The sequence below is a fragment of the Buteo buteo genome, chromosome 2 (genome assembly GCF_964188355.1).
Source record: "Buteo buteo chromosome 2, bButBut1.hap1.1, whole genome shotgun sequence".
Taxonomy (NCBI): Eukaryota; Metazoa; Chordata; class Aves; order Accipitriformes; family Accipitridae; genus Buteo; species Buteo buteo.
The window spans coordinates 74793709-74865797 of record NC_134172.1 but is presented as its reverse complement, the minus strand read 5'-3'; the positions used below and the strand labels follow the sequence as shown (position 1 = coordinate 74865797).

General features: G+C 37.6%; 1 protein-coding gene across 1 annotated transcript; it reads right to left on the bottom strand.

Annotated features, from left to right (window-relative positions):
* Nucleotides 1-42534: 42534 nt before the first annotated feature.
* Nucleotides 42535-63633, bottom strand: EDN3 (endothelin 3). Its single transcript, XM_075020265.1, has 5 exons — nucleotides 63233-63633; nucleotides 62551-62794; nucleotides 49634-49798; nucleotides 49017-49121; nucleotides 42535-48122 (listed from the first exon to the last, which is right to left on the bottom strand). Exons 1-4 carry the CDS (start codon nucleotides 63282-63284, stop codon nucleotides 49049-49051), a joined length of 534 nt encoding a protein of 177 aa, XP_074876366.1. The 5' UTR covers nucleotides 63285-63633; the 3' UTR covers nucleotides 42535-48122; nucleotides 49017-49048.
* Between the last annotated feature and the right edge of the window lie 8456 nt (nucleotides 63634-72089).

Genomic DNA, 72089 nt, shown 5'->3' with positions numbered 1-72089 from the left:
TCCAGTTGTTTAACCTCCCAACCTGCGTAGCCACTCAGTTGTTCAGTTTTTCACAACAACATTTCTAATGTTTAGTAACTTTTGTGTTAATAGGCAGCATACAGCTTGTGGCTTTTTCTGTGATAATCTTGTTTGTTCTCTTGTCTAACATAGAGTGCAATTTAGGCCACATGATAAATTGATATTGTCTGTGTGCATAAATCTACCAATTTTCTTTAATTTGTAACCTAACCTTAAAAATAGTCAGACATTGAAGATCTTGACAAGTCAAGAGACTGATGCTGTATAACATGTAATTCTTATAATGAAATTATAGGTCTGTAATGATATAACTGAAAGTGGAATTTGGTCCAAGTTTCTCATTGTTCAACTAAATCAAATTATTTCTGTATTTTATGAATCTTGCTGAAATGTGCTGTACAAGAGCTGCACTAGTAAGTACAGGAAATTTACAAAGCTTTTCCATCCAGTTGACAGGACTTAGAATAAATCAGAAACTTTGCATATATAAAAACAATAATTTATTTCAATGGATGATTTCCATTGGTTTCCATGATTTCCATTTCCAGATGGTATTTTCTCTTTCCATAGGCTATGAGCTAGAGTCCTTCAAAGACCTCACTGTCCTGTTATAAATATATAAAAACAATAATTTATTTCAATGGAAGACCTAAAGTGGTAGAAAAATTCTGTCACTTGTAGAGTGGCTCTTACAGCTTCAATTTAGAATAGAGGTGTTACTGTTCAGTCCATCAGTAGTTTGTTCCCTTTCATCTTCTGCAGCTTGGTTTCTATTTTCATCATATTGGCAGCTTTATTTTGTTGTATATTGCTGCAGGATGCTTTCAGAGTGATTGCTGCCAGTTTTAATCTCATAGTCCTCTAATTTACAGATACTTTCTGATTATTTTTCCTCCCCACCCCTGTTTTTTAAAACCTAGTTCATAAATTCATGTAGGAAGAAATTTTGCTGGCAATTTCAATGTGGACAAGATATGATTGACCTGTGCCACCTTTTTTTTTTTTTTTTTTGAACAACAAAAGTACTTTCATTTCTTAGACTTAAGATTTATTTATGCTTGGGCATAAAGCAGAAAGTGTCTTTGAGACAATTTTTTTTCTTTCTAAAAACTTGAGTTTGGATGTAACTGACATTGGCTGGAAAAGTAATTTTACTTTCTTTCTGCCAGCACATCATCTTCAGCTTTTCATTGCACCCTTTTGTATTCCTTTCTGCCCATCATTGATACTTCACACTCAGGAAGTGGAGAAAATAGTGTAACATCTATGCGCTTGGAAGTACAATAGATACCTTTACAAGGTAAATTCATATTCTTTTTCTACTCTGAGATAGATCTGATAAAGCTAAAGGGAGATGTGTCTTTCAGTCCTATAAAGAAGACAGCCCTAAGTTTTAAGATCTGTGATCTTTAGCATTCAACTTCAGTCTAATTGGACATGGAATGCTGTATTTACGAAGCACAGTAACTGAAGTTCAATCAAAAATGCTTGTAGCTTGTGACATTCACCTTCACGGTTTGCAGCTCCATAACCAAAACTGTTTCTGCTTCTTAATTCTGTTGTCTGATGTAGCATGAGAACTGTTTGTGGCATTTTGGAAGCATCTTACATTATGGCTGATTCTCAAATCTTTGAATATTTAGTCTAATCATGATTCAGATGTGAAGTTAATTGGAATTGTATTTTCAGTGTCAAAGTGCGAGAAGGGCTGTATTAAATAAACTCTGAAGAAAATGAACAAGTTGTCTCTGAAAGCAAGCATTTCTTTGCTTCTAGGTCTCTACTAGATGTTCCTGTTTGTGTGTCTGTTCATTAGTGGGATACCCCAGACTAGTTCAGTTTAGCTCAGCTGTTCTTTGTCACTTTAATTACTGTAATCAAATGGCTGAACTCCTTGTGTGTTTGAGAAGAGGAAAAGTTTTAATATCCTGTTTAACCTTTCACTGGTTTTAATATTTCCATGAATAGAAGTTAAGTGAAGGCATCTGGAATGTTTAGTCTCAGTAAATAATGGAACTTCTCTCTGACATATTAATTATACTGAAGTCATGACTACTATGAAACTTAAACTTGAGACCTGATCTTGGGAACTCAGGTGTGCACAAGTAATGCTTCACTCCTTTGGAAATAAACTAAAATTCACAAGTGAAGTTTTATCTGTTGAGCCAAAAAAAGAGAAATATAACCAACTCCTGTAGCAGTAGGGTTGGTTTGTTGGGGTTTTTTTTTTTTTTAGTTTTTCATTTTTTTTTCTTCTACAAACACCAGTTAGCATCAGAGTGGGTCACACCACGTTACACTCTGCATATAAATCCAGTAAGATATGTGTAATAAAGAGCTTAGAGTAATTCTTCTAAGGTCCTGAAACCAAAACCTAGTGACTTTCTTTGTGACTTCAGCAAATTGCATAGAATGTGTGTTACCTTGGATAGGGCAGTGCTGTACTAGCACTATGGTAGCTGACTCTTAAGTGAGTTAGTTACTGTGCATAGGACATTGCCAACGTGCCTACACTAGATATGGAGCTAGTTTTCCTCATGTAGCTCAAGCATCTCCAGATGTATTGTTATCTAACTGCTCTCAAGGCATAGTTTTCCCTGCAATCTACATTTCCATGTCCAATTCTAGAAGTCTAAGTATGCTCACTGCCTTAACAGATGTTTTGGCCATATATGGGCAAATGGACTAAAGCAGGACTGCAGAGAGGGCATGAAAAAAAAAAAAATCAGTCTCCAAGCAAATATCCTGAGCTCAGTTTTTGTGATGACTGATGTAGGTGTTTTCTCGGCCAAGCTTACAAACAGTAACGTATTCTGAAAGCACATAAGATCAAGAAGATTGGGTTGCATAAATCTGGTCTTGAGTTTGCACTTTATTAAAGTAAAGACAGTCTTTGTGTCTTAGTCTCTGATCTGCAGAATAGATGCAATAATAAATCTCTCCCAAGACGATCAGAGGATAAATATTTTGACAGCTATGAGAGATGCTCAGAGAATAAGGTTATGAAGACCACAGAGGTATCTCTGTGAGAAAAGAAATATCCTGGGAAGCTAAGGGCAATTGTATCTACTCATTAGCACCATTAAGTTTAGGATGTACTTGCCATATATCCACCAAAAAAAAATTATGTCCTTTAACTGTCTAAAGGAGTTGCCTTCCAGCAATCCTTATTTTTGCTGCTTCCTCTTCAGATTGGAAGAGTCACCTTAATGTGCTAAACTTTCCAAGCTTGATAGCAACAGCAATATCCTTCTGGGACTTGATATATTCTTGACACTTCTCCCTTTTATAAGAGTTAAGTACTTGAGATAGTTTTGAATTTTTATTTTTAATTGATGTTTTTAGATTTATTTTTATTAGAAAAGCATAAGTTTTATTTATAACATAAGAGTTTATGTACATGAGCTATTAATGGGACAATCAATGCAAGGTAGATTAAGTGTAAGTTTAAGTCATGTACTTACTAGCCACTAGACATTTATTGCACTGTAAGATAGAATAATTACATGTGACAGCTTCTACCTTCATTATAACTTCAACATCAGGGTGATGTAAAATTTAAAATTATGCTAAAATTAGCTGAAAGTTTCTAATCAATAAAAGGTTCAATGAAGGGTAACAAATACAGTGATAAATCCAGAATAGTTCTACTAGGCTTAGTGCACTGATTCTTTATTTGCACATTTGTAATGAGGCTGAATGAGTTGGTATGATGTTTAACCTTGATTGATCTTTGTCACGTCACTTGAATTCTCTTGAGGAAAATCTAACTCAAAGAATCCTTGTTACTAACATCTCCTGAAGTAGAGTAGTTAACTAACTACATCAAGCGAGACATGGGGTTTAGTTCAAAGGGTACAGTCCTGTGAACACTTATATTGATTCCTTCTTCCGAGAGCTGATGCTTACATTTTCAAGTGTATGCAGGTTACGGCCCTGAAGGGACTGAGGATACTAGGACCAAACTGTGATAAGAGAGTTGGTGTTAAATTTGCAACACTGTCAGAACCTTAATCTTTTCTTCAGTTTAAATCTTACTGTTCAAAGTTTTCCAGAATGCTACCGAGCTGAGAGCCAAATCTTAATTTGTTAGGTACGTTTTCCTACACTTGTAGGTACATTACAATACTAAGGATTCATATGAATATTTACAGTCTTGCAGCACTGACCAAAGACAGTTATCTCTTCTATCTGTAATAAACAGAAAAAGGAAATATCTGAAGAGGTCTTTGTTGCTGTAAATCAGTGTGAAATCAGAAAGAGGTCCAGTGTTAGTAACTGTAATGCTTTTAAGTCTTTTACAGATTTATTCCAATAGAATTCCAGAGAATTCTGTAATTTAGATTAAACAGTATTTTGCTCAAGAAATATGGTCTTTGCTGGGACATAGCTGTCAAACAGCAGTGAACTATGGATGTACATTTGGAATATCTATTATGTATCTAGAAGATATGGTCATACTTCACTGGTATTGGCTTATAAAATGCTTGTGTTTACCACCAAGGAAGATATTGGTGGAAGCAGTTCTGGAGACACTAGATAAGAACTTGGGAAAGAGTACTGGGGATTTTGATGCGCATAAATAGCATCTGGATCAGTCCCTAAGTTGCAGGTGGTTGAGTTGGACTGGGGAGAGGAGGTATCGGTGTTCTTATGCTTCCATACATGTCTATATCTCGTTGTTGCTGGAAATTAGTCCAGTCTAAACCAATATGACAATTCTTATGTTTTTAAAAGAGAACCTTCTTCAAAAAACTACTTGAAAATTTACAATTTACAGAAGAAAAATAAGTTGGCCCTTACATAAAAGGCAAATATGAGTGACTCTTACGGGGAGTCTGAAACTTTTAAAGGAAAAAGTTTCAAAAAATACTTTGTATAATACCTTAAATTGCTGTATTCTTTGAACAAAGTGAACGTATTAAATATTTGAAGAACATGCATAGTAATTTTCAAGGCAGATATTTGGGTGAACTATCAAAGACATGCATCTGAGAACATGCTCCATATGCTTTTTTTCCCAAATTTGAGGAAAACAGTTGATTTACTGTCCTAGAGATCGTGTTATGAGTCCCATAAGTTTGGCTTTATTTACACAGGAAAACTGTTGGAAGCTAGAAGAAACAGTCTTAAAGTATTGTATATGGCCAAAACATAGTAAATAATGTTTCTTACCTGCAAACTGCCAATTCAGTACTTTATTTATGAAATTGAGTCAGTATCATCAAGATTTCCACTGCAATGAATTAAGAAACAAGTTCAGTCATACACAATCACTTAATTTAAAAAGTGCTATATTATGGTGGAATCTTAAAATAGTTACTTATCACAGTCTTGTCATTTCCCAGAATTACTAATATCTTGAACAGCTTGAAAATATTTTGCAAGATTACGTACAGGACCAATTTACCCAACCTTGAGGCAGTGGTAGGAGTCCTTGTGGTCATTTGATGCCATCAAAACAGTTTTTGATGATAGCTGCCTATTTCCAAACTTGAAATGCCAGATTTGGTAAGTTGGCTTAGGCTGCAAATGAGGAAGTGAGGAAGCTCCCTCATGCTAGCTCTATTCTCCCATCTCCTTGTGAAGTGATTTTTTTCCATAAGCACTGAGAAATGAAGCAACTAACCAGCTTCAGAAAGGAAGTTTGTTTCTGTTGAATCTTATTCTATTTCTCATTACCATCAATGTAATGTAAAAATTTCTAAATAAACCCATTTTCTTCACTGGTAAAATGCAATTCAGTTTCCTTTGGGGAGACAAAGATGAATGACAGTCGTGAATCAGAGGAGGGACAGATGAGAAGTAGAATTAAAAACAATAATGCAAGGGGAAATATGTTTCTACAATTATCTTGGGCTTAATACTTTGAGTCAGTCATAAAAGGTGAGTTGGCTATCGCCTTCCCTCTAGAACTGAGGACAAAGATCAAAGGAAGACCCCCTACATCTACCCAGAAAAGCCCACAGGGGTTGCCGAGTATAACCAAAGTGAATCCTCTAGGGAGTAATGAAATTGGAATTGCTTTAGCCACAGTTTAAAGGTTAATGTTCTTGTGATGAATGATATGACAGCATATAAATTACACTCTGCTCAGTTCTCAGTGTTGGGCTTTTTATTGTCTAAATTGGCCAACCAGCACTTTTTGTTTGTTTACTGACATGATGAAATGCAGAACTGTCAGGATCTCCATGTTGTCAATGCCTAGGCCAGGTTGCAGAGTGTGGGTTTTGTTTTTGGTTTTTTTTAAAAAAAAAAGCCCCCAAAACTGCAACCAAACAAAAAAAACAAACAAACAAAAAAATAAATTGCAAAACTGTGTAATGAAAAACAGGAAAATACTAATGTCTTCTATAAATTTGCAAGGGTAAGGTTTAGTTTACTGGGCTACACACAGGGTAAGCTGTATTAAAGGGAGCATGGTTAAAGGTAGTAAACTTGCTTTGTAAAACTCAGAAATTATTTGCTAAAGTTGCATTCTTAGGAGATCTGGAAGGCCTTCTTATCAGTCAGTGATCTTAATTTCTCTAGCAGATCTCCAGTTCTGCATAGTAGACCTCCTGCCAGTAGAATTAATTTTCCTTGTTCTGTTGACACTTATCCAATCTGCAGTCCAAATCACACCAGGGTGAACATGAACATCAAATTGCTCTGAAAACAGTGGAATGTCTATAGTCAAATTTCTTGTAGAATTTTACTCTGTTCATTTCCATACTAACTATATTAATGGCATTACCCAGCTCCCTGGCCTCTCGTTATCAAATGCTTTTCACTTCAGTAGCCAAACCCCCTCCTGTTTTCTTTGCTTACCCACAAAATATGCCCACTCTATCCACAACTCCCTCTTGAGTTCCTGAACTAGCAGATGGGCAAAAAGCACTTATTGCTGTGGTTCATTCCATGCTGCCTGTATTCTGACTGACCTACAGATACTTAAGTGTCCCCCTTCATGCAAGGCAGCACTAACTTCTGGTACCTATGACCAGAAACTGGTTTCTGCAAACCTTTAGAAACAATTAAATTAAATGAAAAAAAAATCTTTACCACTTTATTAATTTTAGTTAAGTTGGCCAGAAAAAACAAAGGTAGTTTGTGGGGGATATATATGGACAGCATGATTAGGTACACCTTTTTCTCTCCCCCCCCCCCCCTCCTTTTTTTAATTGAAAATAAAAAGATGCGGTTACCTTACAAAACACAATTTCCTCTTTAAAACTTAAAAAAAGGTATTTGCTTTAAAATTATAGGATTTTAGAATAATAAATAATAAGAGTTTTGTCTTAAAAGTGTGTATTTTCTTCCTGCAGTTCAAATGCTAGAAATTTCAGTCATGTCTGTCAGTACTGCAGTGTTAAAACCCAAATAATAATTATTTAAATCTTACTCAACTGAACCTGTTGAAGACTAGCCTCAAGTTTATTTCATTCTTTTATATTTAGACTTTACAACAGTGGCTGGCAATGAGTTCCCTTTAATAAAGGATCTTATCAGTGTTGTGGGTTTTTTGACTTAACAATACCATGTTTCATCATTTGCCTTCCCAGTACTCCATCTTCTAGCTCTGACATTCCCTGTTATGTTCTCTACTATTATGTGTTTATCCCCTTCTCAACTCACATAATGGAATATCCCCAATTTGTCTAGCCTGCCAGGAGGCTTATGCTAACTGATGAGGCATCTGGGAGATGACAGTGGCTTTGTGAAATACATTTCACTATTACTTTACATTCTGTTAATTGTTTCCTTCTGTGAAGTAAGGAAGGAGTCCCAGGAATAAACTGATACAAATACTAACTTTTAGCATAGGTAACTCTCTCAAAGCATGGGACATTTAGCTGTAAAATGTTTATGTATCCTGTAGAACAGTAATCTGGAATAGTTTATCTACAAAGCTAAGCTAAAAGATTTTTAGATGGTTTTGTTTTGCTTTAGTCTTTTGGTTATCGCAAATGGTACAAAAAGTTTCCAATAATATATATGTGCTACACCATACTGTTAAATTACCACCTTACTTTTGTGTCCCAGAATGAAGAAACATTTGTATTAGCCATGATTTTTGGCACAGTAACCATCCAAATCTTACTAATTTCCTGTGTTACATACCAGCAATAACCCTTGGAGTTCTGATTACTTAACCGCAGCTACTTACTTCATGCAGAGAAAACACTGTTAGTTTAGGAACCAAAGTGTAATAAAAATAAACCTGTTAAACTAATGAGTTTTTTGTAGATCAGTCTCAGCAAGGCATTGACCTGATGAATGTAAACATTTTAAATGGACTGATGATAAAGAGTTTGGCTTTTAGACAAAGTAAGAATTTATGTAGAAAACAGCAACACATTAGCATGTTAATAAACAAAAAATTCATCTGAATTTGCTATCAGAAAGTGAACTTGAGTAATTTTTAATTATGAAGAAACCTAACACACTGATGGCTTCTGCTTTCATATAGTTCTTTTCTCTACTCATACATTGTGCCCTTTTGCTCTGAAAACTCATAGGAAAGGGTAAAGAACAGAAATAAATCCTCTGCAGGTTTTCTAGATGTAATTTCAATCAAATTGTTCCATTGTTAGTGCAAAAGAAAAGTGGGAGAGTGAATCCACAATACAGTTTGCATCCCTGGTGTATGCAATAGCTCTATCATCCTGGTTATAGGAAATTGAATATACTATTCTCTCCATGCCCACATTATAAAATAGCTTGCAATATGGCCAAGAACCTCTGTGTTCGTCCATCCTGGCAGAATCTGTTGTGCTGAAACAATATTCTTATCTGTGTATGGAACTGCAAGAACATTCTCCTGCTCTAAAAAGACATCAAGCCAATGCTTTTAAAAAATAGTTAGCATCAGTCATGTAAAGGAAAGGTTAAGAGGACAGTAGTTCCTGTCCCTTTGAATCATAAGTGGGATGCATTCACTCCCTGTTTTGTGATAGGGGAGTTCCCACTCAGCATTCTACCCAGCTGAGGTTTACTTTTCGTCCTGGTGTAACACTACTGAAGGTGACCCACTGAACTCATCAGCTCTAGGGAGTTAGGCAGCCAGATTGCCAAGCAAGTTCTTAACTGAATGTTGTGATAGTTCTGCATGTTGAGTGTGTTCTGTTCTAGTTTTATCTTATTTAGTCCTCAGAAGTCTTTTTCCTTTTGTAAATTTTAGGCTATCATCAGAGTCTGCTGCGATGTTCCACCAGAAAGAGACAGAATAAGGCTCAGAAGAAAGGTGCTCTATCATTTCTTATTCTTAAAATAGTTGAATACATTGTGTTCTGAAAGAATTTAAGTGATTATTTACCTATAAAGAAGTATGCTTGGTCATTTTAAGTTCACATACAGTGAAGGGCTCTATGTTTTAATTGGCTCTTATTAGTTCTCTGAAATATAAAAGCAGCAATGTTATGATTGCATTTCAGGGATCTTTTGTATATATATTTTTATTTAAATCTAATCCTTCTTTAGAAATCACAGAACCCTAAAAACATTTAGGCTGGAAGGGATTTGTGGAGGTTATCCAGGCCTTGAGCTTCCTGCTCAAAGCAGGGCCATTTTGTAAGTTAAATCAGGTTACTCGGGACTGTGTCCAGTCTTGTTTTGAAAATCTCCAAGGATGGAGATTCCAGGCTCTCTGAGAAACTTGTTCCAGTGCTTAATCAGTTTTGTTCTGAATTTTTTTTTTCCCATATATCCAGTCAAATTTTCCCTTGCTGCAACCTGTGATCGTTGTGTCTTATCCTTTAACCAAGCACACCTAAAAAAAGTTTAGCTTCAGCTTCTCTGTATCCCACCCGCTTTAGGCAGTAAAGACTTCAGATTGCTCCTTAGCCTTCTGTTTACCAGGCTGACTAAAGACACTTCCAGCAGCCTTTCCATGACATATGCTTCAATCCCCCAACTGTGTTAGAGGCCTCTGCTAGACTATCTGGTTTGTTCATCTCTGTCTTGTAATGAGTGTTCCAAGACTGGACACGATATTCCAGATCCAGATGCAGCCTTGCATGTGCCAAGTAGAGGGGAACAATCATTTCCCTTGACTTGCTGACTATGGGTTTACTTATGCGGTTAGCCTTTGCCACTGCAAGGGCTCACTGCTGACTCCTGTTCAGCTTGTCTTGCACCAGGATCCAAAAAACCTTCTCTGCAGAGCTGCTATTTAGCCGGTCAGTTCCTAGCCTGTTCTTAAATTGTTCTGGTAGTTGAGGCCTTCTTCCAAAATCCTCTCTCAGTTTCTTCTCAACACTATTGCCTCTTACTTAAATCAGTTTTGTAGTAGTGCTAGTCAAGTCTTTGAAAAAGGCTGCTCAAAAAAGATATTGCCTGTATATTAATTAGGGCCAAACATTCAGTGAGCATATATTGTCATTGGTGGCAAAGTAGCTAAATCAGTTTACGTCATATGCAGATTTAATCTGTTTTGTTCCCCGCTCAGCTAGTGGATTTGGGCTTACGTTATGTTCTGTCTCAGTAATTGCATATTTTCTTGGCATAGCTTTTTTAATTTCAAGTCTCTGATTAATCAAAGTCATCCTTAAAGATTTATGCCTTTTCCCAAACATGGACAAAGAGGCTGTTTCTGATTTGATGTGGGGTTTCTGGGGTTGTTTTAGTGCAAAGGACACATGGATTAGCATGAGTTTAGTTTTCTTATTTTTATGTGCTATACTATCAATATAAAAGCACCAGTAATAAGAGTAAAATAAAAGCAAATGTTATTAATATCCTTTTAGCTTTAACAAATGTAAACATAATCTTTTTACTAACAGATGGAGTCCAGACTCTGTGCATTAAGTATTTTAAAAGTAGTTTGACATTTGAACAGCAAACGGATCAAGTGGATCACTTCAAAAAATACACAAAAGAAATGAGGCCTTCCAGAATAACCTTTTCTGTGATAAATAGCTTTTCAGTCTGATGGACAACTAATGTATCTTCAATCCATCCTTAGTGAATTAACAAATCAAAATATCCACTGATTAGGAGATATCTCTCCTACATGGGTCTCAAAGTGTTTGGTTATATTGTCATATCAGCATCCACATTTTTGCTGGAATAACTGTGGTCCAGTGATGTGAAATAACCTTCTCAAGGTTGTCCAGCAGGCTAGTGGCAGAACAGTTTATTGTCACAGATCTGGACAGTGCAGAGTTTGATCTTCTGCAGTACAATTAAATAATCATTCTGAAATGTATAGTACTGAGTGGTATTGTAACATAGTTGATGCTAACTAGATAAAATTACAAAGTGTTAATTGCATTTAGTCTTTATCTATTTAGAAATGAACATAAACAAATGCATCTGAAGTAATTAATATCCTAATGTAAGAACTCTCAAAATAGCATGAAAAAATACTGATTTTAAATATAAGCTAGCAGAGTATTTACAGGAACTAAAAAGTGGATGAAACCCTCTGTCCATGTTTTTTCATTATTTAAAAAAAAAACAAACTCAACAGAAAAAAACCAAACCATAAAACAAAACCCCTCACATTTTTCTATTTACTCCCCAAATGCAGATCCAGTTCTCTGTCTGGTAAGAAGTTCAGTCTTCAGCAAAAATCCTTTGCTGATTTTGGACTGAGTTTATTTATATTTGTTTTATACATGTTTATCCTTGGGGTGAGCCCATCAGTGATGAGAATTCCACCCTTTGTGGAACAAAATGCAAAGGAAGAATGTGGAGAAAGCAAAGCTAGGAAAAGAAGGCACTACTTGCATGCAATTTTAAGCACCCCAGTATATAGGCATTCTAAGCCCTCAATCTTCAATGTATTTATCATCTTTAGTGTTAAGCCCTCCATTCTGAGATCATAAAGATGTGTATAACTGAAATGAGTACATTGAGTTATTTGGGAGACTTTACCGATATGGGCTTACTGCCTAAAATTAGAAATGAATTTGTTTATTCTTTAGCCAGCGTGAAATCCTTTCACTAGAATAATTTTGGTAAACTTCACATGCATTTTTATGCAATTGTCACTGGTAAATCCTTTAGAATCAAAGATAACACAAGCGAGTGAATAGACTTTACATTATATGTGAATTACTATATACTTACAAGAATGTTGTATTGCACAATTCCTACACCTCTTAGCACATAAGCCATTCAGTTCCTACATTTAGCGAAATAGCAATCTATTTAGAAAAAAGGGGATGGCATTAAACTTTGGCTTAGCTTTTAAGGAGATTAAACTTCTGAAATCATGCAAATTAATTTGTAATAAATCCATATGCATCTTCCATAATATGTTTGCATTTTGAATTCTGAAAAGTCTATAGCCAATTTGTTGTTTAAATTGTGAGCAGCAGCTCTGTTTTTGCAGCTTGTAGGCATATGCAGTGTTAACAATTCAGTTCTGTTTTCAGTCTTCATTGTAGACAAACTCTGTGTTCGATGCCCATGGCACAACGAATGATTTAGACCTAGGATGATGCTGGGGGTTTTTTTGTGCCACTTGTGCAATTAAGACTTTAAAAAAAATAAACCATTTAGGAATGGTGCTGGCAGCACTGTAATAAGGAAGAAAGCACCTAATTTGTGAATTACTGCTGAGAATAAGTTGTTGGAGATTGGAGAGGCTAGCTGAGTTTCTGGATTTTCTTCCCAATTTTTTTCAGTCTCTAGAGCAGAGTTAAGGTGAGTCTAGAGCCATTTGGTAAAACTCAAACATTTGTAGGTTTTATATATTTGATTTTCTTTATATTTTCTGTTTGCTGTTGCAAAGGCTGAATTACTGTTCCTACTGATCAGGTCTTAGTGTCAATATGTGTTTGCTGTTGCTGTCACTACCAGCAGAGGTGGGGGCAGGAGTGGGAGGAGGCAGTAGTTCTTAGTACTGGCAGAAGCAGTTCATTGTACAGGAGGGGAAGAGACTGTCGAGTTGGGGGATGCCCACACCCATCTGTTTCCTGTGGTTTCTAACAATGCATTATGCCAGTCAAGGGCAACTTCAGAATTAGTGTCAATAACCTTTGTGCATTACAATGATTCGTGGAATGGTAAATAATTAGGAAGGACAGGATAGTTATGCAAACCTATTAGGTTCACTAATAACAGTGTATCTAAGAATGAGTTATAAACGCCAGGTACAGAGAATGAAGGGTTGTGTTCAGAGAAGCACTGTGGACAAAAAAGACTGAAAACTGCTTGATTAGATGTTTTAAGTACCTTTTGGTCTTAAAAACTGTGAATAAATGGAAATTCATTAGCAAACATTCTTGTCTGTAACATTCAGCTTTGCCTCGAGCTTTCAGAAGTCTTTAGTGTGTTAACACACATTTCTAGGAATGCTGATTTATTAGGATAACCCAACAAGAATGGACATGCCCTTACTGTTAAAGTAATGGATTGTGTCTCAAGAGGCCTTGGTTTAGTTTCCAGTTCAGGCTCCAAGCAAGTGGATCACTTCATCTCTCTGTGCCACAGTTTTCTATACATAAAATGAGTACTTGCTATTATTCCCTGTCTCTAGACTGTAAAAGGCAAAACAGGTCTTTTACGTATTTATAGTACTACCTGGAATGAAGCTTCAATCTCATCTGTGATAGCTGAGCAATGATGGCATGAGATAATGATCGTGTGAATGGTTAGTTATGCTGGCCCATGTATTGTGGATTTGCATGGGAAAAATTATGGGTCTTCAGGATCTGATGCAGAGGGTTTAATATTCCTTCTTGCCTGTGTACCCACTGGGGGTTGCAGTGTGCATGGCGGAGGTGTGCTAAGGCTATTATTGCCTGATGTTTGTATGACTTAATGCAAACAGTGAGAGAAACAGCCTTCATTTCACTTTCCTGCTGTTATGCTTGGTCAGCTGTTAACACTACCTAATTCAAATAACTGCTTAGTAGATTGAATTATCCTAGAAAAACAAAGGAAGGCAGGCCAGTGAAAGTAAAAGTTGGAAATGGCATTTATTTTTTGCTCCGAGATCTCTATCATCCATGGCTGGTTATCATTGTATCATTGCGAAATGGAGTTTAGGATTCTGAAAATACGTAGTACAAATCTAATTCAAATGTTAAACCTGTATGGTGTTAGTATAGCACTGTGCCTTCAGAAGGTGAAATGATGCATGAGTAATGTACAGGAACCAAATCTTTACAAATAAACAAGTACTGAGTATAATGGTCTCTGTTGTTAGTCTGTTTGATACTATGGGGGGGAAAGTATCATAATAAAAATGTGGCTTGAAGTAGCTTTTTTCTTGGGGAAGGAAAGAGTAAGTGACCTTGCATTTACTGCAGAGCTGCTGATACACAGTGGTATGGTTTTTGTGTTAGACAACATGCTAAATTTGTCATTTTGTATTAGAATTTTACTATGCCAAAAATACAGCCTAGTCAGAAAACTGCATGTTTCAAATCTGGCTTTGTAATCTTATTTACATTAACTTGTACTCATGAGTATTCTCCCCGAAGTCAATGGTATGAATCCAGTCTTAATGAAATTATTCATTGTTTATTTTTACTCATCTGGTAATTATACTTAGCCATCTGATTCATTTGTGACCCCTCAAGCAAAAGACCCAAGAAATAAAATCTTCTTTGCTTCTGCACTGGAGCCAGTTCTAAAGAAATGAAAAGTTCTTATATCCTGTTCTTAAAAGCATCATACAGTCTGGCAAGGAGTATCCATATGGTATTGTGAAGGTTGCTTATATATTTCAGATTTTTAAATATAGATTGGACTATGCATTAAATCTATTTTTTTTATGAAAGACTGTGATCTAATATTGTAACTAGTTGCATCTGCCAGTAAGCCTAAAAGAATCTTTGATAAATTGAGTCATCACACAAAAATACAAGATAGGAAAACTAGTAAGTTATTATTAAAGTCTAGAAATAAAGCATAATAACACTTACATATAGTAAATACACAATATAAATATATAATATTTATAATATATTTTAATCTTCCTACTCAAAAGCAATAAAACAACTTTAAAATAATTTAATCAACAGAAACGTATTCAGGAGGGCTGCAAAAATTGCAAATTTTGAAGCATAGGTTTCCTTTTCCCAAAACTGCTGCTTTGTATTTTGTATAAAGTTCAGACAGGATTTAGATGAAGTTTGTTTTCTGAGGCACAAGAACTGCTTTGTCCTCTTCCCCATCCTACTGATATTACTACAAATTTTACACCATTTTCTGTTCTTTTGTGGAAGCAATCAGAAAACATCCATCCATTTTTTCAGACTCTGACTATTCATGCTTATTTCTGCAAAGTATTTTCTCCAGATGTTTCAAAAACTAAGGTCCAAACTTTCTTTAAACAACTTCATAATGTTAAGTAATAATTTGTATAGTCAATTTACTGTGTGGGTTTTTTCATCCTGTTTAATATAAAATGTTTGTTACTGATCAAAGCTTAAATTAGGGGAGAAAAAAACCCAGGAACACTTTAACAGATTTTTTTTTTTTTCTCCCTTCCCCCATGGGGTATGGTCAGTGATGTTAGCAGAGTTCTGGGCTAGAGGTTTTGTTGGGTTTTGTTTGTTTGTTTTAATCTTTGCTGTGGAAGAATTCTGAGAGGTTTGGTCAGGTCTTGTCTTGCAGACAAAGTAGTGCCTATGGTTTGTGCTATTAATCTGTGGCATTTGGAGTAGTTTGTTTTTTAATAGTCTTAAACTGTGCAGTAGCACAGTCTACTTTATTGCAGCCAATGTACAAAATTTAAAGTGTCTTTCACTAAAATACGTTATATCAAAGGTCCAGAATTCTAAATTCTAATAAAAAGTAACAGACTTAGAGAAAAATAATTTTTTAAAAAAAATCCAAAAGCGCTGTGTGCAGAGAAAAAGGTGCATCCAGATAACTCTGTTACAATTAAGGTGTGACATGTATCTCTTCCTGTTCCTTGATATATTACTTTTTCAGTAGGATGAGACTGACAACTTTTATCACATTGGGATTAGTCCTGCAGGTCTAAAGACCTTCTTTGAGAATCTTGAAGTGGAAATGTTGATTTATTGAATGGAAGCTTTTTTTGAAATGTTCCAGTTTGGGTCATTTGTCACAAACCAAACCAAATATCAAGGCAAATAGATGTTTATAAACAATGCAGGTTGATGTTGTAACATTTTTCCCACTGCAAACTTGATTTTCAGGTATGTATAAGGTCTTATTTGAAGATTCTAATTTTCTTTAAACCCTTGATTTTCTTCCCTGGTGGAAAACTGTTACAAACGAAAACACAAATCAGATTTTGACTCATATTTAAGTTTTTTAATTGTAAGTCTATTTTTTGAAGAAGAAGAGTAATTATCCAAATGAGACTGTAGAAAACCTTTGAACTGCACCACTGGTTTCTCTGACTTGGACTTTAAATGGATATTTACAATTTTATATGAACTATAGGATTAGGCTAACAAAACAGTATGCTGGCTATAGCTTTTTTCTGATCTTAAATATTTTATGCATGATGTATAAAGGAGTTTACTGATTAAATGCCTATCTTAAATATAATAGAGGTCACTTGCCTTGGTTTTTTCTATGATTACATGAGTCATCTTAGTTGAAAATCTATGTATATCTTTAGAAAAGGAGGAGGGGACGATGAAGTCAAAGGACTGACAGATTATATAGTGTGCTCAGAAATTAAATAAGTGGAAACCCTAGATAGATTTAAAGAGTATTAATGGAGATATTTTTATCAACCCACTTAAGATCTTGTATCTAATCAACTGTGAATTGGTCTCAAAGGCACTTGGTTGACAATGACCATGTGCAAAATAGTTTCTGTGAGGAATTTAGTGCAAACTATTTCAAAAAGTATTGTTGGCCCAAAAACACCTGTGGAAAAGTGTAAAGGTAATGTACTTCTGGGAGAAAATTCTCATTTCTGCTCCCACTCCAGATTATTTCACCCTTCAGTATATGTAGGGTCCCACATGGTGTAATTGTTCCATCCTCTTGAAGCGTAGAATCAGCGATCTTTTCCAGTTAGATTATTTTCTTTCTGACATGATTCCGTATTTTTCTCTCATTTACATTTCTTAATCTGAAACAAAGTTATTATGCCACTTATGCGAACAGGCTGAGTAAAATAAGTGTATGTACACATTAAAAAGGTTCTAGTGAAAACCTAGATAAAGGTAAAAGTAGTTCTGGTAACCATAGCCATCTCTAAGAACAGCCTAAATGACTTCACTAATTTTTAAAATGTCTTATTTTCTGTACAGTGATTCTAGTGGGGAAATGGAGCTCAAATGTTTTTTTGGTTCTAAGAATTATTTCTTCCTTTGGAAATTTTGTAACACATACAACACATGCACTTTTATTCCCATTGTTACCCAATAAAAAGGGAACAATGACTAATTTCCTGTTTTGCAGGGTTTTTGTCCAGAAGCATATACTATTCATTATGTATGCTGTTGGTAGAGATTGATTTTTCTCTTACAGAAGGCTTAAATTCTTTTCCTTCCCTGGCCGTTGAGCTTTGTAGGACTTCTTTTAGGTAAAATGTGCAGTGAATACCCAAGTAATTAATCTTTAGTCTATACTGAGATAAACCTCCTTACTCTAGTGGTATTTAAGAGTTCTTTCTTGGCTTTTCTTACAGAAAACTTTTTTTCATTTAGCCTTACTTTTGCCTTTACTTGAGATAATAGGGTCATCTTGTGTTAAGCAAAGGATGGTGCAAGCTTAACATGATTCTGAAGATGTGCGCATGTGATCAAGATGAGGCCAAGCATTCAATGGAAAGTTCCATATGAGAATGAAGCAAACCTGAAGTAAAACCTCAGTCTAAATGTACTAGTAGCTATCTATCATCAATATTACTGGTTGCCTATCTTCCTGTAATTATACAAGAAATTCTTTGGCTTGGTGACCATATTTCTAAAACTGCAAGGTACCACTACTTAATAACAGCTTTTCTGTTAATCGTGTTTCTATTAATCACATATGACTAGACTGAGAAATTTAGATAGTTCTAATCAACAATGACTTCTCTCACACTGTGTTAAAAATACAACTGTTATGTATTTTTTAAAAGGAATGACATTTAGAAGCTTAAGGTTTTACATCTTATTAGTTGTCAGGAAGTCTTGTTTCTAGGATAGTATGTGTAACTTGAGGGCTTTATACTGAACCATGCTGTAGTTGATGTCATCCCCATTGTACATGTAGAAGAACGTAAGAATTCACCACAGAGGCTGCATGCAAAACGTTCTTTTCTTGTATAACACTCAGTTCTCTGACTTGTTCATACAGCTCCAAACGGCTTCTGTGGGAACTGCATGCTCGTATCTGAAGCTAAAACTAGGTTTTCTTTATCCAGTGTAATTATCTCATGGAAGTCTCTGATGTCCATTTCCAGACTCCTTAGCCTATAGAACTATAACCTTAAGGTTTTGCTGATGCATTTCCAATTCCACCGTGGGGGTGGGAGCGGGGCAGGCCCGAGCAGCTGCCAGGCCGCTAGGTGGCAGTGTTAGGTAGGCTTTAGCAGTAGAGTAGGCCGCATGAATGGATTGGGATCAAATAGTGAGAATTGATTAAAAAGCTTGTACAGGTTAGTTGTCTTGCTTGAATATAGTTTTCTGTAGTAAGTAGATATTTTTTTTCTTTCCCCTCCAGTACTGACAGCTTTTCATCTTTTCTTGAGGGGCAGCTTTCTTTTACTAGGTCTGCTAAATTACCCCTTATTTTTTGATTACTTAGGTCCGGAAGAGCTGCCTCATTGTATGTCACTTAAAAATTTAAAACAATAATGTTGTTAGACAGTAATTTCTTTAGATTAAAATAAATGTTAAAGCCCCTTAAAAAGAAAATAAGTAATACCATAGATTTAAGAACTACTGTGTGATAAGGTCTTGGGGGAGACCTTATTGCTCTCTACAACTACCTGAAAGGAGGTTGTAGCGAGGTGGGTGTCAGTTCCTTTTCCCAGGTAACAAGTGATAGGATGAGAGGAAATGGCCTCAAGTTGCATCAGGGGAGGTTTAGACTGGATATTCGGGAAAAAGTTCTTCACCAAAAGGGTTGTCAAGCATTGGAACGGGCTGCCCAGGGGAGTGGTTGAGTTGTCACCCCTGGAGGTATTTAAAAGATGTGTAGATGTGGCACTTAGGGACATGGTTTAGTGGTGGACTTGGCAGTGTTAGGTTTACAGCTGATCTCGAAGTTAAAGGTCTTTGCCAACCTAAATGATTCTGTGATAGTCTTATGTGTAATTTTTGTCTTGTGTTCTCCTTAAAAAACTCTAGATAACACAGATTATATTATATATATACACTGATAACACATGCATTCATATATACTGCCCTTTGCTTTCCAGTTGCAGATCTCTGCAGCGTTAGGTCTTGCCAGCACAGCAGTTCATTGCTACATTAAGTTCCTTTAGGGAACATTGTATGAAAACCAAGGAATATGTAAATCACAGCGAAAGAGTACAAATGGCTAAAATTATGCTGTTACTAAATCTGTTTGTTTCTATGTGAAGAATTAGTAACAGCCATATGAATTGATGTGTTTAACAAAATACAGATTGTGATTTATGAAGTGGAATCAGGTATGTGGTTAGGACAACACCAAGAGACACAAAGTACAAAGAAATATCTTTCAGTGCTAGTGTTGAAAATGGGAGGAAAGCAGCAAATCTCTGACAGGAGCTTTCAGTTCAGAATGCCTACTTGGGGGAAGAGGAGCAGTGAGCAATCAGGATTTAAGGAAGCAGTTCAGTTTGTGCAAGGTGTTGGATTTTGATTTTCTCAGTTCACAAAATAAAGAAATAATGGTGCTTTTTAATGGTAGAGACTACCAGAAAGGCTACAGACAGAGCAAGACTTCTTTATGATTCTTCTGCTATTTCTGTGGTTGAAATTCGGCCATATACAGCAGACTAGCAGGAAGCTATCTGGCACCAATTATTTAACTTGCAACCCTCTACTGGAGGATCTAGATCATGAATAAAATTTAAGCTGTGCCTCAGTTCAAACATTAATTTCATTGTCTGTAAATTACATGATATAACCAATCTATAGATTGATTACTTTGGAATTCTTTCTAGCTTTGAAGATCTTATAATATCATTTAGCCATATGTAATTATTAACATATAATCAGGAATGTATTTGGAAGAATTTGTGTGTATCACAGTTTGCCTTTATTACCTCTGAATCTCCCTTTTGAAACAGAACAGCTTTTTGTTGTTCTTTGAACTCCAAAAGCTTTTCTACAATAGTTTTCCTTGAAAGCAGGTCCACTGCATTGTCAGGAATTTGTAGTTCTGTAGCGTTATCTCTAATTTAATTTAAACCAACAAATTCTGCAAATTGCTGCTTGTCCTCAAATCTTATTCAGATGGTAAAAGATGTCATTCTTGTTAACTGGTCTACTACTCGACCTAGAAAAGTCTCAGGTTTTACAAAAAATGAGTTGCAAAGTTACGTAGAACTATCTGAATGGTTTCCTGAGCTTCCTCCTGCCCTGTCCGTGATTCAGCCTAGTGGGTGGTCTGTCAGCTGCTGTAGTTGATCATGAAGAATTAGACAAAGCAGTGCGAGAGTTCACATTGCATAGTGGCTGCAGAGCTCTAGTATGTAGTCACTTCACAATATACAAGCTGCTTATGGTATTTTTTTATTCCTTTCTGGCAGTAGAGCCTAGCATGACTTCCAGTTTGGCAAGGTCACCTTAGATGTTTGCTACAAATGGTGGAACTTCTGCTGTTGAAGCTAAACTTAAACTTTAAAAGCTGTCCTGAATTTAGATGTAAATGTTGGTCTAAACTCTTGTGAAGTCACCCATTTATTTAATTGGGTTTAGGCTAGTTCCTTAAACTTGTGGCAGGTATTAGGGTGCATGATTGAGGGGGGGGGGACAACCAAAACAAGAAAGAAAAAAAAAAAAAAAACAAAAAACAAAAAACCAACCAAACGAAAAAAACACCCAAAAACTCTTGAAAATTTGTGTCACTTTACCACCCCTGGACATTTCCAGGGCTTGCCTCCCATAAATTTTTGCATGCTAAAATATAAAGTTACTGCAGCGTGTTGTCCCAGAAAGCTCTATTTCCATTTTGCATCTTTAAGAGGTTTTGCTTTTCTTTTCTTTGAATATGTCAGCTTTGAGCAATATTGATGGTGATAATAAAACTGAGAGAGCTATTGCTGCAGGTGCATTTATATTTTCAATCACATGTGAATTCTGCCTCTGTACACCTTCTTGGCAAGCAGTAGCTCATTTTCAAGAGACACTGATGGCTTACTACTGAGTTCTTTCCACAGCCATAGAGCAGCAGTTGAAGACTGCTTTGTTTCAGAGCACTGGAGGTAATTGCTTGGTGACAGGCAGAGCTTAATGTCTTTGAACTGCCTAAAGGGCTGAGCTGACTCTAAAGAACTGCAAAAATTACAAAACTCAATAAGCAAACAGGGCCTGGCCCCAAGCCTACATTTCAAAGAGGCTGTGTGACCTATCAGCTAGTGCTAGGATGCAGCACGGGAATCCCTATATTACACAAAGGGACAAAACTAGGAAGGCACTCTTGCATCCAGTGAGGATACCCAGAGGGCACAAATATATTACAGAAAGCATATGTGACATGTCATGAAAATATGGGGAAAAAAAAACCAACTGGCTGCTTTCCTGGATGCGTGGCAGCCAGGTATTCAGAAAGGTGGGCACTCTTCTGATGAATAATGTATTCTATGTGTTTAAAGTACTACATACACAACATACATTTGGTCAATGCCTACATCTGTTGCATACATGCAGTGTCTGTCCAGTTGAAGGCAATGCATGTGAGGGTGATGCAAAGTCACTCGCCACTTGCAGGTTTTATTTGCTGGGTGCCACAAAGGCTGCTACTCAGTACTCTATAAAAGGCATCCAGACTTTGTGAAATGGCCGCATTCGTTCATTGTACAAGTCCATCAGAGTGAGAATAATATTTCAGGAAGGAATTGGGCCTGAAGAAAGTAAGCAAGAGGGGTTGTCATTAAAATTTAGGGAGGAAGATTTAAAGATAAATATCAGAATGCTCTGGAAAGACATTTCCCAGAGCAGCAAGCTTTGTAGGCCAACTTACGCAAGCCCCTGCTCCCAGCTACTTTTTCTGTGATACATGCCCAGTCTTCTCTAGGTAGATCCCTTACGGCTATGAATTCCCAAAGGTGTAACAGCAGGAGTATTCCCAGCACTGGCATAACTGAGAGCATTTACTTTAAAAGAAAATATTTTATTCAGGTGTCTGAAATCTCCTGATATGAGGGGAAGGGGTGGGGGGGAGTTCAGGCTAATAAGCTGTGAATATTTCATTAGTGATGAAGCATTTTTCTTGAGAGGACTTTTTAAAGAAAAAAGTGAGGAGAAATCAAAATCTAAACATGAACAAACACAATGCAATTAACAGGCTTGGCCAAAAGAAGGCTGAATTAAAGATCTTAAGTGTATAGAAAATCCCATTTCCAGACCTGCCCCACTACAAAAAAAAAAAATAATTTTTCTCTAAAAGCCAGGTATGAGACCCAAGAATGGAGAAGCAACTGTTAGGACTTGATTAGAATGATAGCTCAATTGTTTTTTAATTTTCACGGTTTTAATCAAAGTTCTTTCTCCCTCAATCAGTATGCCAAGTATTAGCCTGCATTGTGTCCATCATTCATAAATATTCCCACAGCATGAAACAAACCTATTTTGTTTAAATGCAAATAAATCACTGGATTTTATTATGTAACAAATTTTGCCTTAGGTTATGTGTAGTCTTTGAAAGTGACTGTAATGTATTCCAAGCTTTTAATATTCCTGCCTGGTGTTTCTTTTTATTATTATACTCTTTTTGTTTGTCTGAAGTGGAAGAGATTATCTGTACTCTAACGTAAGCCTCCAGAATATCCCACTATGCAAAGGTTATGGGACTGAGCCCTATTTTTTCCACAGAATAAATAACTTTTGAACAAAAGGCTTCACTATGTTGTTAGTCAGATTCTCTTACATTCCTTGCACTGCTGTTAAGCTGAAATGGATAACATTACCTTCAGTAGTCAGAGAGAAGAAGGCAGGTTGAGATGTAGCCAAAAATATCAGAATTAAGAAAATAAGGTGTGTGCAGTTAGCCAAGGAAATTATTTTCTCATAGCAGTGGGAGCAGCAGCTCTCACAGAGGAACTAGTCTGAAACCTTTGGCAAAATTAGGATTCTGAAAGGAGTTACAGAGCATTTTCCAACAACAACGTGACTCGGGATTCCTGTAAGGATGGAAGTTCTGTTTAAATGTGACAGCCTGTTAAAAGGACTTTTGGGGGTTTCATCTCCAAGTAAATTTAGTGATAAACTCGAGTGTTTGTTTAGTTCCATCTGTAAAAATAACTTAATTGGGATGGAGTCTACATTACAACTTCTTTTTTCTTGTTCTATTATAATTTTCTGACCCTAATTTCCTGCTTCTTCATTTGGTTTGAATTGGACCGGTTCATGAGAAAAGTCTTCCCCATAAGGCATAAATTCTGTGTGTGGGAGAATTCTTTGTAGATATTTGTTCTGTGAATTGGAATAATAAACTATTATAATACTACTATGGATTTGAAAGCTACTTTGGCCAATGGCAGCAAGTCTGAAACTTTTATTTCATTATTATTCATTTTTCAGTTAATCCCACTGTGCAATTTGAGATAATCTATTTGCTCTGGTTTTTTCCTTTGGCAAAAATGCAAAACCTTTCTTGTCCACCAAATGCATGTGTATAGTATGGACTTGTGTTGTTGACACGTCTGTACTTCTAACTGAATCTCTGAATTAATATTTTTTAATAACCCACCATAATTTTTTTTCATGGAGTATTTCATAAATGTATTTAGAAATTATAATGCAGATTATTCTCAATCTTGAATCAGTGATGTGAAGTGCATTGTGTTCTTTATGTGAAAGATTCAGTGGTACTGAATTCACTATAGCTGTTCTTTGGCTGCATCCATGCAGGCTGTCCCTGATATTGTTGGCTGTAGATGCTAGTATTCTGTAACATTTTATTCTGAGAGTTTGTATTTAATTTTGATTTTTTTCTTGTCTTATCAGGGCAAAGAATTTGGTATTTCTAGCACAAGAGCATGTTTTTTCCAAATCCAAAATTTTCATTTTGTTTACATTTATTATAAACTTTCTGAAATCCTTTGCAACATTTTAAAAAAGTTTTTCATTTTGCAGCTTTATTAAGGTTATGACCAAATAACATAATCTAATCACCTTACATTGTCTTCAAATGCTGATTTTAATCTCTTGTACACAAACTGTACTACAATATATGTCCACGTTTTTTGATGCTCTTAGTTAAATAAGCTGTGTTTGAGCAGATATTATATATGTTAAAAAAAAAAAATCATTCTGCAGCTGCTCTTGTGACAGCAGGTTTTTAAGGCTCCCTTCAAAGGTGCTGCTGGGGAACTTCTAGGCACTGCCTTATTTATGATGTTAATGATGTGGTAACATTGCCTTCAGGGGAGGGACTTTTCAAAGCTTCTAGCTGCTTGACATGACAAGGAATTTGTGCTCCCAAATCCCTTAGCTACTTTTGAAAATCACATTGCATGTATGAACCTAACTGTAAGGATAGATACTTGCTTGGTCCACCATTTGGATTAAATGGACCCTTTAGTGCAGAAGATGACAAAAAATACAGAAGGTTTCTGGAATTAAATTAAAAACAGATCTGCAAATGTATGTGGGTATCTCCACAGGAAAATCTTTGTGGATCTGGGTGAAGATTGCATGTCGCAATTACTAAAAATAGTTACTAAACAATGAATTTTCTAGAAGAGAATAATTTAGTTTTCAGGTTCTGATCTGAAGCCTGTTGAAATAAAAGGAACTTTGACTCTGCAGAGTATAATGCTTGGGGTAGTTTTTGAGAGCCTTCCTTTCATTGAATAGTACAATGAGTCTCAATGAAGTCTGTAAGATTAGTCATTTAATGCCTTTAGGGATAGAGTAGTGATTAACAGTGAAAAACATCCTGATCAAGTAAACTAAATAAAATAATAATTGTATCTTGAGTGATTAACAGAGTGTAAGGTTGGATATAATCTTCTGGAGGGAATGCTCTAAAACATCGAGTGTCTGTTACTGCAAAATTAGTCATAGCCAGTCAAAACATTTCAGTACCAAGTACCGGAAATATATTTTATTTTGCATTCATCCACACAAAGCTAGTTTTTCTCATGTGCTCATGCTTGTTAGTGATTCTCAGCAGACTAATCTGAAACCAGATCATAAGTATGGAAGAGCAAGACCTTGCATTTTACATGTTCTACAACTTTGGGCATTGGAAAAATAACAAAACACTTTTCAACAGACTTGTTATATTATTATATAAATTGGTACTTTTTCATCATTACACTGTATTACTTCTAATCTTCTGTAAGTGTTCTTGCTTATTGCTTTTTTTAATGAATGCATTTCTCAATTCTGAGTTATGGCTAGTCTTATGGTTTTAGGAGGGGCAGGTATTGTTACAAACAGAGAGGGTTTTGGTTCATTTCCAAAGTAAAAATTAAATGTTGGCAGGTGCATCTACCATTTTATATATATTTAAATATATTTTATGGTAAGGGTTGTTTTTTCTAGATAATAAGTGTGGGAAGTGCATCTATACCCTGTAACCTAATCAACCTTTCAGAGTTCACAATGGGAATCAAGTCCTGGAAAGAACATGTTGATGAGAACAAAGCCATTGAGGAATTATCCTGAGTCCTGTTAGAATGGTGGCTTGGAATTGATGTAATGCCAGTACCTGTGACAAGTCTGTAAAACTCAAAATGAGTCTTATTGATTTGATTATAGTGCTTCATAGATTTTCCATAAACCTGCTTTTCATGGATTCTATAGGCAGATCATGCAGGGCAGTCTCCTGTCATGCTTTTGCATTGACAGCATGCTGATCACAAGGTGGAAGAGTGTTTAGAAGTGTTGTTATACTTTAGAGACTGAATTGCCAAACTAGTGATGAGCCTAGTCTACCCCGTGATGAACGTTGTTCAACAGTGTGACAATTCCCAGATAAATTGCCTCGCTGACCCTGCTTATGATCGTCTTCAGGGCATCCCATTTAAGCCTCCAGCCGTCACCTTTTCTTGGTATAGAGTTCCATAGCATGCTTATTCCAATCTGAGGCCTTAGGCTCTAAACCTCTGTTGTTCATTGCAATCTCCTTCAGCAGGTCAGGTCAACACCTGCAGTTCCATTCTCTACAGCACTGTAGTACACATCTTGTTTCAAAAAGCAATATGTTATTTAAAACGAAACACTTCAGAGAAAGCAATTTTTAAAAGAGCAATCAGTCTGACATGTCTCCACATCCACCTTTCTCAAGTCAGTGCTCTCCCTCTAAATTTAAAGTCCTGGGCTATGTCAGGTGTTTTGAACAAAGTGAAATTACTCCTTCAGCTCTCCTGATTGGGGGTGAAATACTCAAACACTTACTTATCTCCTCTTTTATTGCTATCACCATGCTTTAAATATCTCAAATGTCTTCATTTCCTGAAGGATTCATTCTTTAACTATTTTGAAAACAAATACAAACACAATACATGTTCTGTAATGTTCTCAGAAAAGTCTTGTCCCTGAGGGGAGAGACGTGGCTTTAAGGACTTCCTATGCCCTCAAATTTCATTTAATTTTATGCAGATATTGGGAAGATACTTCTTTATTTAAAATGCTAATATACTTGTATGTTTAAAAAAATTTTTCAATGAGAGAGAATTTAATAGCAAAAAATTAGTAGACTTCATCACTAATTTCTTTGAAGTTGCATGGTTTTATCACTCTTTATCACAAATTTTGAATGAATGTCTTCCAATATGTAGAAATCAGCAGACAATATGACATGTTGATTGGTTCTAAAATTGTCTTGACAAATCGCCATCTCATAAATATTTTCTGTTTACCTTGAAGGTTGTTCTGAATGCTATTACTTCTGCTATCCATTTTTAAAAGCTTGCATTTATTTTTTTAAGTGATTCTTTGCTTGGTAATAATGTTACAGAGTTGTTCTTAACTGTCCTTTATTATGCCTTTAAAAATGAACAAGAATGCTGTTGTGAGTTAATATATTTTACAATTCCTCCTAATTAAAAAAGGAAAAAAGTCCCTATCTGACACGAAAGTCTAATGTTTACAAGGTTCTGTGTTGTTGTGGTGGGTTGAGCCTGGCTGGACACCAGGTGCCCACCAAAGCAGCTCTATCACTCCCCTCCTCAGCTGGACAGGGGAGAGAAAATACAACAAAAGGCTTATGGTTGAGATAAGGACAGGGAGAAATTGCTCGCCAATTACTGTCATGGGCAAAACAGACTCAACTTGGGGAAATTAGTTTCATGTATTAGCAATCAAATCAGAGTAGCTCCAGTGTGGGTCCCCTGTGGGGTCACAAGTCCTGCCAGCAAACCTAGTCCATTGTGGGCTCCTCTCTCCATGGATCCACAGGTCCTGCCAGGACCGTGCTCCAGCATGGGCTTCCCATGGGGTCACAGCCCCCTTCGGGCATCCCCCTGCTCCGGTGTGGGGTCCTCCCTGGGCTGCAGGTGGAGAACTGCTCCACTGTGGACCTCTGTGGGCTGCAGGGGGACAGCCTGCCTCACCATGGTCTTCCCCGCGGGCTGCAGGGGAATCTGCTCTGGCGCCTGGAGCACCTCCTCCACCTCCTTCACCTTGGTGTCTGCAGTTGTTTCTCTCAAATATTCTCACTCCTCTCTCCATCTACAATTGCTCAGTTTTGTTTTATTTATTCCCCTCCCCCCCTTCTTAAATATTTTATACCAGAGGTGCTACCACTGTCACCAATTGGCTTGGCCTTGGCCAGCAGCAGGTCCATCTTGGAGCCGGCTGGCGTTGGCTTTATTGGACATAGGGAAAGCTTCTAGCAGCTTCTCACAGGAGCCACCCTATAGCTCCCCTGCTACCAAAACCTTGCCGTGCAAACCCAATACAGTTGTTATGATGTAGAAACCCATAAAGAAAGTGCAACTGCATGGCAAAATTGGAAATGGTTTCTTTGGGGAGTAGGGGGAGTTCCTCACATGTGAAGAGATTCAGCTTTTGAACAGCTTAGCTCCACACTTCTGTTTTCGTTGGTATAAAATTAATCTCAAACTTTCATCAGTTGGTTTTGCAGATGTAGTCTTAGATGAATGACCATGTGACCATGAAATATAGTGTAGAGATGACCAAATTAGTTTTAAATCCATCAGCCTGGTAACAGCAGTTTTAGACACAGTAGTGTATAACACCGTGGAAGATAACTCACTCTTCAAAAAAGTAGTTTTATCTGTCTGTGTGTGTATACAAGGTAGATTCACTGACATGGAGTTGCTGTGGCTAAACCACTTTAAGTACCTGAGCTAGTCAACTTTAATTTTAAGGTTAATTCATCCATCCCTAGGCTGAAGAGCAGACAGCATTGTAAGCAAACTGTACAGAAGTTAACTCAAAGAAAACCAGAGATAAAATACTGAATAATTAAATGTCTACTTGCCAAGTAAAGACAGCCTGCCCCACTACCAGGTACTGAAAGTGATCATTATGACGCATCAACCACCTGGGGCTGGGGTCATCTCTGGGTGTTCTTTGTGTGTTTGCTTATCTTGTTTTGGTTTCTGAAATGTTTAATTTATTTTATTTCTATAAAATTACTTGTAGTGATCCTTGGCCTTGCTCATAAATATGCTGTGGTAGCTCCTTGCTTCACTTGAGCCCTCCATGGGTGCTTAGTAGCTGTTGTGATGCTCTCCTGGGAAATTTCTGTGGGCAGACAAAGAGATGGCATGAGGTTTTCTCAAGTCCTTCAGTCAGTTCCAGCTGTCTGTACTGTGGAATATTCTGTAGAGCCAGAGGTGATGAGAGTCCTTCCAGATGGATGACTGACTGTGGTTCTAGCGCCAGTAATATCTGTTTAATTTTCAATAAAACTTAGCAACAGAGAAAGAAGAAAACTGTATGGTATAAGAACAAACTGCCATCACTCTAACTGGAGTTTTTTCTTTAAACAGCTTTTGAAGTGTCTGTCACTTTAAGATCTTCATGTACAGTTTCTTTTTTTCCTCAAAAGGTGCATGATGATGCTTCTGAAAATAAGCAACCTTCCAGCAGCTTTAGAGCAAAAAAATGATTTACAAATATTTCCTTCAGCAGATTACATTTATCAGCTTTCCAATCTCTTTTCAAGATGAAAGGTGAAACATTCTGACTCGAAACAAAGAAATAAACCCTATCTTGTCTTTGAACTGTTTGCCAAGGAAGTAATGGGCTTATGGGGTTTACCTGTGCAATGCTGAATTTTGCTGAGAACAGCAGCTTTTAATGAAGCATACAAAATATTTGAAATTTAGATATATTTTGGCATGGGAGGAGGAAAAGGATTTTTCTTTGAACAAACAGTAATTCTGATATGCTTCTAAGTATTCACCTAATAATTCTATTAATATCCCAGAGCTGGTTTCTACATATCTGTGTGCCTTTATGTACTTCAATTTCAACTCAGCCTTGTATTCTACAAGTCATTGTTTATATTCTGAAAACGAAAATAATTGTAATAGCCCTAAAATATGGCTTTAATTTCTTCAAAGAGGCCATACGTGGATTTTAACTTCTTGCTTCTGGGAAACTTGAATCTTTCAGCATTCATTTTCCAAATACACTGGCTGGTGCATAACTTCATATGTGAAGCTATTCCTATTGATTTCAACAGGACTATTAATATGGAGAAAGTATGTACATGGATGTTTGTAGGATCAAAGCACTATGAAAAACAAAACAGGAGGATAAATGTCATTACAACCAGGATCATCCAGCAGTTCTGTGCTGATGTATTACTATGTATTAATAAGATTAATGCATAGAAAGAAGGTTTACCCAAAATATATATTTGAAAAGATAAGGGCTGTCCCAGAAAATTTGAAAGCATCATATAATAGGGTCTCAGAAGAAGAAAGACAGATTATTTTGCTGTAGAGCCTTCATCTGTAGAGTAGACCAATACCTTCCTGTACTGAAGACACATAGTAAACAGATGGTCATGGAAAGACAAAATGTCAGATTAAACAGGCAAATTGGGAGCACAAGTAGATCACAAAGACTATGAGAAGCACAAAGTTAAAGTTCTTACCAAGGAAGCTTTATAAGCAGTGAAAAATTCTGCTAGGTCTCATGCTGAAGGAGAAACATAGGGAAGCGTTTGAAGTAGATTATTAATATCAGTACAGGCATTCGTATAGCCAGGATCCCTAAGGTGAAATTACTTAGCTAAGATTATGAAAAATGAGCTTCCTTAACCCCCCTCCCTTTTTCCTTCTCTTTTCCTATCTCTATTCCAAAAGTAGTATTTGAAAACACACAGTACTTAACTTTTAAGAAAACATCTATACATACTATAGCAAACTGCACATGTCCATCATACAGAAAGCCCTGAATAGTTACTTTTTGGGTTCTCCTGTGCTTAAACAATCAGATGACCAAAGAGCATGCAGAATTAACACGACACAGCCAGAAACCTATGTGTGCTCTACCGAACATGGCTCTTTTAAGGGGAAAAATGAGCCTCCACGCATGGCATTTAGGATACTTAAACCATACTGAAAGCTGCTCTCTGCTGCTATTCAGTGAGGTGCTGGTCTTTATTCTTGCAAATGTTCTGCAAACACATCATTATAATACATAGCAGATACCAACCCGTTATTTCAGGTGTTCCATTAGGCACCATGTTTCTCCATTTCAGTCCCCTACAGTCACACTTGAGTCACCCTGCAGCTGATGTGAACCAGAAGTCTAGACATAGGCTTTTTTAGTCATGGCAGTTCTAATTAGTTCTTCAGTTTTCAATCAAATCTGCTTACAACAGGTGATTTTAGTACTGTATGGTTCATTGCTAAGCCATCTTTCTTTTTATGAAAGACTACTGAGATATCTCAAAAATTCTAGTATTGTAAATGTTCTTAGACTAAGCTGCTTTGTGATTAACAAACCTACTGTGATTAGCCGAAGTCTGAAATCTTTGTTCCCTTTCCATTTATGAACTCCCAGGCTTCAGGCAAGAGGAAAGCACAACAATATGGATTTCTTCAGTTTCCCTAATACAGTTCAGAAATTTTTTGAGTGAAAAACTGCTTGTAATCTCATGGGGTGTGACGAGCATTACAACATATGGTGGCCACATTAGTTCTTCACACCCAGAAGCAGCACAGTGCAGAGTGAAGCTGTACCAAAAAGAGTATTTCTTAAAGCATCATCATGACTGTCTTTATCCTAAGACTCATCTTTCTTGCTCACTTGCTTATTGGCATCCAGGTTCATGAAACGAGAGAAGCCTTGAAATAATATTCAACAGGAATAACATTTGTTCTAATTTAAGAAAGTTCTAGTAGCCAAGATGGAAAACAATTACTGCCTTTCTTCTTGCAGTATCTTAAATATAGCTGAAGGCTGTTTCCATGTGTGCCCTCCCCCGATTGTCTATTCTTTACACTAAACCAGCTTTTTTCTGCCTGCAGACGGTTTGTGAAACAATTGTGTAGACAATATTTTTTTAAACCAGGTATGCCCATATTCATATGCATGCAAGCAAAGCAGAGAGGAACAAACAGTATTAATTAAACTTAAATTAAGTAAAGGTTAGTGTAACTTTTATTTGATTGAAAGTGGAGACTAGTATGGGAACATTGCACAATAAATCTAAGAAATTCTGTATAAGGATTAGCTGATTCTTGGACTGGAAAATGCAGAAAAGCATAGGCAGAACACCTCCAAATTTTCACTTAACTCTCACAAGCATGTTTGCAAGGATGTTTGACTATCTTCATTGTTCTTCTGGGCTCCTTCTTTACTTGCTGAGCATTCTTTTTAGACACAGTACTGCAGAAGAGGAAGGATTACTTCATGCATCTTTCAAGCAATACTATTATCCAAAACTATCAATGCTGTTGTTATTGTTTTGGTGCAAGCATGATGATGTCTATCCCAGGTTCAGTTTGTGACCAGGTACTGGTCACAGTCCCAGACTCTCCATTGTAGTATGCCAACATGCCCAATTATTTCCCACCTTATGAGTTGGTAGCAACACAAAGAACTGTAGCAATCCATTCTATCCCTTCCACAGTTCTTTCATGTCTCTAGGGAAAAATCCACCCCCTTTGGGGGAAGTAGGATTTGTGGTAAAGTGGAGACCAATGGTTCATTCTGACACGTTTTGATCAAAGCAGTTATAAAGTACTTTTTTGCTTTGATGCATCTTGTTCTGAGTTAAACGCATTCATGCAGATAAGCCCTAGGACATGCAGGATTTGGCCCTAGTGAGGGTTTGAATGAATGCTGGGTAAAGTCAGGAAAAATTCTGTTATTTTTCAGTAAGTTTTGAATTAAGTCTTAGTGGAAATTTATATTCTAGGCATCCCCACGCATCTGAATTTTACTGCTCCTTCATTTCTGTCAATGCAGCTGAAGGCTATCTGCAGGCAGAAAACTGCCAGAGGGCCAAGGAAGTGGTTATTCCCCTGTATTCACCACTTCTGAGATCATGGTTGGGGGCTTGAGTGGGATCCCAAGCTCAGGAAAGATACTGATGAACTACTGCAGAGGGCCAGCTACTGCTTGGGGACCTAAAGTACTTAACATACAAGCAGAGCCCGAGAGTGCTGGGTTTGTTCAGCCTGGAGCTGAGGCTGCAGGGGCTGTCTTTGTGATCTCGTGGGTGGTTATGCAGAAAAGAGACTATGGCTCTTCTTGGAGGCACACAGATGGCCAGGAACAGACACAGGTTACAACAGGGAACATTCTGACTAGGTAGAAGGAGAAAATTCCTCCAAGTGAGGGTGTTCGGTCACTGGAGTAGGGCCTGAGAAAATCTGTGGAAGATTGGAGATTTTTTAAATTCAATTGGTCCTGAACAAAGGGGTCTAAACTTGAAATTTTCTCTAACTTTGAAGTTAGCCATGAAATTGGACCAGATGATCTTCAGAGGTTTCCTCTAAAATATACATTATTTTATAATTCTAATGTGAGCAATGCATGATAAAGCATCTTTAGAAAGATTTTTCTTTCTACTCATCTGGTTCACCATGTGGTCCCACAAATGGCTGCATAAGCACAGCTGTAGGGGCAGTAAACTGTGACACGAAAAAAAAAGGTCAGGGTGGAAAGGGAGAAAAGTAGTAGTCAAAGGAAGCCTCCTAGATAGGCTCCGATGCTAGACACATTGAAAGTGGGAGTGTGTCACAGGAACTCCTGGCATTTGTCCTTGACTTTTGCTTTACACCAAGAGCACCACCACACCACTAAGGGTCTGTGGATCACCTTCTTAATGGACGCCATATGGGAACAGGAGTTCAGACAAAGATCATCCTGTGCAGCACTAATTGTTTAAATCTGGATAGCATCTAGGGACTGAGGGCTCTACATGGAGAGTCAAGAATGGTATGACAGATCAGTGCCATGTATAGAGGCCAGGTTGATCAGCATCAAAAGTCTATGTCCCAGCTTTGGTACAAAAAAAAAAAAATCAAAATCTTAATCTTGGCTTCTCATAAATGTTTCCTTGTCATGATTCTATCAATCACATCAGTACCTACATCTTGATTAAAAGTGCAGCAATGTGTAATCCTATAGCTTTGTATTTGAAAGACAGAAAGAGAAAAAATACTGCAGTAATCACATTTGAGAAGGGAAGAAAGCACATATGGAATGCACATGTAGGTTAGTATGTGGGGAGGCTTATTGAGATTCTTGCAGAAATAAGGAAACTGAAAAAACTGTTGTAACTACTAGAAGCTAGCAATTCCCAATTTTATTTTATTTTTTTTGAAGCTAATAAATCAAAGAGTGTCTGTTCAGCCTTTAGGTCATTCTTGGACTTTAATAAGCTAGGGTTCAATGCAGGACATGTGGAGTCTTCTTGTAAGTCATAATAGGACTCACTAAAAAGCCTACACTGTGACTCAAAATCATAATTTCTAAACTATTATATTCCAGATGTCTTTACTGGTATGCCCATGAACACAGTCTACAATAAACTGATGCTGGGATGTTGTCTGCCTACACTTTTGTCTGTTATGGTAACAAATGTTTACATCAAGAGAAAAGTCTGGTCTATTGCTGTTACCTTATGGAGGAAAGCAGAATTTCTCATAGTTTGTGTCCTTACTTGGGAGAACTTACTTGAGATGAATAAAAAAAGTAGTCACATTGATGTCAGATCCTCATGGAGATGAAATGCTAGAAGTGTTGAAAGTTGTTGCAAGTAAATGTGGTGAGGTGAAAGCCATCTTCAGGAGTCTATTTCATGGCTATCATTTTCAGTATAGAAGTGCGTTCATTTTAGCAGTTTGCACAGATGCAAGCTCAGTTTTGATCATGTTTGTTTTTAAATAAAATCATCATAGAAAAGAAAGATTCTTAGTGGGTTTTGAATGCAGTCCTATTAAAATCTGTGGAGTTATACTAACTTTACAGTAAAATAAATTAAAAGCTGACTACAATCGCCAGCATTGTGCCATGACTTTCTATTTTAGATGAGATTCAGTAGTAGACTGAATTGCTGTGATAAGTAAAAGTTCTGTTGCAAAGTTCCTATGATTGATCAGAAAAGAAAGAAAAAGTTGTGAAAAATTGTCAGCTTTATTGTAAAAAGTATTTTTTCCTTAATTGAAATAGTTTAAGATCATTCTTAAGGTATGATTAATGTTTTTTTCATCCTTTTTCCCATTTTTTTCATCCCTCTTATCTTCAAAGTTAAAGAAAGGCCAAAAAGAGAGAGTGGCTCAGAAGAGCAGATGAAGTAGCCACTTCCTGGGTGCCTTTTTTTTTTTTTTCTTCCCCTCCAAAACCCACAGATTACTGGCAGCAGGAGGCCTGGGAGCATTACGCTTTGGAGTGGAAGAGCTACTTTATTGTGCTAGAACACAGATAAAATGGCTGTGGACTTGGTAGCTCTTTGTATCATCTGTGATTTTGGGGTTTGATGCTGTCCCTAAAGTTAGCACTACAAGAGTGATGCTTCCAGTAACTAAGCCTTAGCAGAAGTACAGCTAAAAAATGCAACTAAATGGTTATTTATCCCATGAGCTAGCAAAGGTAGATACTTTCTTATTCTTTCCCCAAACCAGAATGGGAGAGAAGGAGTAGGTAGAAACAAGAATGACAGAAAGTTAGAGTATGATAAGTATGTATTTTCCTCTGTTACCACATCTGCTTGTAGTCTTTCATACATGCACAGTGCAGTCACGGGGCTAATATAGTAACTGTCCGCTGGCAGTGAGCCTAAAGCAAGTTCTACTTTTAAGAGAGGTTTTCAAAGGCACAAATGAAGGTTGGTTGGCTGAAAGAGAAGGTAATGTCACTAGGAAGTTACAGTATTCAAATACAATTTTGCTTTTGGCTTTAGTAGTTTTGTTTCCAGTAGTCCATGCTGTGGACTATTTGGTTAGGCCCATCACTCCAATGTGCATCTACATATCTTTCCTCCTTGTCTGTCTTGTTTATTAGATAGTAAACACTAAAGATTTTCTTGGAATGTGTGTGTGTGTGTGTTGGGAACAGTCTGAATGCTCTTGTAAGCTTACTTACATATGGAATGATGTGTCCTTTTCCCCTTTCGTATTTCCATGTTATTAACTTAGCCATCACTTTTTTTTTCTTTTTTTTAACATAAAACTGGAATAGAAATGCTGGCTTCCCTTCATGTTCCTAAAAAAACTTGTGAAACAATACTATATAAAAGCAAATTTTGTATTCTCCTAGCTTCCTAAGTAGAGGAAGAGGAGAAAACTAAAGAATTTGGGCTTTGGTAATCTATTTTTGGGGAAATGCATAATTTCCAGATCTTGCCAGGTTATGCGTTTGATTTTTATTTTTTTTTCTCCCCCCTAATTTTATTTGGATTCCTATTTTGGCTAGTAATTCCCAAGTCTGGACCGAACCTGAACATAAATTTTGGTACTGAATGTGCAAGGGGCATAAGCAATTTCAATACCTCAGAAGAATTCTTCCAGAAGGGTTATTTCACTCCTGCTGAATGAGAGATTAGAATTTGTTTTATCAAGAGTGCTTATAAACACAGGTCTTCCCTTCCAGTCAAGATTGCTCAGGAAATTAGTTTATTAGTGATGCCTAAATCTTACTATGTTCAATGAAAACACTAGAAGGCTCTGTGTCTGGCCTTAGAAATTATGTCATCGTTATTGAAGTTTTACAGAACTACTTACAGTAGATATAAGTTGATGCTTCCTGTATTTGGAAAGATTTGTCTGTGGAAATCGCCAATGAGGAAAAATTGCCTAAACAACATGAATACAAGGTATTGATGACACTGACAGTACTGACAGCTATTCTCTTTGTCCCTCGTGCCATTGCAGCACCTTCCTGTCTTTTGTAGTCTCTAAACTCTTATTTCTTGAATGTATTTGCCCTCAGAACTTCTTAGGATTTACAAAGTTGACATCACCAGGCTTAGACTGAAGGTTGTCATAAGCAAAGTATACGTGTATGTTTTTCCAGTTAATACTACAGTTGTTTTTACATATAAACATATTTTTAATCAGTTTTCTACTGTTTATGCCAAGGTACCATAATTAACTATGTTAGTAGCATTTATAATTGTTAATCATTTAAATCAATAACTACTTCCATCCCATTAGTGCATTGCTTTGATCACTGTGGATGAACAAATACCTATTTTATTCCTGTTTTAGGACAACATAGTCAAGTGCTGTATTTCAATTCAAAATCTGGACAATGGTTATATGAAAATCGTTAAGGAGAACTTTTAACTTCCTTACGTAAGCAGAAGTTTGAATTTAACTCACTCTTGTTATTCAAGTATCACTCCATATATGGACATTGTTGGTTTTTTTTAATAAGAAACGCTCTTTCTGATTTATTTTTTGTTGCTTGGGAATTGGTTTATGATTTGGAAATTGGTTTAAACAAGCCATCAAGAATCAACCAAAATTGCTAAAAACAATGTCTGAACAAGGATATACACCAGTACAACTTCAGTAGGTAACACTAGCTCAAAAACTATCAACGTACATAGTCTTGAATTGCATAAGCAACTTGGAATCACCTGCAGAGTCTGCAGCTGAGGAAAATGAATTCTAGTCTCATGAAGCATAGGTCCAGCCATTTGACCACTTCTCTCAAGTTTCTTAACATAGAAATGTACCTCCTGCAGTTCATACTTACCTTTTTGTGACAGCAGCACAATGTAAGAATTACAGATAATCCATTCAAGTTTAGTGCAATTTTGGAATTTCAGAGCCAAGCTCCAGTGACTAACTTTTATTCAGAATAAATGAAAAATATTTAGGAAATCAGAAAAGGACTTAAAACACTGACCTTAAATCTGAATTCCAAAATCCTTAATTATTGAGTCAGGGATTTCATTGTAGCTGTGAAATTATATTCTACTTCACACCCCTCCAAACTATACAACAGCAGTCTGTGCTACTGCAAGCATTAAGTGGGATAGAAGAATTAAGTTTTGGCTATCCATCTCAACATCTTTTGCAATATTAACGTGAAATAGAGTTCCCTCTCTGTTTACTATTTAAGTTTTCTTTCTAAAGCTTCTGTCCAAGACTGGTTACTGTTTTGCTAATGTTCACTCTTTCTTCTGAGTTCCTTTGTAATCCCAGTTCATGTGGAAGTGCTGTAGGTACAGTGCCACACTAGTTGCATGTCTGAGAAACATTTGCAGGCGTAATGTTCTGCTCTGGAAACTAACAAAACTGTTCAGGACAGCTACTTCCCTTTGTCCACTGTTTTTGCAGATGAGTAATTACATGCTATTGTTTATTCTTCTAAAAATGCACTTCTTGAGAACAGCATTTTTGTCATGCTTTGGTAGTATTTGTGGAGTATGCCCTCTTCTAACTGCATTCAAGAGATGCTACATAAATACAGAAGTATTTGCAAAGTGAACTTGAATTCTGCAAGATATTACATACTCAAAAAATAGAAAGATGGATCTGATCCCTGGAATGCTGAGACAACCTCACAGATTGAGAGGTGAACAAAGTTTTATGGGAGAAGAGTTTTATTTCCAGTTGGTGAATTTGGGAAAGGCATTGCCCATTTTACAGCCTCAGTTTGTTGTTGTTGAAACAGAAATGATGATGCTGACTTCTGTGAATTGTTTTGAGAGCTGTGGATAAATTATGGCGTATAAGAATGAGATAGTACTGTTTTCCTAGCCTGTGTGGTAGAATCTCTGCAGTCCTCAGGGAAGCTGAATAGGTTCACTTCTGGCAACATTTCAAATGTAAACAGCCATTTCTACTTTATTCTGTGTATCTTTGTCTGCTAGAAAAGATATTTCACATTAAGTACTGGAGTAGTGCCATTGTTTCTAATGGATGTTATGATTAGCACCGAGTATTTTGAGGGTAAGGTGTGCTACAAAAACTAATGAGCAAAGCCTTAAGGCTTGGATAGACTATACGACTGCAATTGAAGATAATTGCCCTTAATAGAAAAATGGAATATAGTCATCATCTTTGTCCTGTTCCAGAGACTAATCTCAAATAGACCAAAAACTGTATGTTGACAAAAAAAAATTAATTAAATACTGATCATAAAGGTAATTTTAGTATTTAACATCCCCTTCCCACTCTTCAAATTTGCATTTAAAACTTCAAGCATTACTACAAAAGTTGGATTTCTAAAAAAAGTCACAAATTTTACATTAATTTCCATAGATTAAAAAAAAAGATATAGATGTGGAAGGCAATGCAACTAGTAACTGGTGTACCAAAACTTTGCTATATAAAATCAAGGCTTAAAAGTACTGAGGAGCTATCATTACCAGACAGCTACAGACCATGACCTGCCTATCTGAGGTATTATAGTCTTAAATCTAACTGAATTTTTATTGTCTTCAGTGCTTTTTCTTTTTCTTTTTTTTTTTTTTGCATGCAAAAAATGTAACAGAAGGTGTGAAGTGGTATGTAACAATGTGTGAAAGTAACTCACACTGGCATTTTGTAGTTGTGCAGATACTTTTGAACGAACCTCTAAATCAATTAAGTCCAGATCAGATCATTCATGACCACAGATTATTGCCATATGAGGGCTTCTCCATGAGTATGATAAATAAATCTCCATAAGCAAAACCAGGACTGCCAATAGCCTGCAGTGGTGATGTCAGAGGAAAGGGACAATGGAGTACAGAAATTAAACTACATTCACATGAATTATTCTTTCAAATGAAATACTTCAGAACAGCAAAGACGCCCTGCAACATTTCTGCTTTTGCTGCCACATCGACGAATTTTTGTTGTCAGTGAGGCATCTCTCACAGGAACTTCATTTAACCATCGTGGGGTACTTGCCTGTCTTGCAATAAGGAAAATGCCATAGTGGAGATGCTTTACGTGTAGGAAGGTGTAGAGTGAGAATGCCAAGACAGATAGTCAAACAGTGAAAGTAGCATGTCATATTTATGGGCATTTACAAGAGTGAAGTCTCTGGCTAACTGCCACTTCAGTAGCATTACAGAAAAAACCTCTATCTTGGATTTTTTTTTTTTTTTTACAGTGTCTCTCAACCATAAACTTCCTCCTTTATGTTGATCAAGCTGCCATCTTCCATGAAATTGTAACTGAAATAAAAAATTATTTTATTATAGTTTTGAGATGTACTTACTATTTATAGGATGGAAGGTCTGTGTAAAAAGCTATTTAGTTAGGTAATATGTTATACTTTAATTTGGAACAATTCTGAAATTCCAAGCATTTCAGCTTACTTCCTATAGAAAGCAAACTTTTGCCTTTTAGGTAAATGTTGTGAGTGTTTGAACCTTTTAAACTTTCTGCTGCTTACAACGACTTTTGACAGATGGCTGGATGAGTTAATAATCTTAGGTATACTTAAATGCCTACAAGTTCAGTATAAGTAGGTCATCAGGCAACTGAAAGTTCCTTCACGAGTTTGTCCTTAATGACTCATCCACCAATGTTTGTAATCACTCAAGGCAGCCTGCCTGTTTCTACCAAAATCCTCTGAAGAACCAGGGGGTTTTAGAGGGGGTAAAAGGACAGAATTGTATAGATATGTGGGGAATTAACAGAAAAATTGTGTACAATTCAATTTAAAAGTTTATTTTAAAAAATGCAAATTCATAAGATGTCAGACTTCTTTTGATCTGTTTTCATAGAATTAATGCTTTGCCTTTATAGAAGTGGGCATGATATAGCAGTGGACAGTTAGCAGAATTTTTTTGTCTGTATAGTTTAGAAAACAATGTTTTGTATTTGAGAAACTGGAAAAATAACTGGTTTGCAGTACCATTCACATGATGCTGGTAACAGAAAACATGAATAAATAATATGAATCATGTCTTTCTAATGGGTCTATGTCTACAACAGTTGATTATTTAAAAGTACATTTCAAGTGCTAACAACATATCAAGTGAGGTTCCTCAGTAAGATAATTGTTTAATCATGAGGGATTGAGCTAATAGGCATGCTGTATAGAATATGAAGCAGTGTGAGGAGAATGGTAAGAATCTGAGGTAGAAACAAGATTTTAAGAAGAGCCTTTGGTGCATGTACGCAGATTAGTAAACATGCCTGGTTGACAAATTTAAAATTTCCAGAGGAATTTTTCAAGACAGTGATGTTGTGATGTTTTGTACAACACGCAATGTTCCTATGGCATTTAAGTGAAAACCAAGCTTGGTAAACATCTTAAGGCTGTTTTCCATAAACAAAATCTGCAAACAGTAGAATCTGCAGTAGGAGAAACAGATGAAGCACAAAAAATAGTTCACTATTTTGTGTACAAACAGGAGAACACGTGAAAAATAAAAGCTGACTAACTTAGGAACTTTCTAGATGGGTAATGTTCCGATTCATACTGTTAGAAAACCCCATTATAAAAGAGCTATTAAAGAGACTGTTTAAAAAAAAAAAAGAGTTATACCATATTCAGACCAGATGAAAAAACCCACACTTATCAAAAATGTTGGCAGTTGTGCAAAAAAAAAAAAAGTTGTTGAAAGATTGTACTGAACTTAACTCTTGCTGCAGCAGAGGCAACAGATGCTGGAGGCCTCTCTGTTCCAGATAACTGTAGCTGTGCCATGTTCTTTCTTTAACAGCACTTCTTGAAAATTAGGAAAGGGGAGTTTGAAATTTTTGTTTCTTCCAATAAACAGTGTTTGTTTTGAAATTGCTATTTTTCATACAGTGAGGCAGGCATAGTAGAAGAAGTCTGGAAACAGGTACTAGCTTTTGAAAAAAATTACTGATAGTGCTGCATATGTGGAAATAAAGTCTTTGAGAACTATTTATGAAGACAATGCATGTGTCTGGCAGAACTTGTTTACTCAGTTTGCTCTGTAGTATTTGGGACAACATATTTGCAGCATCAATGAAATAAATAATTGTTGCAGTAAAATGCCCTCCTCTGGAATTCTTTGCTTGGGTGGCATAGTTCCATATCTCAAGACAGAGGGCTCAGTGCCCATATTGTCATCTTCTCAAGTAAACACATGGTGGAACAGCTTACCTGATGCTACATTGCATGCTGCTTTTAAGAATACGTGCAAGATCACATACAAAGTTGTACCTCAGGGGTTGGATAGGGGCAACTAGGATGTGCATTTTAATATTACTGGTGCTACTAACAAATGTTGCAATATTGAGACATTTCTGAGCACATTGGCATAGTGAATGCTGTGTACATTAGTTTACTTTCTGGCACTGTTTTTCCCCAAGATTCTTGCAGGGAATGTACATTGCCAGTGAGTTGCTAATCAAATACCTCATGCCCTTTGCTTAGTTTTCTTTAGGTTTCTACCTAATACTACAGTTCCTCAATTAAGATAGTGGTAATAACATGTCAGCTTTCCTTTAAAAATGTTTCTGACCCTTCTGGTTGACAGCATGCAGAAGGACTGGAACCAACCAGCCAAAGCAATACCAAAAATGTTTCAGGACAACCAATATATACCTGAATGTACAGGCAGCCATAACCAAAGGAAACAGTTATTCAAACCTTCTATATGCCTTAGTTCTGCTCTGAATCACCACCAGAACCAAACACTTGGTTTCATGTGTGCCTGCTACTCTGCATACAGTATGGTAGTGTTTTGTAGACTTTTTTTTTCTGGTAGGCAACAGGTGACCAATTCCTTGAAAATGGTCAAAGAGGTACAGTGACAGTTCCACCAGAAGACACTGATCATTCACATGTTCTCCAAGATGATCACAGCACTTACAAGTAAAATTGTTATTTGGAGAGAAACACGGCTTAGGGCTGGGCCTGTAGGGATCTTAATATGGACCTTGCCTTTGGTCTTGCTCTTGTGTTAGTGTATGCAATAAGAGCCTAAGTAATTTGCCCAAGATACCGTAAGGAGATATTAGCAGAATCAGAACTATGATTCAGGGGTTGTTGAACTATAATTCAGGATTTCCTCTCCTTAAGCTTTCTTTTTTTTCTGTGCTCCTCCAAATACAGAGTTAAATTATCCAATCTCTTTGGAACTCTGCTTAAAGAAAGAATGTTAATCAAAGACAAATCTCAGGTTCTGGCACAGGTGTTTTGAATGTTTTAATTCATTATCAGATTTGTATAAATAAAGGTCTTACATTTAAGAATTCAAATGCTTAGGTTCAATCTGGTTCTTAATTGTAGCATCTTAAAAACACTGAAAACATGACCCTTAGCTGACCCATGACTGTCCAAATTGACACCAGAAGGAGCTGTAAACTGGCTTCATTGTGAAATTAATGGAATTCTTTTCTGTGGTAGATACAGGGGAACAAAGTACAGGTTTAAAAAACATCTGTTTAGGGAACTGCATTTTAATGGTATCAGAATTGCATAAATACATGCATAGTTCCAGGAATCTTCTAAAAGAGCCTCTGGGCTTTGATTTTTTTACACCTGCTTTACTCTGTTAATGTAGTTCACCTAATCCACTAGCCATTCAATATATATATTATATTGCTACAATATTTGCACATTTATTTTTTAATGACAAAAGGCTCCAACTCTCTTCACATCTGCAGTGAAAGTATTTGCATAGCTAAGGGCCGCATTGGTAAGCAAAAGCAGCTGACCTCTTGAGCAACACAGATTGCCAGGCCTGGAACACCAGAGAGAAATATAGGGAGACACTGAAGCATTTCTGAATTGTTTAGTAAATTCTTTGGGTGGGTGAGGGGAGTAATTATAAAAATAAGACAGCTCAATCAAAATGAACTATGAAAATAAAAATGAAAATTCTTTAACTGATTGCAATAGAACAAATAATTCCCAAAAAAGTATGGCAAAATTACCATTCATGAAATGCGTAAACACTCACAAACCTAAGGGAGAGCTGATTCACAGTCTGAGAAACAGCTTTAACAGAAATGATTGGTTAATCAATGTGATTTGTTTTCTAATGGAATATCCATTATAACCAGTAAAAAGGGAACTCTCATCTTCTCTAAGATTATTTCATTGTTTAACATACTGGCCCTTTAGTGTCTAAATGATTGTGTCCATATAGGATTTTAAAATATTCATAGGAAAAATGGAGTTTGAACGTTAAAGACTTCAAATCAACTTATTGTTAAGGGGCTAGAACTTCAGTGCTTGCAAGTCATTACAATTCCATTTATGTTGATCAAGACATCTGCAGAAGTTTGAGTCAAGGTATCCATTTACTGATGACTGAATGGTAAAGATGTTTAGATGCCTAAAGAAACACAGAGGTGCAGAAGGAGTTTTAGATGGGCTTACATATCTACCTCATTTCTAAAAGCGGTGCATACAGGAAATGACTAGCAACCTGGTCTGTTATAAAATGGATAAGGATCATATTGAAATACAATGGGAGAACTAAGCTAGAAGACCTGGATGTGGGGAGGGGTGTTCAATGTGGATACTGGTGTGACTCTAGGCTAAAAGCCAGTAAAAGCCCCAGGATTCAGTGAGGTGTTTTCCACGGCAGAACAAGAGCTGAGACTTGAACCTCATCCCAAACCTCTGTTGAAGCTTAACTGTGCTGTCAGCATGGGTCACTCACCTACAGAGATACATTTGGAGTACAAATCAAGGCACGCCTGTCTTCTAAAGCACTTCTGAAAGTCTTGGAAGTCAAAATGCTTTTTAAAATATGCTTTTAAACAAAGTTTGGCAAGATACTACTACAAGGTAAACGGAGTTCAGTATGCTTTGTTTAACTTGCTTAATGTATTTTAAGTCTCTCAATCCTGACATTTCTTTGTAGCAAAAAGCTCTCCAGATCAGGCTGTATGTGTATCTTTTCCATTGTAAAACTCTAGTAGTGAAAACAGACGTTGTTTCCAATCTCATCTGTTTACAATTTTGCTTGATTACTATTCCAACAGATTTCAAGCTGTGGATTTAAATATTTAATGTTCATATGGCTAGAATTTGTTCCTTTTCTAACAATAACTTCTAGCTACATTATTCATTCTTACTTATGTTAGCCTGCATTTTATTTTTATCAAGACATACAATTTTGTCTTCTTAAATCACCTTGAACCAAATTGCCATGACTGTCCTCAGCAACCTTTCACATCAGAGTTATTTTTGCCTAGCTGTTCTGAAAACCAACTCCTAAAAGCAACACCTTGAGTATGTGTGAAAGATGCTAGATGCTGCCAGTGGGAACATCTTTCAGGCTTGAGTGCTAGGTATCTAAAGTATTTGGGGTGGATCTGGTAAGAACACATCCCAGAATTGTGGCCACCATTTCTTTTGGTCATTATAAAAAGAGCATTATAGAGCATGTAACATTTGCATTCTTTTCTTGTAGCAAGAGAAATTCTTAAAAGCTCTTTTTGCTCAGTTGTGTTTCATGAGAGAGAAAGGCTTAGATGTCAAACTTGGGGATTTTAAAACCAACTGTCAAAACCATTTTCATTCATTCTCTGCTGGCACATCATGCCAGCAGTTTCACGTTTTATCATGCAGAAAAAACAATTCAGTTCTCCTGTATTTAATAAATAGTTGGGGGATACAGTAAATATGATTTACCACATCTTTAAAGCCGGTGAGGAATGATTTAAGTCACAGTTTAGCCAAGAGAAAATTACTTCTGCCTGCATGAAAAAATAACCTTAAAAATGTATTGCCTTCTCCCACTCATGTATCTAGTAGACTTCAGTGTGTTACAAAGAACCCTTACTAAGGGTGAGGATAATTAAATGAATAAATCAGGGTTCTATTTTAATTGGTGTAGATTTCCTTATAAAAATGAAACATCTTGCCTGGTGAAGTCAACTAAAAATCAGCTTCTTTTCCTCCTACATGCCTTATTTTGTCATCCCTATATTGACATAACAGGAGAAGGATCTACAGAAGAACTTGACTCCCAAGTTTTACAAATATCTTATAGTATGTGGGAAGAACTAGAAGCAAAAGAATGGTATCCCCAAAAGTTGGCACAGCAAGCAAGGAGCCATTTACTCTGATGTACAGGAAACGAGACACGAGCTCTGCTAAGGGAATAGTCACCTAACTCTGTAGGAAGACATAACCCCTTTCACACAGCTTTGACGGCCCTCTTAGACTCTGACATCAAAGCCTATGCCTTTCACAAGGCATAGCCAAGGAGTAAGAGTTGGAGGTGGTGATGGAGACCATTGTCTTTATGGCACTTAACCATTCTTGCTGATATGTTTACCTGAATGGCTTTGCTGTGATGTTAAGCCCCCTGCTTCTGGTACTTCTTCTGGGAATACAGGGAACAAAATACTGCTTTCCTCTCCGTCACAGCCATTTGCATTTGACAACTGCATTCACATCTCTCTTCCTTTTCCTTTGTAGGTTAAAAAAACTGAAATTCTTCCAAACATCCCTTCTACATTGTTTTCTAGACTTTCAATCGTTTATTGTTCTTACTGGTACTAACAACTGAACTTCTACTAATGGGAACTAGAATGAGAGCTATGCAACTCCCAACAGAATTAGAGCAGAGTTGTACATATAAATGGTTTTACATGGAATAGAGTAAGAATCAGACCTAATTTGTTGTTACAAAAGTAAACACAAGTGTCCTCAAAATAATATCCCAGACCAAGAGTAATTCTGCATTACACCTAACTATGCTAATGTTACATGTTGAAAGAACATTTATTTCTAACTTCTGCAAATATTCACTTTATGCCGAATCATGCTGAACTGTATCAGTTGAGGAGGCACTGACAGCCTTGTTAGGACTGGGATGTGCTTGCAATGCCAGGGGGAAAAAAAAAATAATGACTGAAGCTGAAGTCAGTGAACATAGTTCACAAAAAGAACTCACGCTCCTCGTTTGCCCCAAGATACAAATTAGGCCAGATAAGGGTTACATTTATAGCAAAAGGGACACAAAATTGTAATGTAACTTTTTATGCATAATTATTATCAAAGAAATTTTTTATTATGTTTTCATATTCAATTCTCAAACTGTTAGGAGAACTATCAATCTCTTGAAGAAGGCAAGTTTTTGTATGACCTGGGCGTATACATTCGGGGGGGGGAAATTCCAGTTGGTGGTTATAAATGAACATTAAGCATTCTTCATAACAAAGCTTGATTATTTTTTAAAAAACCCAAAACTATACAGTGTCTTTTAAAAATTATGGGAAAATACTATGTGAAGGGTTTTTATACAATAAATAATCTATTTTCTATGAATGTACAAAATCATTTGTACAGCAAGTAAGAAACTGATACAAATGCAGTAACTGAAAGATATATTTAATTTTATAACTATAATAATTTATTTATGAAATATATCCACATATATATAAAATATATCATATATATTTTGGCAAAGACCTCCCTTTCTTGTTTCAAACAAAGTCTATTACCATCATTTTAAGCCTATATAACCAGTTTTACTGTTAATTTCTTTTCATTTTTCTTTTGGTCTCCATCTTTCTTCTGATAAAATATAATTTAATGTCATTGGGTTGTAGTTTAACCTATGTGCCCCGGGGAAAGTCTGCATGAAGGTCAGTCAAACCAAAAAATATCTGTAATGTCACAAGTAAGGGATTTCCTCTCTTTCTTTTTAAATAGTATAGAACAGGATTTGCAAAAGTTACTCTTTTTCCTAGCTTACTCTTGCATCCTCCTATCAAAAAAAAGTCCATAATTTCTGAAGAAATCATTTACATTGAAAAATGTCCAGGGTTGGATATAATCCTTATTGCCAAGTTTCCAAGTTATTCAGTGATGAAGTTTCAATGAAGAGATAAAAATGTGATTTATAGTACTAGCAAAGATGAATGTATGTACTGGGGATGATAATGTACGTAGGGGCTTAGAATAGCAAACGGTCTAGTACAGTAAGTTACTCTGATTGTATGAAGTTTCATTTGAAGTTCCACAGTCCTACCCTTTCATCTTTAGGAAATTCTTTGGGATGAATAATTGGAGTTCTGTTCATCAACTACAGTGCATCCTTAAATAATCACTGTAAATGTTTTTGAATGGAACTTTGAAGTGCAGGAATAATTTGTGCCTAAATTAGGTAATCTACTGAATACTCAATGTATACTCTTAACTTGCTATAGTTTATAATAATATTTATATTAGCCATTCATATTTATTCTGCATAGATACTGTCATTTAAACATCTGCCATGAAGTTACAATAAGATGATTCAGGCTTGCATACATTAACAAGAGAAATATTTTGCATCTGTTTATTCTTAATGAGAACTCATGTATAGGCAATCTCTCTCTAACTGATCACGTTCTCCAATTACAGTTGCCTGTATAAAGCTATGGATGGATTCTTCAGACACATAGCACGCAGTAAGTGGAACAGTATGTTTCCATTGTACTTTTTTAAATCTCACAGAAAAATGTTTCCTGAAACTTTATGTCACCGAAGTTTGGATCTGTCTTTGAATTTTTCTTCAATAGTGATACATTCCCTGCCAGGTTACATGATAAAGATTATCCTTTACTGAGACTCTTGCGAGGGGAGCATGGGAGAAAGCTTCTTCATACAGGTTCACATGCCCTCAAAGTGGCATTGTTGAAATGAAAGTGTTGCATACTGCTGAATTCTCCACTGGCATCAGACTGAAGCGTCAAGTTTGTGCATCTCAAGGGAGAGTTGTAGTTTAAGTTCTTGCTTCTGAGCTTCAGTAAATAAATGTTAAAGCTTCAAAAACAAAACAAAACAAAAAACAAACCAAACCGCTTAATTATTCAGAACTAACTCCCTATTACCTGATAGAACTATGGTTTATCTCCCTGATTATGTGTACACAGAGTGAATGCTACGCAGCTGTCTAATTAGCTCTGATCAAATAATCATAGCAATAAATTCAGCTTGGGGACTTCTAATCCAAGTGCTTGCCTTCATAGCTAAAAATTTTGGGTGTGGTAACTTTTTTTTAAACTTTTCTTGTTCTCATGGCTGCTTCATTTTACCCAGAACTACAAATATTTGCTTACCCTGACATCATTTTGCATTTCATATGTAGCAATAGTATTAAGGGTAGATTTGGAACTGGAACTTTTTGAAACTGGCTACTAGGTCACAGTAACCTCTTTATATCTGACATCTAAAGCAGATTTATTTTTCCCTCCAAATACCTTTTCCACAAAGTCTGTTCTGTTTCTTTACCTTGACAATTTAAGTTTTATTGAAGCACTGCACTGGGACATGTAGCTTAAGTTGTTGCAGTGCTAAATGAGCAAAAAGATGATAGACAGGAACAGCCCTTGCCTTAAAAAAAAAAAAAAAGAAAAAAGAAAAAAAGGGGGGGGGGCTGTTGCCAAAATATGTATTGGCTTCTAGCCAAAGAATCCAACTTTTGAAGGAGCTATATCAGCATGAGGAAGGTTGTAGTAGTTCTGTGTGTACTAGAAGTTATTTTAAAAAATAAATTTAAAAAAACCAAAAAAACCCCAAACAAATCATGGTCCAAATACTGCCCTTACTTAGCAGGAAGTGATAATATTCAGTTGAAAGAATTCAGAGTTCTGCAAATACAAAGAAAATTTATGGAAAATTAATATTTCTTCTCAATATTAAACATCTGTAGCATACCTGACTGTTCAGAATCCTCCAAACTCTCTGTGCTACTGAATGAAAGTGTGTTCCTCTTCCCTGCATTGGTCTTTCTCCTCTGTCTTTTTCATTGATCCATGATTTCTGGGGAAGAGAGATTTTCTAAGTTTGTCACTGTGTTCTCACCAATTACCCTTACAGAGCCATTCATAAAATGACAATGTCATACTCTTCATTAAACTACATAAAACTTAAAACATTCTAAAAATAATGCAATATTAAGCATACCCCGACCAGGGCAGGAGATCTGCTGTTTCAAAAATACCACATCATAAAAAGAAAATTCAAAGCTGTGCTGTACTGGGTCTGGCCTGTTTCCTTCACCCATTAAACTCTCCTGATTGTGACACATGAGTTTTCTTGCTTTGCTCTTCCTATTCACTCCCCTGTCCCACTTAAGGGGGAAGTGAACAAGCAGCTGTGTAAGTGCTTGGCTGCTGGCCAGGGCTAACCCACCACAACTGGAGATGAGAATGTTATTTAAAATCAATATATTTGTTAATCGGGTTCATCTGATATGTGCCACTTGATTAATTTCTCTCCATAAAACAGTCAAATCATGTAGACAGTTTGCAATATTAAGAAAAGATACTCACCTTCTTCTGTCTTGCATTCTTCTGCAAAACTGCATACACTGTTTGTCATGAGCATCCAAACAAGAACACCGAAATGAAGACTGGAAGGCACTTTGAATCTGGCCTGTAGACCTTTTGCCTCTAAAACTACCTCTGTAGTTAGACAGCCCATATGGCACAGTCCTCCTGTTGTGAGAATCACAAATGTTGTATATTTTAGGAGCCAACTAAAATTACATTCCATATTTTTTCTGTTTTAGAAAATAGATCTATTGATGCAAAGCAATAAATAGCAGCAAAAAATCAAACCCTATGCTTATATAAGAAGTTCTCCCTGTAACAGATGACAACTTCTGCTCCATCAACTCAGGCTTTCATAAAGTTATAAAGTAGCAGACAATTAGCTTAAATGGCAGAATTAATTGGCAACTACATTGGCTATCTAAAAAAAATCTGATTACCTAACAGCTGATAAAAATACATCCCCAGGTTATTGCTTATTTTACTGCTTATTCCTTTATTGTGTTGGTTACCCCCCACAACAGTACAAAATTTCTTATGTGCCGCAGCTGTTATGAAGTGACAAAGGAGCTGTGCTGACTTCCACCAGATAAGTCACATCATGTTGTTGCTGTCATCTTCGTGATTCAGAGCCTAATTTGCCATTAATTTTATCACTGAGAAATGGAGAAAACTGTCAGCATGATTCATTTACTGCATCGTGTTTGGAACCTGACCCATGGGGTTATAAATGTGAGAAACAGCTAGATAATCTTCCTCATATGTATCTACTACTACTTTTCTATGAGAGATCATATTCTGTACCACAGCACACCAGGAAACAGTAAGAGGTAGTTCTCTTTGCTTCCCTGCAGTCTGGCATGCTTTGTTCCTTCATGGGTTATAGTCAATATTATTATCAGAAAAGGACATGCTTCATCATAGCATGCTAACATCCCCAAAAAGCATTGGGTAGCTTAGACTGATGTCATAAATTGTTCTCCTACAAGTTGTTAAAGAATCTCAATCGATAGCAGATGTACACCACATGGAACTTCTGGAGACCCATAGCAGTTCCTGTGTACCTGAGGGATGGGCTAAGCAACCCACAAATCCACAAACACTAAAAAACTGAAGAGCATCTCATGTTCAAAAGCAAGAAAGAGGAGTGGAAGAGAAAAAAAAGGCAGGGGAGAGGAAGTAAGAATAGATCTAGAAGGGTTACAGACAGGGTAGAGAACAAAGCCTGAATAATCAGTTTGGAACCACTAACTTCACATAGTTGGACTTCTTTCATTTGCATTCATAAAAGCATCATTAGGCTATTAACTAGAAAGCTGTAAATTTTCCAGTTTCCCACACTTAGGATGGGCTGAAAGGTTCAGAAACATTAGTTTCCTAATCTCTGCAATAATTTTGATGTAACTTCAGTACTGTCAATGCAAATCATTTATTCAAACCTTTGCACTTATAGTACATACGAGCTTGTAACAGTGCATCTCATCTTTCACAGCCTGAACCAGAGCATACCTGTCATATATAGATTTATCATAAAATCATACTGAAAGATAGAAAATCACAAGTAGTATTTCTGTGTGTCGGAGACCATGAGATGGTCTTTCTCCAGCACATGTTACTTCCTTCATTCTATGGCTATGTCTAGACACTGGGAGAGACCAAGAATATGCATATTAATCTTAAAAGACTTTAGGACTTGATTTTGGCCCCCTTCGTAAACAGACATTTTAAAAGCTTTTTGTTGTCTTCAGGATTAGGGATGAGTCCCATTTTATAATTGAAGAGTATTAATAATTCTATACTGCCATCTACTTCACAATAATGAATGCTAAATAGCTAATGTAGGTAAATTCTGACATAAGAAATTGCTGCATGGTCATATTTTTTTATACATTCATGGTTTTTATGAAGTAATGGCTGGTATTTAGAGACAGGAACAGGAGGAAGTTCCTGTATTTTTAAGAGTGGCAAACCCTCTGAAAACTGGTAAAATTCTGTTGTTCAACTTCCTGCTTAGATTTAGGCTGAAATGAAAAGATGAATTTTGCTTGTTCTAGCCAAACGTGAACCCCCTATTTCATGGCAGATAGCTTGCCAAGGGATAAAGCAGCTTTTTACAGCTTTTGCAGACATCATCCCACATTGTGCTAACAAAATATAAAATACTGTGTATGTTATTCTCATTATTTAAAGTGGTTCCTTGTTAAAAAGTCCACTTTTCCAAAATATGATACTGGTTTTTCTTACTCTAATTCTCTATATCAGAATCTCTGCGGGACTGACCTGCGGTTCACCCTGTGTCAGAGGTTCTGCCTGAATAGCCAGAGAAGAAAGCCATGTGTTTTATTCCTTAGTTGCTGCAGTTTGCAAATTAATGGACCAACTAGAATTGTCATCAACTTCAATATTATCTTAATACATCAGTATCTGAACTACAGTGATTGAGGAATGGGCCCATTACCAGTCTGCTGTCTTTCCTAAGACACAGTAAATTCCAGCAAACAGGCAGGGGTGGAGAACATAGTATAATTACGAGTGATAAGAACAATGAATCACAGCCCTAGGCAAAGGAGGAGACTGATATTTTAGATATTGCTTCTGATCTTTCTAATGAAGTGCCTTATGTTCTATGAAACTAATAATGCTTATAAGAGTATGCTTCATAGCTTGGAAAATGTATTCAAGACCACTTTATTCTCAGTGGTCCAGAAATACATGCCAATGCAATGACATTTTCAACTGTAAGAATTTTAACTAGAACGCCCAAGCAAAAATTTTTATGTAAGCTAACGTGCAGACTTGCCAATCAGAGATGGAAATATAGTAATTCTCCCAATATGCCTGGTTTTGATTTCTAATCCAAAAATTCAAACCCAAAACAGATAAATTTCAATAGCAACCCAGAATCTTTCCAGCAGTATTCAGAAAGAATTAAAAGTATAGATGTTTTCTTGCCTGTCAGTTACTCTGATGCAACTCATAAATCACAACATTTAAGCAAATGTTAGTGTGTGTACGGTCATCATTCCAGCAGCTGAAAATGTCAGTATTTCAAGCTAGTTCATGCCTCTTTCTCAGCACTTCGGAAGTGAGAGGAGATGCCGAAGAGATTCAGTTGAACCAGTACCAGAAGCATTTGCCTAGCAGCATGCTTAATCTTAGATTGTTACATGTGATTAACAAATTATTATTATATTTTATGGTGCTGTAATGCTAAGGTTCAAAGTGAGTAAGTAGAATCACAGTTTCTAGATGCTAAATGGGAATTATTGTCAACATGTAATTGTCACCAAGCATTTGTGTTGCTAGGAAGTCTCTTTGCTTTCCATTTCAGGTGAGGCATCTGTTTTCTTTAGTCAAACCTTGATGACTTTAGTATACACAGTGCAGTTTGTGTCTCCACAGTGAAGATGAGGAACAGCTGAACTAGGCAGAGGCAGATTTGTTGCCTAGCCATCTGCTAGACTTCTGGGGATCCTGAACCCGCCAGTTCCCTTACACTGTGTTCCTTGTGGTTATGACCAGGTCCCTGGCCAAAGTACTGGCTAAGAGCCATTTACAAACCTTTGGGAAATTTCTATGCAAAACCCACAGATTTTAAAAATGTTTTAACATTTACATTTCACAAGAAATTTTGAATTTCTGACCTTTTAACTCGGTGTGTATAATTTCTTCCTTCAGGAAAACAAAATTCTCCTGATGCAGTGAAATGGGTTTCCACATATTTAAAAGCTAATGTGTGTCCTTTATGCCTTTCTTCTCTACAACGTGGAGAACAAGCAAACCTATGCATTTCTGGATCAGCCTTTCCAAGGTACCACTTTGAATTGGTGTCTGTGTGGCAACATACAAACCTGAGATTTATGTGGAAGTGACCCTCTTTTGTAGAGTTCACTTACCAGTATGATTACTGCAGCCAGGGAGTGGGTGCATAAAAGTCTGCATGCTCAGTTTTAAAGCACTTTCTAAATTATAGAAGGTCTGAGTTTAAGAAAATAGTTTCTTCTTCAGTATAAGCTATTTGTTCTTTATTCTATATGCAAAAAAGGAAGATGCTAACACAACTCTCCAGCACCTGGAATTATCCATATGATGAAATTATGATTAGTCAGTGCAACAGATCTGTTATCTGAAGATAATTCTGTGTATAAAATAGAGCAGCACAAAGCTAATCAAAGCACAGTGTGCTCTTGTCACTTGAAACATACTTTTGATTTCTGCAATGGAAGGAACACAGCAATCTTTAGGTCAGCCAATGTTTCTCCTAGAATTTTTAAAGAAAAAAGTATAGATATGCAGATTGGATACTCAGATGCTGAAATAATCTAGATTATTTCTGTATTTTGTGTCCACAAAACAGTCATATAAGGCCTCCCTCTAAAAGTCAGCTAGCTCTTGAAGCAAGTTTTTGCCATTAAGTTAACCGAGATAGGCATTTATTTGTTGAAAAAGACAAGAAGTACTGAGTAATAATGAAACAGCCATTTGGAACCAGTGATATCAGTGAAAATTTCCCACAGAAAAAACCTGCCCATTGAATGACTACTACCTTCAAGTCTAACTGGGAAGTATGATTTGCCCAAGTCCTGTTTTCCCTCATTTATACTATAGTGAACATTCAGAATTCAGGCAGAAAAATCCAATTGGTTTATTTTAATTTTTATAACATGTGGCTGAGTTTCTCATGCTATATTATAATTGACCTATGAGCTGCTATTATTTTCTACTTTCCCAGCCACTTAAACACAGTAGATACCTCCAGGGCACTTGAGAGTTTCAGCCAAAACAAAGGGATGAGGGGGTTGCAGCAATCATCTTAGATGCTGTGATTTCAGTATTCAGCAATATATTTTCTGGCAGACACCCAGGCCAGCAAGGCTCCCAGCAGTCTCCAGTGTTTTCAGACAATCTTAAAATGTGTGAGATCCCTGTCAGGACCACTGAGAACAAAGAACATGGAAACGAAGCAAAATTTAACATCCTCCAAGTGAAACAAAATGTCTCCAGAATGAAAGATGCTTGGGGGAAATAACAGATATTTCTGTGTATACTTTCATATAAAGCTATTGCAGTAATATTGTGTAGCTCTGCAGATGAAGAGATCAGTGGCTGCTCTGAAAGTTGGCTCCAACTCTTTCTGTAACAGGTGTACTTTTTAACAGAGTAGTTCACAATAGGTGTACCTCCCATATTATCCCTTCCTTCTCATCATCATCATTTAAGAAGTAAAACACCTTCTTCAAAGAAGTGCCTGACTTCTTGTTCTTCTGTCCTCCTAACAACATGCTCCATTCACAGAAGCTGTACTTTTTCCGAGTAGCTTTTTGCAGTTCAAATTATTTTCAGGGGAAACAAACTTTTATCCTTTATAGCCACACCTTTATTTTCCACATCCTCAATTTAGTAGCAGTCAGTGTTCCTAGATGCATAATAGGCTACTGTTATCCAAAAAGACATACCTCCATGATCTTACTAGATTTGGTTTAACTTTCACTTTTTTTTTTTCAGTCTTAAAGTAGTACTTGCTAATTTGTGAGGAACCCAAGTTAGTTATAGTTAATTAGTTATAGCTAACTTAGGTAATAAGCTAAGGATTGCACACATCTGCTTCATCATCCAGTTTCCCTGACCATGTGAGTTCTTTGATTTCCCTCCTACTGGGACTTCACAGCACCCAAGTTAAGTACTGTGAGAAAATCTGAAGGTTTTTTTATCACTAGTCGTCCTCCTCCTGTAGCTGTCAAAAGGATGTTACGTATTTTCTGTTTCAAATATGATCAGAAAAATATCTGAGTTGTTGAGTGAAAAGCTAGAGTATGTTTCTGGAGGTAAGCAATACGAAGCAAGTGGGGGGCAGGGGCAGTATTTTTCCATGAACACCCCAAATACCCAGAGAGGCTGGGTAGAGCTCACCTGACCTCATAAACTGAGCTCTTGTTTCACAGAAATACCTCTCTCAAAACAACACTGATCATATCCTTCAGTACCTCATACCAATCCTAATCTGCACCCAGTTTTGTGGCAAGGTATGTGATTGTTAGTTTAAATAAATAAAATCCCACGCAGCATTTTCCATTTCTGAGGCCCAAACTCCCATTATTCCTTTTTTCTTCCTCTGACTGGCAGGGAGTATTACTAGTAAGTGGGCTGGTTTTAATACAAATACACTGAGGTAAATCCCAAAAGGCAGACCACCTAGAAAATATGGATGAAAGGAAGAATCAAATTAAGTGCTAAATGGTAGCTTTTTCAAACTAAAATTCAGAGTACTTATTGCTAGCTTCTGAAGCCACCATACCAGTCCACACAAAGAACACACACTCTAATGCATGTTTCTACCACTCTCCACAGTGTGTATAGTTCAAAATCCACTGCTGGTTTAAAAACAAATAAAACCAAAACCTGGGGGAAAATAAACACATGGTGTTACAATTTAAGACGGATGAAAGTGACTGTGGTTTGACAGCCCTCGAGACTGTTTATTCTTAGAATTAGACCAACATGAGCAGCAATAGTGAAATTTCAAAGCACTGGCTACTAGTGTGTTTCATCCCTGACCCCATCTTCTGCAGGGCCAGCTCCTGCGGTGACATGGGATTTTAGTCTGCAAAGCCAAATCATTTCAAGTCTTTCCAAGAATACTGCTGTTAAAACATCAATACTATGAGTACTGTAAATAAGCTTTACAGGAGGACTAAGAGGATATATTCTACTTTTAGACTGTGGAGGGCATGCAAGCTGTGCACGTTTCAGACAGTAAAACACTGCAAGTGTGATGATCTAAATATGCAAGAATAACTGTGTTTGAGTAACAGGCCTAAAAATCAAATCAGTTTGCCAGTGATAAAACATAACAATAACAGCAGAAGCCTGTTACTGTGTTCAATAAATCTATTTGAAATACTCTCCATTTAATGTGAAGATTTGTGCAGCTTTTTAACACCAAAGATTCTCCAGTTTTTAGGATTAGAGATATTTACAATCCGTCATTTAAATTTTCATTAAAAAATTGTAATTAAAAAAAAAAAGTTAAAAGGAATTGATAGAGATAAGGAAGATTATCTGCTTTACACCTGGTATTTTTTCTACCAGTGAGTATGACTATAGATTCTACAGCTTTAGTTATTTCAATTGTTACTACCTTGTTAAGATTTTTCTTTTTATCCTTCAATATTCAGGCTACATTAGGACATACAGTGCATATATGTAGTCTAATCTTGGTAACATCCACATGTAAGACAACTAGATTTCAGCGAACATGCGGATAGTAAAGTCTGCAAAATGCAGGGCAAACTTCATTCAGAAAAATAAAATCAACTCAACAGCAGATTCATTAGTTCACTTTTGGCACTTGGTTCTGATGGTTAACCACGCACACTGTTTAACCGATAGATCAGCTTCCTTATTTGAACTGCCTGGCTTGCAGCCACTGTTTTATCATCATGCCTTTGGCTAGCAGATATTTTCAGTCTGATCTATTAAGATTATAAGCACATGCTTAATTGTTTTGCTGAACAAGAGATCTTTAGCTGTGTGATTTTATTTCCAGTAATATACAGGACATCATCTATACTTAACTAATGCTGAAGATAATCCTCAAAAAATGGGTAACTGTAATACTTTATAATACCACTTAATATCCATAAGGATGAAAAGCATTTTAAATTATGTGGGCTTTCTTTCAATCATCAATGAGATGCATGTAAGAAAAAGATGTTATGAAGGAAAAGTTAGCCAGCAGAGCATACAGTTAGAACAAGAGTATCCAACTGGTTGTCTTAAGTCTTCTCTTCCGTAACAACATCCCAGGACATCACTTCCTCTCTGTATATGAGCAAAACTCTGAGTGAAGCAATGATAGGGTACAAACTGTTTCCATTCTAAGTTGATTTTCTGATGGTGACCTAAGCCAGTAGTGAGCAAAGATCATTAACTTATAACTGTAGAGAGAGCTGATGGTATGTGGCATCAGCTGCTGTTGTCTGTTTAGCTTCTGACAAGTCCTGGACCCCTAACAGACTCTATTTCTCAGCTCTTTCAGGAAAGACCAAAAAAATAAAAGTGTATCAAGAGCCTTTCTCACCCCAACAGGTGGTCACATTAGGTCAGGAGAACAGCTTTCTACAGGGGAACTAGCTGCAGTCAACCTAGTGCTAAATTATGATGGCCACTTAGGAATATCTGACTTGCATATGTTACAGAAACAAATTTCTTCTTTATTAAAGTGACAAAACACCACTTCATTGTAGTGTCACTATGTAACCACACACTGTGAAACACTCACCACATCCTCTACCAATATATCCCACAGAGCAAAGCAACACACTACAAGTCAGTGCATGCCCTTGTCCTTCCACTGAGGAAACAGAACACGTGTAAGTACAGAGGATCAGAGCCACAAACACAAAGATGTTGGATCAAATTCTTCCTTTCACTTTGTCCATTCAATTCTACTGATTCAGAACTTCATGTAATTGCCAGACAGAACTCATAGATCATCATGTAAGCTGGTCTTTGTAACATGGTCACAGATTTCATTCAGTTACTCCTCTTGAGCGTAATAGCAAATACTGAAACAAGCCATGTCATCTAGAAAAAAAAAAAAACAAAACACTTTTGCTTTGATTTAGACACGCCAAGAAATGATTATTTTTGGTGCTTAGTTTGAGTGAGGAAGTAACTTTACCATTGTGGATCTACACTAATTCTCCTTTGAAAGCTTCTGGATTATTGCCATAAATTCTCATTATGCTTTTATTTCAGAACTGAAGACTGCCTGAGTATCTGATATTTTGTCCTCATGATAGTATCACCTTCTTATAGCTGTCACCTTTTAATTTTTCACTAATCATTCTGAGCACCTCTAAAGCTTCACGCAGCAACATTAATGTCATTAACTGAACCACGTTTTGCTGTCTGATGCACAAGCTCAGTTCATACTGAAATATTGGACCCCTTTGAAGAAGTACAGATCTAGAAGTAGTCTTGCCTATATTTTCTTCTTTAACTTACTTTGTAAGTTTTAAGCATCAGGCTGTGGCTGTATTACATCAGTGGGTACTGTTTAAAAGACAATTCATTCTTTCTTCTTTAAAATATGTCTGTAGCTATAGATCAAGATAAGCATAATTAATCACTTGACAAAAAAACACATTGCAAACTAATTCCTGAGTAATCAATCTTATTAGTGAGAACAATTTACCAGCTTTTAATTATCTTTGTTATGCAACCCTTGTCTACACCATATAATTGCATTATTCTATTCTGATTTACCTGACTTTCTTTAGGTCATCTTCTTTTCTACTTAAGGCTCTCGCTGCTCCCAGCATAAAAGACTCACTATGTCAAAATAACACTGGTGCACTTAGTGGTCTGGACTAACAGCAGTGGTTCACGGGCAAGTATAAAGCAATACTCAAGCATGTGCAGACATAATTTCTCATTTAATTGGCAATAGCTGCAGAGAGTCAGAGGCTACATATTCTGCAATTTTGTGCTTTTCTACAGCTGTCACCCTGCTGAGCTAAGTGGTTTCTCAGCAAGGATAGAAATAGACCTTCTATCATCACTCTGCCTCCAACAGTTTTAGTAAAAACTTTAACCACTTTTCCAGAAAAGGAGAGGCCATGACCAAGATTTGTTTTGAATATATTACAACAATGCTTAAGGGCATCTTCTGTTGGGAAATGCAAGGGGAAGAAACCAGAGGAGGAGGTAAAGTTTGTCTTTGAAGTATGGAGAAGAGAGTAACCTGGAAACAGAAAACATTAAGGAATTTGTGACAGAAATAAGAAATAATAAAGTGAAGGACATAAGTCAGGGGAAATAAGAAAATAATAAAAAGCAATTATAGTGTTTGATGTAGGAAATAAAACCAAAAAAGATGTGCTAAGTACATAAGCAGGAAAAAGATCAGAATCAGCAGATGTCAGGAAAACATCCCCAATCTTTAACACCATCTTTATGGCCTCCCATTGTGTATGGTCCTCAAAGTTGCATTTAAGCCAAATTTTTAGTAAATACAAAAACTTTCAATGACATCCGTACAACAGCAATGTAAAAGCCCCATTTACAAACAGCCAGTCTGTACAGATCCAGTGGTTACTTCCATTTAAAAGAAGTAGCATAACTTTCTTGGGATACTAAATTGCACAAGCAGGCCTCATTTCTTTCATTCACTTCCAGAAGTACCTTTTGACTTACTGCGACATTGTTCCACGTAAGACACCAGGCCAGAATTAGCCCCTGTTCATTCAGACGTCTGACATGAAATCTTAATCCTGCTTCTGTTGCACTGAATGTGGTCCAAAATGTCTAATATCCCCATACGTGCTTATTTCAGTGATTACCTCTGCCCTCATATACAGAAGCATTCCCAGGAAGAATCCTAGGATTTTTGAGACTCAAGATTGTGTTCTTTTAGCTTAGAGGGAGATTTGTACATCTACCTCACCTGTAAACAGATCTTTTCCTTTCATCTCTCACCTTGCTGGCTCAGACCAGGCAAGTCTCAAGAAACAGCTAGAGGAGCAGGACAGCAAAGCAGCCCAGTTCAGACACCTGGCTCTTCCAGCCAAAGTACACCACTCTCTAGACACTGCAGCCAGCCAACTTTGAGAAGACCTCCATTCTCCAATTCTAATGAGCACTTCAGGTGCCAGAAAATTCAGATCCTACTGGACTAATTCCCCTACTTCCCACCATTATCCACTCACTATTTATCAACGCCAGAGGGCCCCTAGCATCCTGATTAACCTAGTTCCAACAGTGTTATTAGGTTATACAGGTTCATGTCTTTGGAGCACAGTAGCTAAAACGTATCATTCTATGTGAATATTTAATATTCAAATTGAATATTAAAATTGAATACATTCATTCTATCGCTTCCACAGAAACGTCCAGTCACATGGCATTAAAATTAAGCGTGATAAGAATCAGAGCTTCCTAGATGTCATGTCAAATCATTACAGGCTAACCTATACACCGGACAGTGGGGGTAGACTTTACATATCTGAGAGATTTGCTGTTATTTTATGTACAACTGACTTCAGTTAAGAAAGCAGAGACTTATAGCCCCAAATGTTTAATATTTGGATTATTATACATACTTCATTGCTCATGCTATAGGTATCATGAAAATGTTATATATCTTTATGCTCTATTTTTTGTTCTTTGGTGATGTTTGCACAAAGCTTCCAGGTAGGAGAAAATTCTCCGCATCACTGAATTAATGCCCACTATATACTTTTCCCACTGGAATAAAAATTATAATTCCTGGAGACTTAAAACAGGATATCCTTAAAAAAAAAAAAGGGGGGGGTAAAATTAGCAGAATTCTGTTTATTCAGTGTGTATGGGAAAAGGAATGTTGTTCCCCTGTTTTCACTGCTGAGCTCTGACTTAAATATACTGAGTCATAAATATTTGGCTAAAATAATTCTAAGTAATCGTGGGGTGGATTAGTGCAAGTATGGAACTCAAAGAATTGAGTGACTTGTGTGAACACATGATACTTACAGGTTGGTAGAAGTTCAAAAGACTTGTCATCAGACATGGCCTCTGGCCAGGACACACACGTGAATTTACAAATGAAGCGCCCTAAACCCCATTTGACTTAACCTATTTTACTGCTACTTTCTAATGTTCTATTCCTTTTGTTATTTTAATCTGATTAAAAGCTTTGCAATTGATTCAAAGGCAGATCCGAGTTAGTACAACTGTTCCCAAACTGTAGTCAGTGGAGCACGTGATGGTGTGTATAGAAGTTCACAGTCATACAGTCTGCAGATCTTTAATTCTTGAAGTATACCAAAAGAAATCTGGTTTTAGATTCATCCCATCTCCTGATTATTTTTTAAGGAACTGACTGCTGTGGTTGCTACGGGACTGAAACCTATTAGCCTATGAAAACCTTTACAAATCCTTAAGACTGTTTTAGTTACTCAGAGAGACAGGATATATACAGTGGTGTAGGAAAAGAGGCCTCTAACCTTTAGGATGTAGGCACAGTGTCACTCTTCCTGGATGATTTCTTTTCATTAAGTGCTGTTAGTACCAGACCCTGTTTTTCTGGATAAGTGCTCCACTCCCACTGACCTGCGTGAAACTCAGCATTTCCAATTCATGGGACGTGTTTTCAAATACAGTTTTTATTATGAGCTGAAACAAAAACTTGTGTTTGCCATTCCCATAAAACATAATTGTAAAAGACGTCCTTTTGTAACACCTTAAATCTGGTATATTGAGTTTTTCAAAAATTACTATTTTAACGTCAAAGTATTTTTCCACATAAATTTTTATCAAAACCAGCACCGTTGTGTGCGCACACACACAGACACACTATTCTTCCTTTCCCGGTGAGCGGTTTATTAGAAACAGATTTCCCCTGCAGAAGAGCTCCTTTTTCCCCCGTGACTAACCTCACTCGGGCGACAGGCAGCACACGCGTCCCGCGCACAGCCACGGTACGCGCGTCCCGCCGTGGCCCCGACGCCCGCCTGTGCGCGGGTACCGGGGACGGCCCGCACTGCGCCGGCTGCGACCGCGGGTGCTCTCCCGAGGCTCCCTTTGCCTCGCCGGCGTCCCTCCGTCCCTCCTCCCGGGCGCAGGCCGGCAGGTGTCAAGGCGGCGAGGGGGCGGCGCGCCCCGCCGGGCTCCGCTCCGCTCCCCGGGGGCTCGGGAGGCCCCGCCGTTAGAGCCTGCCCCGGCAGCGGAACCCGGGCTAGCTGGCGGGCACGGCGGCCTCCTCGCGTCCCGCCCTGACCCCGGCATGGGGGGGGGCGGCCCCGTCCGGGCTCTCCCTCGGGGGTCCTCCGGGGGCGAACCCCCCCCCCCCGCCGCCTTCCCCTGCCCGCCAGGGTCGCGCCCTTCGCATCCCGGCCCGCCATTTCGCGTTCCCCCCCCCGCCCGCCCTCACTCACTCGGGGGTGTTGATCCAGATGATGTCGAGGTGGCAGTAGTAGACGCACTCCTTGTCCTTGTAGGTGTAGCAAGTGCAGCGCCGGGGTCGGCGCCGCAGCCCCCCGCCGTCCACCTTGGCCCTGCCGCCGGCCGGAGCCGCCGCCGCCGCTTCGCTCTCCTCCCGCTCCTTCTGCCCCAGCGCCGCCGAGCGCGGCTCGCCGCCGGCCGGCAGCGGCAGGGAACGAGGCCGGGGCAGCGCGGACCCTGCACGGCGGGAAGAAGGCAAGAGCGGCGCTCAGCTCCCCCCGCGCCAGCCCAGCGCTCCTGTGCCCCCCTCCCGGGGAGGACCCCCCTCCCCCAGAGCCTCTTGTAACAGGAGCCGAACCAGCACCGGTCCCGGCGAAGTTTCAGGGCCGTTAAAAGCACCGTTATGTTTACATTTACTGCAGCGTGGTGGGGTGCACCCTGTAGCCCCCGCAGGCGAGCGGTGCATCGCTAGGGAGTGTTTTTGTTCAAACCTACGTACGGCCAAGTGACCCCTTTGGCGTCTAGTTATTTACCACGCATCGGAGTGGGCTATTGCTTACAGCCTTTTGGAAGGAGAAAAAAAAAAAACACCCAAAAACCCAACAAACAACCAAACCCAGCCTTTCTTTGTGTGCATGCGTGGAAGTGGCAAAGAAAGAAAGAAATTCACGTTACCTGCAGTCGACGTAATTGTAAGTCCAAAGAGGAACAATAAACCCAGCTCCATTAAACCCAAATTGCACGCTCGTTAACTGCAGGCAAAGGTGAACTGCAGGGGCGAGTGAACCGTTCCAGGAGGAATCACTTCAGGTTGGAGGCAGGGAATACCCTGGGGCTGGCGGCACACGCTGCTCCCCGGAGTTAGTTCCCACACGGAGATGTGATTAGTGGGTCTCCCTCGCAGTTCTTTTCCTCCAGCGCAGCCTTAGTCCTGAAGGGGAGAGTGTTGTCAAAAGAAGGGAAGACCCATCGCTTGGCTTTTCCCACACACACCTCCCACCCCACCCCCAAATCTGATCAGAAACCGGAGCTGCTGTTTTCCAGCTGCAGACGCCTCCCACCCGCGGACAGCTGCCTGCCTCCCCCGGGGCCGCGGGCCGGGGGCGGGCGCGGGCCGCGCTCCCCGCCCCCGGCCGCCCCCCCGCTTCCCACCCCGGCAGGTAAAAAGCAGGGATAAAGCAGCACATCCTCCCCGGGAACGGGAGGCGCGGCCTCGTACTTACTGCTAATGCTGGTCCGAGTTCATCGCTCTTAAATGAGCCGATCCTGTCGCGCTGGGTGTGATTCCAAGAGGACAGAGGCTTGCGCCTGCCGTAAAAACGCAGAGTTTGGGCCCAAATCTGGGCTACAGATTTGGGAATTGTTTGGGGCTTTTTTTTTTCCGGGACTCTGCCAGTGATCTCCCAGGTGAGATTAAGTCACCAATTCATGAACGCTTTCTTTTTCCCCAGTTAACGATGAACGCCTCTTTGCCCACAAACCTACCTAGAGTGCAAAATTTAAGGTAAAAGGGGATTTCGTATTGGGTGAAATACTTGACACTTGTGCCTAGAAAAACACCCCTGCGTGTGGCCCCATTTGCTATCCTAATATCAGCTCTTAAGTGATAATAGGCAAGGGTTTAAGGGAATTGGCTATAGCTTTTCTTACAGTAGTATGTGTAATATATTCTATTATAGAAAACATATGACATAGGTAGTATGTGGAGAAAGGTTAGCAAATTTAGTTGTGGATATTTTAAACCAAAACACGATGTTTTATTTAAGAATGTTTCAGTACTAACAGAAAGAGCTGCTGCCAAAATTGCTTTTATGTATCATGCCAATTTGACATACTGACTAAAATCTGTTTTGTGAGTAGAAAACTAGTTGCAGGATCACTCAGGTTATGTTATCCAAAGGAGGAATGCCATTCTCTACTGCATCACATTCTTCTCCAGCCCTGCCCCCGATTCCAGCTTCTGGCGTGGACTATTCAGTAACAACACTTACCAAAAATACTCATTAAGATGTCATGTTTTGTCAGTTTGTCAAACCTCGCCTTCTGTCAGTTTCTAAAGATTGAGAGTTTTCTGGGAGAACTTTAGTTGACCATGTTCCCAGGTAATAACAAAAGCGTGGTTGTCATCAAAGACAGGGTAATAGCTAAAAAGTTCCTTTTTCTCAAGTTTTGCTGAGACCATGGCTCTCTGTGGAAACTTAAGTTGCTTTTGTTTTGCACGTTTTTGTGCAAATGACGAGACTTTGCAATATTGAGTTGAATTGTCAGAAACATTACCCATAGTCTACCTCCAAAACCCACTTAGAAAAGACAAGATCTCAGTAAATTTCTAAGGTTTGTACCCTCTGCAGTGAGCGCAGTTCATGAGGACGTAGCTGCAGAAGTTTGCTCAGGTATTGACAACATTCAAGTACTGAAACAGAACTGTGAAAGTACCTTGTTGATTTTAGTTCAGCTAATTTTAAATAGTTTCACAGCAGTTGCTAATGTTCTCATAACTAATACAGTGGGGGAAAAATAGGTCCTATGTAAATCACTGAACTTAGCACTATATTGAAGTTCATGCCTGAGCTAGGAAAGTAAATGCTTACTTACCTTTAAAGATGAGTAACTGCAGCGACCTGAATGTTTATATAGTTTGCTTTGCTGGGTTGTGGGTTTGTGTGTATTAGTTATGCTCTCCAAGCATCAGCAGAGTTACAGTTAGGCTTCCCAGTTGTATAGCTGTTGCTATTTTGAAAAATATCATGACAAAATATCTCTGAAAAAAGAATGTTTTTGAAGTTACTTCCATTTCTTATATGAGTAGAAAAATTAATTGCTTCAAATCAGGAAGTTCTAGATATTGTGCTCTGATACTCTTGGATACAGGATTGATTTTGACAAATGCTTATGATTGCATTTTAACTTAACTGAAAAAGGAAAAAAAAACAGATTTATTGTGCAGTTACTGTTTAACAGAACTCTTCACTGCAGTGAGTAGGAAGTACTGCTTACATGTTGCTGGTATGATAAGTAATAATGACATGAGTCCAAATTCTGATTTATGAATTTCATTTTCTTTATTGCAACACATTTTTTTTTGTTACTAATGATGTAAGATTAATATAGTAAAAAAAAGTTTAAAATGAGTGGTATATAACTGTATCATATGTATAGGCTTGTTATGGCAAAAAAAGTCATGTGTTGTGAATTTATTTAACCACATTGTCCAAAAAAAAATTGTTCTATTTTTTTAAATGATATTTTGAAGGCCTCTTCTACATGGCTCTACTTTTTCCATGTGCTGTTTAATCTCTGAAAAGCCAGGGGAGGCCATATCAGCACTGATACTGAGTGCTGTGTAAACAAAAGAAGTAATAAAATATATTCCGAAATTAGGTATCAGGGTTCAGAAATTAGAGAAGGGCAAGGTTTTGGTCAAATGGTCTCATGTAAGCTTTAGAATAAGATAAGACATAGACTCTACAGGAAGAAAGAAACTCTTATCAAAGGAATTAATACTTCTAGATATTGTGGGCCTGATTCTCATTTACATTGATTATCAAGTTATTTGTGTCACATGTTACCTAATGACTTGAGACCTTTTTATTTAATAAATATAGCAGTCATAAACCAAGAATGGTGGTTAAGAGAATATAAACCACTGAATTTTAAAAATCCAGGGCCCATTTTGAGTTGGGGTAGTAATAAATGATGTCTGGATATCAATGGCAGTGATATTAACATGTGATGCAAAATGGTTTTGTAAATCTATTTAAGGATTATATTTTCATTTGGTTAAAAAGAAAAAAGACTAGCATCTATTGAGGTAGCTGGCATAGATTGGAGATCCAATTCATATTATTTTACAGTTTTTCCTTTAAAATTGTTTGAACTTTGTAGGTTCCTTTTTCTATTTCAATTTCAAGATCTTTAGGGTGGATGGGTACTTTGCAAAAATCTTGAGAGCCCTGGACTAAATGTGTGGAGTTAATCCTTCTCTTTATACCTTCCCATTTTCCCACCTCCAACATATTCCTTCCTGCCCTTGTGCAGAAGCAGCACAGCAGTGCTGTGAGAGCCAGCTATACTCTCTACAGACAATGGGAATTCCCCTGTGCTAGGACACTTCCTCATTCTTAGGGCCACCCAAGCAGCTTAAGGAAGACAATCAGCAGATCTACCCTGTTGCCCGGTGTAAATACTGTATATTTGAGAACTTCTAATTGACTGAACGGAGAATATGTCTTAGAGATGAGGTCAAGGCTGAAGGAGTCCTGGAATGTGGAGCAGCTGAAACAGATGATGTTAAGAAAAGCAAGCTCAGATTCCAGATTTTATATTTGAAGACCATGGACTGCCGTTTCAATTAGGAACATAATCTTGGTTTTGTTTAGTACTTCTCTGCCCCTTGTATCCCTACTTTGTAAATACAGTCATGCAATTCTGAAGCAGAGACCCTAGCAGTAATTCCACAGCATTTAACCTTCATCATACAGGTTACTACACAAAATAGTTAAGAGTTATAAAGAAGTTCCAGATGTGTTTAAACAAGGTTGGTTACTGAGAGAAACCACTTAAAAAGCTAACCTTCTAGGATATATTTACACTAGTAATAAAGTCTGTATTTAAAAGGTACAGTAGGGTTTCAGCAGCAGTGGAGAATTTTTTGGCACTGATACCTATTCTTACAGTTTCATAGCAGGCCAAGAGGAAAGCCTGATCAATACAGATATGATACTAAGTAAAGGCAACCAATCTATTTATGACATTTATAAACCATTCATATCTCTTTTGCCACTCTCTTGCTTCCTTCTTAATCACGGCATTCTTCCATGTTGTTGAAAGAAAAGATCATACTAAGCTGCAAATGCTGCGTATTTAATAGCACACTGCATCACTCTCATAAGGCAAGCAACTTAATAGATGGTAGCTGATGTTTGAAAAAATGTGCTGAAATCGGTAGGTTCTCAAGAAAACCTTATCTTCTGATAATTATTTGTTACTTTTTGCTTGGGTTCTATAGCCAGAAAGCTGAAGTTAATCTTGTCTCCCCTCCTGTTACAGACAGCCCTCTTCAGAGCCCTTTGATGTCAGTGCGAAGAATCCCATTTTTAGTGGCCTTTGAACCAGATGTAGTAAAAGGGCAACTGAGCATTTTGTAGGGGTTGCGGTTGGGTAACTTGCTTAAAGGAGGAGAGTTCTGTTACCTATTTCTGTTTTCCCATGCTTTTTATTATTTTTAATATTTATATACCATTAAAAGTAATGTAGATACTTTGTAAACAGTAAAGAGGACAAATGCCTCTGCTCTGACCATATTACAATTTATTTAGATAAAAGCAAAGTAAAAAAGGAACTGTATGGCTGTTTTTCAGCCTTCATAGCAGTAGAGCAATAGCACACAAATTTAATGATTCCTGCTTGTTTCAGCTATTGTGAAATTTAGGAAGGAGTTTGCATAAGATAACATATCCTGCTGTTGTAATATACTGGAGACAGGTCTCAGATCTCTGGATAAGGAATGCCGCAAAAATCCTAAGTGTTATTATCACTACACACCACTCACCCCAGGATCTGAACCTGACCTCACTTCCTGGATCCAAACAATCTCTGCCTTTGTGAAAATAACAGGATTTTACAGGAAGAGATTTTTCTATAATTATTACGTGAAACAGTTCTTTTCCTTGACATTTATTCAGGTTTAGGCATGTTACTGAACAAAGAGAATTCCATATTAAAATATGATCAATGTGAACGCTTCTTGTGTTTGTAAAGAACGGACGGAGAGCTGCCAGCAAATAAGAAGCTAGAGGCGGAAAACTGAGGTGGCTGTGTTGCCAAAAGAACTTAGCACATTTAAAAATTAATAAGGCAGAGAGGCAGACCACTTGGGAGGGACAGCTTGTTTCTGGACATGCACTGGCAGGAGAAAGAAAACACAAGTACCAAAGCAAATCATTTTGGGCAGAAGCCATTGTGGAGGGTGATGAGAAGAGGGAGGGAGTAGTGTGCACATATAAAGTGGTTCTGGCCTGGTTTTCCTTCCTCAGCGGCTTGGTAGGAAACTTCTGGTCAGTTGTTTGCAGTGTGAGTGACTGGGGAAATCTGTAGTCCTGGGAGGAAAGGGAGGTGTAAAGGTAAGCTGGAGGAAGGTGGCTAGAGAGTAGGTATGTCCTGAAGACTATGGCTGGCCCTCAGGCTATTATACAAAAAATGAAATTCATGTGCTTCTCTGACAGCACTTCCCTGAGAGCTCCCCTTCTTGGAGTGCACTGAGCTGAAGCTTGCCTGGATGCCTTTGAAGAGGGCATTTTTTGCATTTGTTGGAAAGCCAAAGACCAGAAACCCTGAATCGACTGTCCTGTCTGGAGCAGAATCTGCGGAGAGGAATACACTGGACTGCTGGAGAGGTAAGTGTCTGCCATTGCCGTTGCTGTGCTCCTAGGAGCAGGATGGAGCACCAACGTGAAGTGTACTGGGGCACTGTAATGATGCTGCTTTTATGGCTCCTTTTGTCCAGAGATGTAGCAGCTTGGGTGGAATAAAAGCCTAAAGCTTGTGTTGCAAATCATGTGGTTCGTAGCCCTTCTGGCTGTGAAGGGAGCTTTACAACATCTGCTGGAATTTAATTAAGAGCATGGATTTTGCAGAAATGGTTGGCCTTTTTGTGTGGTGACAATTCCTGTTTGCCTAGCTAAGCAGTTTGGGGGCTTTTTTCCTTTGTGTGGCTTCATGATGTGACATGCAAGTAATTGTAGAAATTTAAAAAACCCTGTGGTGGACCACTGACATACAGAAACATCTTTTTACAAATCTGTAGATGAGACAGTTGTCTTGTAACAGCCTATCTTGTTACATAATAAAGGCAGTCTGGAACAAAGCTTAATAAAATGTGGAGTAGCAAAAAGTGTGCATATGAATAAAATACCCCTAATTTATATGATGTGCCCAGGTGGACAAGACTGTTAATGTACATGCAGCAGTCAGTATACGGTGTGATAATAATTTATTCACCTATATGAAAACCAAACAGGATGGTCATAACTACCTTTATTCTGTGGCAAATCTCTTCTTCAAATTTGTACTTAACAACATTAGTAAGAGATTAATGTTTCTGGTGCTGCCTTGTAGGATAGTTTAAATAAATGTTCTGTTGCAGTTACCAGCTACTAATGAAGTTAGCGTCTCCTTATTGCAACTTCTTGGTAAATCCAATTTTAAAGACAAGTACAGGTCTGACCGTTTCTTTTCCTGGAGGATCTACAGCTGAGACTCATCAGTCTAGCAACAACCTTGACACCATGTTTGAATATATAACCTTTCCTCTCCCAAGTAACTTATCTCTCACTAAGAAAAGACTTTCAGAGAGAAATAAACAAGTGTCTGCCTGTATGAACTAGTAAAGGGAAAATAAAATGAAAAATGAACTTGTATTATTTAAACAGTGTGACATGACAAACTGCAAGCGCTGCTCACACCTAGTGCTCTGAGAGCAGCTTGCTTTGTTGATAAGCTTTGATTGAACCTGAACCTTTAGTTACTGAACTTAGCCTTGTGAATACATTACATTTTGCAATGGCATGATATTATAATCTTCCAGGTTTTCTTCAGACCATTTGTTGGGATGAAATCACACAAAAAATGTGAAAGCAAAGACAAGGCCAAGTTGGGCATCAATGTTGTGAGTGATCTAACTCTCAGTCCTCTGGGAGTATTCAGGTTTGGTGCAGAGGCTGAGTAGGTTAAATCATTCTAATACCTGGAAAGACTGTGTATATGGGGATCAGGGGGCTGTAGCATGAAATCTGGGGTAATAACTGTGAATCATCTGTGCAGGTTGTGTGGCTGAGGGCTGGTGCAGGTTTAACTAAATGGGGTTAAGGAAGCTCACGCATTGCCAAAGTGTATGCACTATGCTCTAACCTTTTATCCAGTGCATGTAAGGGTGCACAGTTATTTTTGTGCATTCTAAAAGTCCATTTAGGTGTGCATTACAGGCCTAGCACATCTTATGGCAAAGAGAAAATTGTCATTCAGAATCAGATTACCAGGCTGTTTTCAGCTTGAGATGCTGTTGGTAAATAACAGATGGCACAGATATCCAAGGTAGTCATAGTTAGGAAATTCTTGTCTGTGGCTATGTTGTGTTTAGTCTGATTTCTTGGAAGAATTGGAATTGGCAGCATCCTTCTTGATGGTTCAAAGAGAAGAGCTCTTTCCAGAAGAGGCAGAAGTCTGCAAAATAAACATACAGAGTTACAAGATGAGCATAAGCCTAATGTAACATCGGATTTCTTAATCTATTTAGCTGTTCTCATTGACATGATTGTACTTATTCTGGAGGGTCTTGACCTCACATTCAGTTTAATAACATAAGCCTGGGAATAACAGCAATGCAGTACCTTAGATGTGGCAGGAGTTCTGTACATTTTGTACATTGAACTACATATGTTATCTTCTCTGTGGTTGAAACATCAGGATAGGAAGAGAGGTAGAGTAAGGGCACTGTACAACCTGCATCTAAGTTTTGAATGCAGCTGATGTAGCTTTTCCCTTTCTCACATTTTCCACAACTGCCTTTCACTCTACCTTATTAGGGCTGGTAAAGCAAGTGCTAGCAAATCAGATTATAAGAAAAGAGTGGGTGCCAAAAGAATGCTCTCCCCTAGCTGCTCGGGAAGAATACTGGGGCATTAACCAAAATAAGACAGGGAAGGTAGCAGTGTTTTGTGGGAAAATAGGAAAGATAATAGGGAAAAACAATAAGTAAAGGAAGGGGGAAAGAGAAAATCCATTAACTCTATTTTCACAGAAGTATCTTTTCTTTGTAAAGACAACAAAAGGAAAAAGGAGGAGGAATAATCAAAAAGTAAAAAAAAAATACACTAGAAGACTTAATGGGGGAAGGAGAGAAGAGGAATAAAGAAACAGGGTAGAGGAAGAAAATGAGATGCTAATCTCTTGCCAAGGGTAAGTATATCCCTCTAACAGTTAGCATGGCTAGAATTTTGCTTCTGCTTTTTGCCTCTGAGTGCTTCTTTAAAGCAAATTGCTAACCAGGCACCAGGCTGTTTAGATTAGTTGATTGTCATTTGAGCTTCCTAGGTATAACACTATTTCCCTAGCGAAAATTCTTCAGCTGCAAATGTTTTTAGGCCATGGTTGTGTTGTTAAGGGCATGAGGAAAAGAGACAATCTGAGATAATTTCTTAGTACAGTGTTACTTTTCATATATTTTAGAAGATATATTGTGGTAAGAATTGAAAAGAATATTGAGGCAAACTAGAACAAAAGGCAAGTTCAAAAAGCTGTTTTATTGATTGAAGGACTTGATGACGGAGGGAATGAAGAAGGACTGGAATTTGTACAATTCTGTTAACAGTCTGGCTGCATTCCTTTGTCAGTATTTTTATTGACTTTCACTTCCAAAGAAACAATGATGCTTCAAGCTGTTCTCTGAAACCTGGATATACCTTGCTGAACTAATGAGACAGAATGCATCACAGCTGTTAGCAAGGGTTGCATGTGTGTACAGACGTTTGTACTA

Coding starts and splice junctions, on each gene's coding strand:
- EDN3 (XM_075020265.1), bottom strand. CDS start 63,284: ATGGAGCTGGGTTTATTGTTCCTCTTTGGACTTACAATTACGTCGACT. Junction 62,795..63,232: donor TACAATTACGTCGACTGCAG/GTAACGTGAATT, acceptor CCCGCCGTGCAG/GGTCCGCGCTGCCCCGGCCT. Junction 49,799..62,550: donor ATCTGGATCAACACCCCCGA/GTGAGTGAGGGC, acceptor TTCTCACAACAG/GAGGACTGTGCCATATGGGC.